Raw genomic sequence first — 72089 nt, 5'->3', positions numbered from 1 at the left:
CCAGTGCACATAAAACTTCTGTCTAGTCCTCCCTTCCCTTCTTCATATACTGGTGTGATGAGACAGAAGGACAGGCAGGAAGGAACCATGAGCTTACCCCATCATTGACTCACCTGTGTATTGTCATTTCCAAGGAAGATGAGGCTGGGAATTAGAGGAGGGTGCTTCGTGTAGAATTCAAGATAACTGAGGCAAAAAAAGAAATTAGCCCTTTTTGCTAATTGCTGTGGCATGCATTCATTTGTTTACTTAGCAACTATTTTTATTAAGCAGCTACTATGCTCCAGGAATAGCCTTAGGATTCATTGGCACAAAAGATAGGCACCATCCTTGTGCTGGTAGAGTTTAGAGTCTACCGAAATGGAAGAGACTCGCCCTGACTTAGCAGAAACACGTACAGGGAGGCCGGGCATGGTGGCTTACGCCCGTAATCCTAGCACTTTGGGAGGCTGAGGCGGGCAGATCACCTGACATCAGAAGTTTGAAACCAGCCTAGCCAACACGGTGAAACCCCATTTTTACTAAAAGTACAAATATTAGCCAGGTGTGGTGGTGTATGCCTATAATCCCATCTACTTGGGAGGTTGAGGCAGGAGAATTGCTTGAACCTGGGAGGCAGAGGTTGCAGTGAGTCAAGATTATGCCACTGTACTCCAGCCTGGGTGACAGAGAGAGACTCCATCTCAAAATAACAACAACAACAAAAAAACCACATACAATAAGCGTTCTGAAGAAAAGTGACAAACATAACAGGTGTCTATTACAGAAAGATTAAAGTCTCCAGAGTCAGAACATATTTTTAGGAGCAGGCAGTTTTTAATCCAATCCTTGTTGAATGAATTGAGCCAGCAAAGTCATAAGGTCTGGAAGAGGACAAGGCTATGTAATCAGAGCAATAACAGTAAGTCCAGCCTGTCTAGCAGCCTTCAAAGAGTGGCCAAATGTTCATTTTGCTAATTAAGTAATCCATTAAAGCAACTATTTAATATTATCATTTTATGAAACAAAAGACATTTTAATGCCAAGAAAATCAGGAGATACCATCAGATTAATGTCAGCCCTTTAAATTGAAAAATTTTATGTTATAAAGAATTCACTTCGTTTTGCTTCCTTTTACTTAAAAATATGTCTGTGACCACTGTAGGTTCCTGAGAGAGGTGTAGAGTGAGCAAAATCATTCTTATTAAGTAGGGCTTTTGGCCCCAAGTCAGTAAGTTATTTTCTACCAGGGCGGCAACCCTGCAGATGGAGGAACAGGAATGAGCTGCATGAATTCACCTATTCACTCATTGGGCAATATTCACTGAGCTACCACTATGTGCCAGGCATCCTGCAAGACAATGGTGAGCACAAAATAGCCACAGTGCCAGCTGTCATGGAACCCAACATGGAGAAAGGCAGACATGGAAGTCAAATGTTTATTAAATATAAACTTACAACATCGTAAGTGCCATGAATGGGAATTCAATGAGGCTATTTATTAGGGGATTTGATGGCATCTGAAAGATCAAAGAAAGGGTTCCAGTGGAAGAAACTGCTCTTGCCTAGACCAAAGAAAGCTTTGACCACCTGTTCCTGCTTTTTTCTGCTGGCCCCCTCCTGGTCCCACTTTATCTTCTAAGGAAGCTATTTTCAGAAGGGAAGGTAAGTTCTCTCCATGCGCCATAAGTGGTGATCATAAGTTAGGCGGGAAGATTTCCAGAAACTAAATCAGAAATGAATTCAAAACCCAAGAAGGACTATTTCATGTGAAAGTAAAAGTTTGTAATTTAACTATTTATCTCATCTCACTGGAAAATTCATTTTTCCAATATCATCAGATCTTCTTTTCCTAGTGGAATGGAGTAAGGTTTAAGTGTATTTATGGAGATGAAGATGGGTAAGAAGAGGGACCCTAAGACAAGTTGGGGTATGTCATGAACAAATCATATATTAACTAATCAATCCACTTATGTGTTAATTCACTTACTAATTATCTAACAAATTTGTCTTTTGTCACAAACTTCCCGCAATTTTGAAACTGGCATTTTAAAAATCATTGACTCACATAAAGCTGAGAGGTAGAGTAGGCCCAGAGTTGGAAAACATTCTTATTCTGAGTTGAGGAAGTGTACATTATTATTTAGGCAATGTGGAGTCCCCGAAGGACTTTAAGTTTATAAGTAACATGATTAATTGATTCAGTTAATCAACCATCAAGTATTTATTATCTGTTATACATGAGGTACTTTTAAATTTTCGTTTTCTAAACAAAATGGCAGCAAATATAATTTCATGAAGAATGTAAGCGTTTTTAGTAGTTTGCCCCAATATGGTTTTCTTTGCGTTTATTTTGCTTGTGGTTTGATGGTGTTTTTCTAACTATAGACTGTTGTTTTTGCACCAATTATTATTTTCTTTCTATTTTCTCTTCAAATATTTATTTTTTCTGCTCCATTCTCTTTCTCTTCTTCTTTCAGAACTACAAGTACATGTATGTTGAATGGTTCGATATTGTCTCACGTACAAATCCTAGATTCAATATTTCCTCCTCCTCCTCCTCCTCCTTTTTCTTCTTTTCATTCTTTATTTATCACTGTGCTTCAGTGTGGGCAATTTTTATTGACATGTTTTCAAATTCACAGATTTTTCTGCTGTGCTCAATCTTCGTATAAGCCCACGGAGTAATTTTGTCTGAGATTGCTTTTCAGATCTATTTGCTTTTTTAAAAAAAGCTTCTACTTCTCACTGAAATTTCCTAGCTGTTAATGTGCTTGCAACATTTTCTACCAGATGCTCTAATGTATTTATTGTAGTTATTTTACTTGTTTCTGCCAATTCTTACATCTGTGGTACCTGCAGATCTTCTTGTGTTGGCTATTTTTACTCTTGATAATGAATCATGTTATTTTCCAAATGTGCTGGAGATATATGTATACATGTGTTGTGTGTAAACCAACAGTAGAAACAAGAGGATAATATTTGCCCTTGGAAAATGCGTATCTCTTCCTTTGTCAGACTGATAGAATTGGGGCAGAGTCAATATAATCTAAGTTAAGCCTATCTAGGTTTTGTTACAGTTCTAGTTAGATTCAGTTCACAACTGGCCTATAGTATTTTGGGAGTAGGATCAAGACATCCCCTTCAACGGAGTTTGGGATCTGAGCACTGGCTACACTCTTAAGATCTCACTATACTTAACTGATCAGCCACGAGCCTTGGGGTCATTAAAAAGCTCTTTTTGTTGCTCAGCCCAACCCATCTTTCTCTGCCTCAAGTGACTTCTGTGCACCACACTGTCCTGCTACCAGCTTCATCAGGCTACTGTCTTGTACCTGGTGAAGACTCCATGTTTCTTAGGGGATGTGTCTCAGTTCTTCTGTCCTGCCCCAACCTTTATCCAACCATGGCCAAACAGTCTGTGCCTCAAAGTTTTCTCCCAGCCCATCTGACCATCAGCAGGCCATTGCCATGCACTCAGAGAAAAATCCTTACTCCTTGAGATTCCTTTAAGCCTTTCTTTGCTACTCGCAGCCTCAGCAGTCTCCCTCCGTGCACTGCATGAAGCCATCTCGCCCAAGGTGAAGAGTTGTCAGGTCAGTGCAGACTGCATCTTTGACTGGGGCTTCATAGATTGGAATCTACCGTGCCAGTCCACAAGGCCTATTAAAGGTTTGGCTGATTTCTCCTTTCAATCCGTGTTGAGTCTGTTCCCTCTTTACCTTTCCCAGAGATGAGAGAAGTCATGGGTTTCTGGGTTTCTTCTCTTTCGTAAATAGCTCAGCCCTTTGTGCAGTTTAGTTTATTTGGATTTTTTTTTTTTCTTTTCTTTGATATTTTCTCTCTCTCTCTTACTCTCTCCCTCTCTGTAAATAGAGCTAAATTTCACATCCTGCCCTCCTCAAAGACATTTTGTTACCTCTTCCCTGAGGAAATAATAGATTTTTTGTTCCTATGGCCCATCTTTTGTATACACCGACTAATCATAAAAATATACAGAGTATGTTAGTAATCTAGATAAATTATATCCTATTATGCATACCATGCTGAAATTGAATTTGTTCATTCAAGGATTCTGCTTTTTCAATATCCATGTAAATGCTAACAGATATAGTCCTTAGATTTCATCTTCTGTATAGGGTTCCACTGTATGAATAAGCTACTATATACTTAATTAATTTGTTATCTTCCTTATGGACATATAAATTGTTATTTATTAGGGGTCAAGAATATAAACATAGAAGAAAGAAAAAAGTAAAGGTAGATAATTTGAGCACCTATTTTACCTCAGATATTATTTTGGGACTATAGACACAGGGAAAGATATAATGCCTTTAGAGTCTAATGGGAGAGACAGGGAAGTAAACAATAATCACATTTGCATTTTGAGACGATTAATCTAGCAGTGTGTAGGACATATGGGAAGAAGGAGCAGTTGGAGACAAGGGAACCAAATAGGAGTGGTCGCTAATGATCTGAAGAATTCAAGTGAGACCATGCAAAATTAAAGCAGTGGTAGTGAATTAGTGAAGAAAATACGGATGTGGTACCAATATGAATGAGACTGAGATGGCAGAGTGGGAGATAAGTTCACTTCTGTCTTTCCCCAAAGCCTCTGCTTGCCCACCAACCAAACCACATGCTGTCAGGACAGACAAAGGGTCACTATGTGGGGACACCAGATGTTTGGTATAAAATAGTATGTAGTTCTCAGCATCTGCTCCTAAGAAGTCCTTAGTCTAGTGGGAGAGACAAGCAAACTGACTTTACAACATAAAGCAAAACCATATTCTCTGCTGATGTATCCAATTCCAGCATTAAGCAGGCACAAAGAATGAAGAACTGACCTGGACAATGAAAGTAAAAAAGCTGTTTTCAAGACATGCTGCCATTTCAGCTGAGACTGATGGAGAAGTAGCAGGTAGCCAGAAAAAGAAAAAAGAATCGATTTAGTCATATTTTAGGTAAAACAAACAATTTGCAGGACAATATGGCCAGGACACATTATGTGCTTGAATCCTGTGATGATTACCATGTGCTGGGCACAATTCTAAGTTTATCTCATTTTTACAACAGCCCCATAAGATGGGTAGTATTATTACTATTACCTCAGTTTTCTGGAGGATTGAAGTGAGGCAGAGAGAATTTAAAGTACCTGCCCAAGGTCACATAACTAGTCAGCAACACAGCCGGGAATTAAGCCCTAACAGTGAAGCTCAGGGACTCTTCTCTCAGTCACTGTGCTAAATCAACACTTGCTGTCATTACAGGCCGTTTAGCACAGATGCAGCCAGTGGCCCATATTCCTACTCAGGATTTAGTAGGATTTTCTGTGTAACAATGTCAGGCAGGAACAGCCAGAGTGAGAAAATGGGGCCTAGGGATAGGTGGTAAGAAATACCGAAGTGAGGAAGGATGTAGCGGGTGTACCATGGAATCCCCCAAAAGCCAAGGTTTGGTAGGAAGTAAGAAAGGCTGGAAGTAACTGGAAATGACATTCAACTGTACCCACAGGCTGATGCTCCTGGGTCGAGCTGTGTGTGGGGCTTCACAGGTCCCTTACACAGGTGACTTTCAGTTTTGATCATTTCTCCCACTTCCCGGTCCACATAGCCAACTGTTTTCTGAACTTTTTCCAACCAGAAAATGCCCAGGCAACCCTGTTTTAGAACAGGAATTGTATAAATGTCAAGTCCCTCTCTTCTTCCTTTCTATCCTCCCTTTTTTCTTCACAAGTTGGATGAGAATCTACTATTTACAAGACCACGTGTTTTGCGATGCTAGAGTAGGCATGAAGATGGTACGGATAGTTACAAATGTGAAATACCTGTGAATTCCTGACTCCAAGAGTTTGCAGTCCAGTGGAAAAAAACCATTTGCCCTAAACTAATTTTTTTTTCCATCTGAGAAGTCTTGAGAAGTAGGTTATGTGATGTCAGAAGTTTGAGGGCAGAAGAGTTTTTCTTTCTTTTATTTTCTCTTTTCATACAATGCTCAGATCGGAAGAAAGCTCAGAAATAATTTTATATTTCGTTTTCTATCTTTCTGCTTCAGAACTCTGTGGTCTTCCCAGAGTTTCTACACATACATCTAGTCTTTTCTGAAAAATTAGTACTTCCGTGATAATGTTTTTAAAAAGTCATTATGATTTGTGAAATATAAATTAATAAGAATAGCTGAGATTTACATAGCATTTACTATTCTTCAGTGCTCTTTCTAAGTGCATTCCAAATAGTAACTCACTTGATCTTTGCAATTACCCCATGAGGGAGGATGCTATCATTAGCCTACTGTTTAGAAGAGAGAGCTGAGACAGAGAAAGGTATACAATTTGTCTAAATTCACATAGCCAATAAGTGGCAGATGTGAAATTTGCACCCAAATGGTCTGAGTCTGGAGGCTGCCCTTTTAACCACTATTAAGTGTTTTCTCTTATTTATAAATATTAAATTATTGAATACACACAAATTGTATTTTCTTTATTTTCTCAATGACTGTTAAAAAAACAAACATATTTGGATGCTTGAAAAAATGTTTTGGCCTTTTTAAAAAAAGGCCCACCCACTTTAACAAACTGTGATTTCTACAAATTTAAATCAATCTCATTTTACAGATAAGCAAACTTAGAAAGGAAGTGACTTTCTCAAGATCACAAAGTAAGGTGGTAACTGAAGCTGGATTTGCATAGAGAAACGTTGGTGAGTCTAAGCTTTGAGATAGGGACAGCTAGATCTAAATCCCAGCTCAGTCCCTTGTTAGTTCTGCAGACTGGCACATGTTGCTCATTTGCCCTCTGCCTTCATTTCTCCATTTATAAAATGGGCATGACATTATATCAACCTTATTAGGGCTGTTACAAGAATCAATGGAGACAATGTATCTAGGATGCCTAACACAGGGCCTGCATACTGTACCATCTATGTTTTCCCTGTTATTGTTGTTGTTGTAATTATATTATTTTAATTCATTCACATCTCTTTGATTTAAGTTTGGGTCATGTCTACCCCCCTGGCCTCCTGGACCAATGACTGTGTCTGAAAGGACAGCATGCTCTCATGGCTTAACTGCAGTCACATGGCAACCTTATTGGTTAAGAAGACAGACAGAAAGGGCCGGGCACAGTGGCTTATGCCTGTAATCCCGGCACTTTGGGAGGCTGAGGTGGGCATATCACCTGAGGTCAGGAGTTCAAGATCAGCCTGGCCAACATGGCAAAACCCCATCTCCACTAAAAATACAAAAGATAGCTGGTCATGGTGGCGGGCACCTATAATCCCAGCCACTTGGGAAGTCAAGGCAGGAGAATCGCTTGAACCCGGGAGGCAGAAGTTGCAGTGAGCCAAGATCGCACTGCTGTACTCTATCCTGGGCAACAGAGCGAGACTCCATTTCACACACATACAAAAAAAAAAAAAGACAGAAAGGACAGGATGAGAAATTTTGAAAAGAGAGATTCCAGTACATCACATACTATTTCAGGCAAAACAATCTGCTTATGTGGACGCGTGCCCCACACTTCTAGATTTTATCAATAGAAGCACCCACTATAGCCAAATTAAGTTGGCTAAATGACTTCTTATCATCATTTTTGAAATGAACAGAGTTGGTGAACAAGCACATGGTTTCCTAGCTCTGTCAACAATCAAGGAATCATTTCTTCAATTGTGAAGCCGTTCAGAAGGTTCTGGATTTCCAGCCGATGTATCATGAATGAATTCATTACATTTCTGATAGTCTATAGAAGCGATCTAAAATAAAATGCCAATGTGCAGATTCTAGGATGAGAATTTAAATATCAGCTAAAGATCTTCATTGTCACATGTTCAGACGCAAAAATAAAAATAAAAAGTAAAAGGAGGGGCAAAGAAAGAAGAATACAAACAAAAGGATAATAGGAAATGCTGGTTCTTTTCACGTAGTGGCTGAGAAGGATTGATCACAGACTGTCGTATCGCAGCATGAAGAAAACTTAGTTTGGGATCCTAATGGCATCCTCCTTGTCCAAAGAGGCCCATTATTCTTCTAATAGTGGTGAAAGTAAATTCAAGCTCACATTCGAGCCTTCAGAACCTGCAGTGTGCAACTGCGCTCGTCTGTTCATCTGTGGGCAAAGGTTGTTCAGTATTCTCCATGGATCTCTGATTTTTTAAAGCAATTTCCTACCCACTTCAATATTTGTCACATTTTCTCCTCGGCTTCTTTCTGTCTTCGTTTTTGCTGCTTTCTTTCCTTCTTGGGCTTATGAAGACATCCATCCTGCTCAAGGAGACTGTCAATAAAAATTACCTTGTTTGATGCTGTGGTCAGCCAAGAACAATGCTCTGCCTTACATGAGGTTTTGCCAACTCAACGACACGTGTTTCTGCCTTTCTTTACCTCTAGGATTTCAGATGTTGGGAAGTATTATTTTTTAAATGATAAATGACTAAATCTTCCTATAATGAGAGGATTCCAGGAGAGACATCTGGCCGACAATGCAGACTTTGCTTCAGCAAACACCCCTGTCAACACTGAGTGGGTCAGGTTCATAGTTCTTGATAAGCCATTTGAGCAGAACTTGAGGATTTGAATGAACCTTTTATAGACATGGCATGGCTTGAATATAGGTCAGCAATGGACATCTAGTCTGGTACGTTGCCCAATATCTCTTCTCATCTTTCTAATTATAAAATCTCTCTCTCTCTTTTCAAAATCCCTCATTCTGTCCTTTCTGTCTTCTTAACCAGTAAGATGGCCATGTAACTGCAACTAACCAATGAGAGCAAGCTATCCTCCTAGACACAGTCATTGGTCCAGGAGGCCAGCGGGGTGGACATGACTCAAGAAGGGCTAATCAGGTATTGAATAAGGCTGCTAAGAAAGAGATCCCTCTTCCTCAAAAACTGTGAGGTCTATGTAAGTCTGGAACTTTACATTCACTTAAAGTGGGTCTGGTTGAGAAATACACCAACAAAGAAGTAAACAGATCTAAGAGTGGAAAGACAGAGATAAAAGAGATAGAACGAGAGAGAGAGAGGAGTAATAGAAAACTGGTGATATTATTTAAACCCCTGCAATAAGTGACACCTGAATCCAAAATCCAGTTTCATGCAAGGAATTTTTGGTTCTATGACCTAACAAAATAGCCTCATTCTCACACCATTCCTCTCTCTGTTGTTGCTTAATTTAGTCTTAGTTGGTCATCTTTCACCTGCAACTAAGAATCTGAACTGATTTAATATCATATTTTACAAAATTCTTCATCCCCAGTAGATTTTACAAAACATTTGTGCTAGTGTATGGTCAGAGGGCTCCCCAAAATTTTACGGCAAGGGCAGAGATAGGTTCAAGTCGCCTGTATTCTCAAGTATCAATGACTGCTAGTGAAGGTTTGGAATCGCGGAGGGAAGGTCACTAGTGTAGGGGCTGGGAAAGCTGAATTCTAACTCCTGCTCTGCACCTGACTTGCTATGTGTTACTGTGTACGTCACTGCACCTCTATGAGCCTCTGTTTTATTTCATTTCATCCTTTACTTGTAAATAGAGAAGTGGGTGCTAATAGTGGGGATTGTGGTCAGGCAGAACAATACCAAAACTTGGCTCTTCCATGTAGGATTTGAGTGACCTTGGATTGAAGGAAAAGAAAATTCCATCTTTCAGATTCTTCATCTATAAATTAGAGATGAAAATAGCAAGTAAAGTATTTGGCATAATGTCTAGTATATAGTGAATCTCAATACACATAGGCTAATTTTATTACCTTACTAGGTCTTTGGGAATCCATCCAACAGATGTGACATGCATAAGCCTGGCCATCAATGCAGTGTGTGTGTGTGTGTGTGTGTGTGTGTGTGTGACAGAGAGAGACAGAGAGCCATATTCAGTGGATTCTGAATGCACAGATTGAATCACATCTCATTGAGGGATCATTTGATTGATAAGATCTTTCTCACTTTTCGTCTTTTTTTTCTCCTTTGCTTCAATAATGTATTAACATATACAATGTGCCAAACCTTTTCTAAGAATGAAGTATAAAATAGCAACATCGTACACCTAAACCTTTCCCTCATGGACCTTAATATTTAACGTGGTCTTTATGATGATTTTCCCTGCAACCACCACATGTATCTCTCTACGGAGAATTCACACTGAGCTCTTGTCAAGTGCTTGTCTGTGTCATCAATGTTTTCCCCTCCTTTTCCCGCAATTTCTGGGGGAAAAAGGGAGGTAATAAACCTTGTGGGAGCCAGTGGAGTGCGGAGACTGATGCATGCATTTTTTTTCCCTAAGTTTCGGTCATTGGAATTGCAGAAGCGATTGGTAGCTACCTATGGGATTAGACCTGCATTTTCTTTATCTGGGAAAATTAAAATACATGTAATGAAAAAGGCGTCACTCCAATTGTCCCAGATTTCACACTACAAGCCAGATCGGTCGTGCCTGGATCTCTGTGACAAGGGTAAATTATAAACCAAGAGCTGCATTTGTTCCTCATTCCTCTCCCCTTTACGCCTTGCTGCGCTCCCAGGTGCCCATGATGGAGATGTGATTGCAGTTGCACAGAAGGAAATATTTTAAGACCTGCCAAAACCCTTGGCTCAGAACTCACTTTTCCAAGCAACCTGTCTGAGCATGGTGACTGCGGTGAATTATTGAGATTCTGGAGGGTTCGCTGAGAGGAATGTTCACTGGAAGGGTGGGGCTGGAGGCTGCAGCTGGAATCCTGTTACCTTCCCTGTTTCAGACACCAGCTGGGCTGTGGATTCAGTATCTCCTCTGCAAGCTGACTCCTGGGTCTAGACAGGAAGGGCAGAATGGCATCAGGCCAGGGGCAGCTGAAAATCCAGGGCATCACATTTATCCTCGATGGCGAGAAGCAAGACATTAATAGATTATTATCCACATACATCTGACTTCATGTCTCAGGAGCAGGATTGGGTAATTAAAACACATGAAATTCACCTTTGTATACATGACAAGTAGGTACACCTTCTTTCCCATATGGAAACAATCACAATGACTGTCCCTCGTTCCAGGCACTTTCCATGTATGTGTGCAGTTAATCTTCGCAACAATCCTATCAGGGAAGTGCTATTTTTATCCCTCAGTCATGGGGAAACTGAGGCAGGGAATATAAAGCCTTGCGTGAAGTCACATATCTAGAAAAATACAGACGGGATTCAACCCAAAATGAGCAGGTTCCCAAGCCCAGACTCTATACGCTATTCAATATTTCCTCACTTTGATGATGATGATGACAATGACAATGATGATGATGGGATCCAGCGCGTCACATGTATCCTGGATGATGAGAAGCAAGTACCTAACATAACTACCTATGCTAAGTACTTTGTCTGCCTGCTTGTATTTTTTTACTTCAAGAATTCTCTAAGTCCATGTTTTTCACAGTTGCACAAAATTAGGATAAGAGAAGTTAAATGATGTTCACAGGATCACACGGTTTAAAAGCAAAAAGAAAAACATTAGAACCAGGACTCTAACCTAAGTCTGTTCAACCCGAAGGTTCATGCTTCCTGAAATACAGCGTACTCTCTTCAGGGAAGCTGTCTCTATCTATGAGGGAGAAGACCCAAGACCTTCACTAATCCTTAAATTTCTAAATACCACCAGAGCAACATTCAATATTCCTCGTGAATGCATAAAGCATGACGGAAGAAGTGCAAATTACTCCTTCAGAAAAACAATGAGTCTGTAAGTATAAAACTAAATTCCCACATGAAATGTGTTTCTGTCTCAGAATTACCACTTCCGTAAATCCCTGCTACTTCTTATCATTTCCATTTCCAGGACAAGCAGTGGGGTTTCCTGTAGAGAACATTTATTTCACAAAGTAACAAGTTGTGGTCACTTTCTGATGGTTATCAGGATAGGATGACGGGCTGTGAACAACTGTGATACGCTATGTAGGGGAGGCTGAGCCTTCTTGCTAAGCCAGGCACTCATTCCTGCACCCTGCATTTCAGGAAAAGAGAGATGGCACAGCATGTTCCTGTGAGGTTGTCTATAAATAGAGAAATCACACATTTTGAATCTGTAAGGATAATAATAACATTCGCTCTAATTATTATTATTATTATTGTTTTGAGATGGAGTCTCACTTTGTCACCCAGGCTGGAGTGCAGTGGCGCAATCTCGGCTCACTGCAAACTCTGCCTCCTGGGTTCAAGAGATTCTCCTGCCTCAGCCTCCCAAGTAGCTGGCATTACAGGTGCTTACCACCACACCCAGCTAATTTTTTTTTTTCATTGTATTTGTAGTAGAGACGGGGTTTCACTTTGTTGGCCAGGCTGCTCTCAAACGCCTGACCTCAAGCGGTCCTCCCACCTTGGCCAAAGTGCTGGGATTACAGGTGTGAGCCACCATGCCCAGTCAGCTCTTGTGTTTTTGTTTTTTTTTATTTTCGAGAGAGAGTCTCACTCTGTTGCCCAGGCTGGAGTGCAATGGTGGCATACTCTCGTCTCACTGCAAACTCTGCCTCAAGGGCTCAAGAGATTCTCTTGCCTCAGCCTCCCCAGTAGTTGGGATTACAGGCACATACCACCACACCCATCTAATTTTTGTATTTTTAGTGGAGACCATGTTTCACCATGTTGCCCAGGCTGGTCTGGAACTCCTAATCTCAGGGGATCCATCCGCCTAGGCCTCATTTGTGAGCCTCTGCACCCAGCCACATTACCTCTTATTTAGGGGGAAAAAACTAAAGTCAGGTCCCTGCCTAGTATCTGCCTATCAGAGACTGGTTAAATAAAATGCCAACCATTCTTCTTCTTTAACATTGCCATCACTCTGGGCTTCTTGTTCTTCTTGATAGTCCCTACTCACTGTATGAATTTAATCAGGGAAGAAGGGAGGGGGAGAAGTGAAAATGAGCCAAGTTTGTGGCACATGTAGCATTCATCATGAGGCCATCTCGGTCTCTGACCTGTTTCCACATAGTCATTTGGTGCCTATTGTCCTAGAATCATGTAGACACTAGATCACAGTGCCCCTTCACTCCTCTACAGCTAACAACTTGAACATTATGAAATGTTATGTTTCCCATCTGAAATATTCTTTCAGTTCCTGCATACCAGTGAAATTATTCATGTCAGCTGGTCTGAAGGACCCCATGAGAAGCTAACTCATCAAGGAATGGAGTCTCCACATTCTGATGATTTCAAACTCCTTACCTTACCAATCAATGACCTCAGTTTTCCAACCCTTCATCCTCCATGATTCTGTTAAAAACCCCAGCCCGGGCCAGGCACAGTAGCTCACGCCTGTAATCCCAGCACTCTGGGAGGCCGAGGTGGGCAGATCATGAGGTCAGGAGATTGAGACCATCCTGGCTAACACGGTGAAACCGTGCCTCTACTAAAAATACAAATAATTAGCCAGCCGTGGCGGCAGGCGCCTGTAGTCCCAGCTACTCAGGAGGCTGAGGCAGGAGAAACACTTGAATCTGGGAGGCAGAGGTTGCAGTAAGTCAAGATCGTGCCACTGCACTCCAGCCTGGGAGACAGAGTGAGACTCCGTCTCAAAAAAAAAAAAAAAAAAAAAAAAAAAATTCCCAGCCCAGAACTCCTCAGGGTGATAGACTGAAGGTGCCCTCCCATCTCCTCCCTTGGTGCCCCACCATCATTAAACTCTTTCTCTGCTGCAAAGCCTGCTGTATCAGTGTATTGGTCTGTTACTGTGCAGTGGCATACACACCTGGTAGTCCTACAATATTCTGATATCCCAGCCCCTCCTCTGGCCCTTTGTACTTGCTGGTCCCTTTGGCAGAAGCACGTTATCTTCAAATATTCATGTAGGTGACTCCTGTTAGCTTCTCATGGTGTCCTTCAGACCAGCTGACATCAATAGTTTTACTGGTATGCAGGACCTGAAAAAATATTTCAGATGGGAAACATAACATTTCATAATGTTCAACCTCCACTCCCTTTCCACCTCCTCAGATCAGTCCAGATCAAGGCCTCTCTGGTCAACCCAGGCACCATGTATTATTTTACTTTGGTTTTGCCTTTCATAGCATTTAGTACTAACTGGATTTGTATTATTTGTATATATGTTTGCTTGCTAATTATCTGCATTTCCTTCTAAACATCTCTTTGCCTATTTTGTTCACTGCTAGAAAAAGATGCCTAGAACAGAGATGGCAGAAAGAAGACACTCAATACATATTTATTTAATAAATAAAGATAAGAATATAAAACATATTTTCTTTCCTATTATTGCCAAAGGGTGGATCATTATTTGCCCCACCTTTGACAGAGGACTCTGGGAGTATTCTACCAAAAAATTAAGTAATTGGTAAGATTTTTTTTTTTTTACATTAACACCCAAATTACTTCTTCTCATCACCTGAGACAGCAACAGTGGCTGTTTACTGACCACAGATACCTTTCCCCTACTTTTCTCCTGATCGTACTGAAATTTTCTGTTCATCAGGAAATATACGCTTTCCCCTCTGCTGATATTGTCTTGAGTTCATTGGCCACAAAACTGTCATAGGAGTTCTGTTGTTTGGATAATTTAAACTCTGTGAATGTCTTTGAAATTTTGCTTAAGTGAATTATCTAACATGTACTCCTCAGAATAACTTCTACTTGGTTCCTAGAATATCCAGCTTCATCTCATTCTCTTTTGAACGGCAGCCTGCCAGCGCTTGCTAATTGCCCCTGGCCAAGTCTCTATGGAGGAAAGTAGACAGAAATATTTCATGCCTAAATATTATTGTTTGAATGGTGAAGCACACTTCTAGGATTGAAAACTTAACATTTCAAGGAGATATTTAATAGCTTCTGTTTTCAGTTCCATTGCTTAATTAGATGGCAGCAGAGTATTTCCATTTGGGTGATTTGACCCTCTGGGAATGGATGGGGCTATTCATTTCAGGATATCAGTGGCACAGATGAAAATATGCAAGGTAGTGAACTAGTCCATCAGGCATCTGTTCTCCAGTGAGGTTTTTGCAATATTCAACGGAACCTTTGCATGTTTCTTCTCTTTCCTTGGAGAAGTTAAACAGTGAGTCTCAACTGAGACACTCTATCCTACAAAGGCTACAATTTCAGTATGCAGAAGATATTCCATTCTGTGAATAAAGTGCAGAGGAGAGAATGGCTTACATTTGCCCTAATACTACAAATTTGCAGTGCGCTCTCTTCTTTTGATTTGCAGTAATGCATGCGTATACATGCCTATTGGAAAAATGTGTGAAGGGTATATTTGAAGGGTTCCATCACTTCCCGTAAACAATCCTATTCTCTTCTCAGAGGTAAATTCTACAGTTAATATAGTGTGTGTATGTGTGTGCGTGTGTGTGTGCATGTGAGGGTGTGTGATATGTAAAATAAGACTAAATGACAGAGTAAATTTTATTGAAATATGGTCATGTTCTGTCACTCAGGCTAGAGTGCAGTGACACCAACATGGCTTACAGCAGCCTCAACCTGCTAGGCTCAAGAGATCCCTCCCACATCAGCCTCCCAGAGTAATTTCTGAAGTAAACAAAATATAAGAATAATAGTAATAGGCAGTGTTTATCAGTGTTTATGAAAATTTTTCTCAATGCCAGGCACTGTGCAAAGTGCTTTATCTACAGTATATTTTATCACTTAATTCTCACAATTACACTATGCAGAAAGTATCATTTTTTTAATTTTTAATTTTCAAAAATTTTTTGTGGGTACATAGTAGATGTATATGTTTGTGGGTTACATGAGATGTTTTGATACAAGCATGCAATGTGAAATAAGTACATTATGGGGAATGGAGTATTTATTCTTTGAGTTACAAACAATCCAATTACATTCTTTATTTTAACATATACAATGAAGTTATTATTGACTATGGTCACCCTATTGTGCTACCAAAGTGTAGGTCTTATTTGCTCTATTTTTTTTTTTTTTTGATACCCATTAACCATCCCCACCTTCCTCCCAACCATCCATTACCTTTCCCAGCCTTTGGTAACCATACTTCTACAATGTCCATGAGTTCAATTGATTTGATTTTTAGATCCCACAAATAAGCGAGAACATGTGATGTTTGTCTTTCTGTGTCTGGTTTATTTCACTTAACGTAATGATCTCCAGTTGCAGCCATGTTGTTGCAAATGACAGGATCACATTCTTTTTTAGGGCTGAATAATATTCCATTATGTACATGTACCACATTCTCTTTATCCATTCATCTGTTGATGGACACTTAGGTCACTTTCAAATCTTGGCTATTGTAAACAGTGCTGCAACAAGCATAGGAGTGCAGATAGCTCTTCAATATACCGATTTTCTTTCTTTTGAGTACATACCCAGCAGTGGGAATGTTGGATCATATGGCAGCTCAATTTTTAGTTTTTTTTTTTTTCTTAAAGACCCTCCAAACTGTTCTTCATAGCAGTGGTACTAATTTATATTCCCACCAATAGTGCAAAAGGGTTCCCTTTTTAAAGTACCATTTTTAGATATAAAGATACTGAGGGAGCAAGGGATCAAGTAGCTTACCCAAGGCCACACTGTTGACAAGTAGAAAATCTAGGAATGGACCCAGGTAGTCTTGCTATAGCCAAAACTCTTAATCAAAATTTTATAGTTAGTAGAGACCATAAGACATGTAAACACTTTGCATCATGGTTTCATGTCCTTTAACTTTATAACCAAGTAGTTCTCTTCGACATTATCATAAACATTATTTTTAAAAGCTATTTCCTCAAACTCCTGACCTCAAATGATCCACCCACCTTGACCTCCCAAAGTGTTGGGATCGCAGGCATGAGCCACCACACTCGGCCAACATGGTGAAACCCCACCTCTACTAAAAATACAAAAATTAACTGGGCATGGTGGCAGGCGCCTGTGGTCCCAGCTACTCAGGAGGCTAAGGCAGAAGAATCACTTGAACCTGGGAGGTTGAGGTTGCAGTGAGCTGAGATCGTGTCACTGCACTTCAGCCTGAGCTCAGAGCGAGACTGTCTCAAAACAAACAAATAAACAGTGTCCTTTGAATTGAACAAATGTGTCACAGTTTCCTGAATCAGCCTCTTATGTTGCATGTTATAATAACAGAAGATTTTCTATGGAGACCTGGACCATCAAAAATTGTATGTGCATCTTTTCCCATTGTTCTTATAAATTTCTGAAAGGAGTTCATGACACCCCTCATCTAAAATATATAGAAGATGACCAGGCGTGGTGGTTCATCCCTGTTATCCCAGCACTCTGGGAGGCTGAGGCTGGCGGATCACCTGAGGTCAGGAGTTTGAGACCAGCTGGGCCAACGTGTAGAAACCCCATCTCTACTAAAAACAGAAAAAATTAGCTAGGCGTGGTGGCATGCCTGTATTTCCACCTACTTGGGAGGCTAAGACACAGGAATCACTTGAGCCTGGGAGGTGGAGGTTGCAGTAAGCCGAGATCGTGCCACTGCACTGCAGCCTGAGCAACAGAGCAAGACTCTGTCTCAAAAAATAAAAATAAATAAATAAAATAAAATGAGAAAGTATAACAAAATAAAAATTATATATAGAGAAGATGATGTCTGAGTTTCTTTATACATTAAGGTTAATTTTTATTTACATCTTCAACAATTATTTCCTGACAGTGATCAAAACTTTGGGCAGACCAATGAATTAGACATGGTCTTCACCCTGAAGGGTTCCCAAGAGTGTATTTGCACATAGTTATCATGGCCCTTTGCAATTCTGAGATGTTAAGAGCTAGCAACTACTCTAGCTAAACCAAACTGTGATAATCTGTTCCTTTGTAACCTACCCAGAGTCATAGCAACACAGTTCAACATATCACTGTTTTAAAATTAGTCCCGATGTATTAATTCTTCTCTTCCTATTTGTATCACGAATCTCTTCAAAGTAAGGATGATGCCGTCCACATTTCTGGCATTTCTACCCAGCATTTCTTCCAGAAGTGGGCATGGAACAATTGTTCAGTGGATGCTCATTGAACATTCTTCAACAAGCCCAGAACAGAGAAGAGAATCTGGAAGACATGGATTCAAATCCCCACAACTCTACTTACTGGCTGTATGACCTTAAGTCAGTCATTTTACCTGTTGTGTCTTCATTTTTCTCATCTGGAAAGTAGGAAAGTCAATCTCTAGCCTGATGATTGTTTGATAGAGATTGCATGTGTTAAATTTCGAACACATAGGAAGCTCATTGTAAATGTTTGTGCTTTTGTTTTTCTGAGTTCTCACCCATTGGCTGGACTAAGTCAGAGGCAGAAGGAGGTGTTTCTCTGCCTGCAACTGTCAAATGACCCTTTTCCTGCACTGAGCTCCAGTCAGCGAGTGGATTTCCCTTCAAATCGTCCTATCTCTGCCATCTGCACAGCCAACTGTTCTCTGACTGTGAGTTTCCTGCTAGCAACCCTGCTAAGCAGGTGTGGCTGATGCCTGCCTCCTCTCCACTTTGCTTGCGGAAACTGATTGTGTTTGACAGGCTGCTCATAATGGAGGAAAAAACGATGAATTGGATTAAATGTTCTTTGTTTAGGCTTTATTAGCCAAAGATGCTGCTGCATAATTAATTAGAGAATAAACTGTAATCTCACATTGAGGCAGGGACTCAGACCCCTAAAACTCAGTCTTGCTTACGTGCAGAATGATTGGGACTGGGAATAAGGGTGAGTTCGTAATTTACTAGTGGTCTTTGAAGAAGAAATTGGCATAGATGAGAAGAGAAGAGGACAATTATCCTAGTCAGCTTGGGCTGCTATAACAAAATAAATATTGTAGGCTGAATGACTTAAGCAGCAGACATTTATTATTCACTGTTCTGGAGGCTGGGAAATCCAAGATAAAAGTGCCAGCTGATTTGGTTCCTGGTGAGGGCTCTCTTCCTGACTTGCCAAAGGCTGCCTTCTTGCTGTGTCCTTGCATGGCGGAAAGAGAGAGACAGAGAGAGAGAGAGAGAAAGAAAAGGAGAGAGGGAGAGAGAGAAAGAGAGAGAGAGAGAACCATAGTGTCTCTCCCTCTTCTTATGACACTAATCTCATTATAGGGGCTACACCTGCATAACCTCTCCTAAATCTAATTGCTTTCCCAAGGCCTCACATCTAAATACCACTGTATCGGGGGTGTATTAGTCCATTCTCAGGCTGCTATAAGGATATACCTGAGATTGGGTTATTTATAAAGGAAAAAGGTTTAATTGACTCAGTTCCACAGGGCTTGGGAAGACTCAGGAAACTTACACTCACGGTGGAAGGGGAAGCAAACACTTCCTTCTTTACATGGTGGCAACAAGGAGAAATGCAGAGCAAAGGTGAGGAAAACCTATTATAAAACTATCAGATCTTGTGAGAACTCACTCACTATCACAAGAACAGCATGGAGGTAACTGCCCCCATGATTCAATTACCTCCTACTAGGTCCCTCCCATGACACGTGACGATAATGGGAACTACAGTTCAAGATGAGATTTGGGTGGGGACACAGCCAAACCATATCAGGGAGTTAAAGCTTCAACATATGAATTTTGATGGGACGTAAACATTCAGTCCATAACAACCATAAAGATGTGTCTTCCACACAGACCTTCAACATTTACAAGCTAGGTCACCTGGCGAGTTCCTTCTTCAGTTATAAAATGGGGTAAGTATAAAGTTCTGATGAGGATGCCTGGTGGTAAGCCCTTGACAAGTGTTAGAGGATATAAAATAATATAACAATAATAAATTATGTATTCATTATAAGAATTATTATTTTTAAAGTGTACAACTTACAGAGAAGAACTCAACCATTCTCGAGTGGTTCATGTTGGATGTCTGAAGTAGCCCTCTAATATCTTAAAATAATAGAATCCCAGAAACTTCTGGGAACTTACAGTCTGATGTCACCTCAATTAGCCCAGAAAGAAGAAATGTCTTGTTCAGAGAGAAATAGCAATTCAGTGGCAGCAGAGAAAGGTTTCAGTGCACTGGTCTATGCTTTATTCATGACAATGTAGATAAGTGTCTTGATAGAACACAAATACACCTTCCCCCTTTTAATATCATCCTATTAAAAATACAAGTGCAAGCAAAGACATTTAAGAGGTTTTAAATTCACCCCGTTCCCATATCATTAATCTGAATTAGCAATAAAAAGCTTAAAAGAACTTTTCTCAAAAAGTTAAAAAGAAAAAAAGTCATAACTCCCACCCTATTTCAACATATGTTTCCCAACTCGTTTTCCTATTGACTGAAATTCCTGTCTCTGACAGCTTTCCTTCTTTGTTGGCAAATAGTAGACATGCAGCAACCATGTGTTGAATAAGCAAGTAAATCCCAGATTCTCCTTGGGCTGATGCTATCCATTGTGTCCAGCTACAGTCCCACTTGGGTCCACAATTCTATTAACATAGCTATATCTGCTTTCTTTTGGATACTGTTTGCATGGCATATCTTTTCCATGCCTTTATTTTCAAAATCAGTTTATCGTCACGTCTAAAGAACGTTTTTATAAGCAGGAAACATCTCCCCATCTCTATCTTTCTATCTATTCAATTCTGACAATCTTTGTCTTTAAATTACATTATTTCATCGATTTACATTTAACATAATTTGTGATATATTTAGGTTTAACATCCCCTTACTAATTTTCCTATTTGTCCCATTTCTTCTATGTCCCTTTTTCTCATTTCTCTTGACTTCTGTTGGAGTATTTTTGTTACTCTATCTCAGCTTCTGTTGACATAATAATTATGCATACTTTTACTACTTTTTTTTTTTTTAGACAGAGCCTTACCTTTTTTTTTTTTTTTAAGATGGAGTCTTGCTCTGAAGTGCAGTAGCACGATCTTGGCTCACTGCAACCTCCACCTCCCAGGTTCAAGTGATTCTCCTGCCTCAACCTCCTGAGTAGCTGGGATTACAGATGTCTGCCACCACGCCTGGCTAATTTTTGTATTTTTAGTAGAGACTGGGTTTTGCCATGTTGCCCAGGGTGGTCTTGAACTCCTGACCTCAGGTGATCCACCTGCCTCAGCCTCCCAAAGTGCTGGGATTATAGGCATAAGACACCACACCTCGCCATTTACTGCTCTTTTAATAGTTGCCCTAGAGATTATAGGATGCATCCTTGACTATAGTCAAATATAAGTTACTGCTTTAATTGCTTTCCTGATGTTAGAACCTTAGTATACTTTATCTCCATTTACTGTCTCTCCTGCCTTTTGTCATATTGTCATATATTTTCAGTCTATATATATTTTAAATCACATAATATTATTTTTCCATATAGCAAATAGATACATATTTTATATACATACATATTCAAATATATTCAGATTTTTAAAATCCTTCTTTATTTCTTTATGTATATATACATGTATATATATAGTAACATATAGTATATATAGAATTCAACGTTGAAATTTGCTTTTTCCCTGTGTTTCATTCAGATTTGCATTTTTTCCCTAAGAATCGGCTATCATATTTATTACTATTTCTCTGAATATGATGTGGATTTTTTTCTCTGTTTTTATAATTTTCTGTCTTTATTTTTCAACAATATGACTATAATATAATATAGAGTGGTTGTATTTGTATTTATCTTACTTTAGTTTGTAGTGCTTCCTGAATCTGTGGGTTTATGCCTTTCAACAATTTGGGGAACATCTCAGTAATTGTTTCTTCAAATATTTCTTGTTTCATCCAATTCTGATACCTCAGATACATACATGTTGTTAGAGCAAACACTGTGCCCCATTTACCACTTTTCTGGGCTTTTTTATTTTTTATTTTTTTGTAATAAATACCTTTTTCCTAGAACTTTTGTCTGAATGCCTTCTACTAACACCCTCTATTTCATTAATACTCTCTTCATATATGCTCAATTTGTGATTTAATTATTATAATGATTTTTACAATTCTAGAGTTTGACTGCAGTTAACTTTTCCATATTCCCATTAATTTTCTAAATTCTCTATCTCATATCATTTTCTGAATATCTTAATCAGAGTTGTTTTTCAGTCCATATTTGACATACTATCCAATATCTGAATCACTCTGGTTTTGTTTCTGTTGTCCATTTTTTTCTATCAGCTTCATCTCTTGGTATGCCTGATCATTTCTGGATGAATACCATACAACATAAATTTTTGAAAAGTATAAAGGATTTCCATTATCTTTCTCTTGGAGGTATTTATTTGCTTCTAGCAGAAAGTTTAATTAAGAATGGATCACCTTCATGCAATTAAGAATCAAGATTATCCAAAGTATGTTGTAATGTTTTAAGAACATTTCTATTTTTACTTCAGCTCTCCCCCTAGGATGTGGTCTTTCCGTTGTCCTAACTAAATGCCTGCCATGCATATAGAGCTCTGCACTCTAACGAATCCTAAACTTAATCCTCACCTCCTCTTTACCCTTGGCTAGATACATAGCCTCCCAGCAGCAAGTTTCTGCACAGTGATTCTGCCACTTATCCTGTTCTCCTCTCATAAATTAGCCAATAATTAAAGAGAAAAATTAACATAGATTATCAGGCTCTGTTCTTGAACTTCCTCTCTTCCTGAAATCTTGACCACATGGGTCTCAGAATGTCTGGATAATTCCGAACTCCATATTTGCTTTTCTCTTTGGCCTCCACAATGCTTTAAGACTGAAAAACATTCAAGTCTATTTCTCTGGCTCTTAGAAGATGCGTTCCACTCAGATTCTCCAGTTTGCTGGGCTAACTCAGCAGGTTTTCCTTCTCTCCAGAACCTCCCCCAACTTCAATGTATAGCTGATTTGATAACTATCAAATGCCTTTTATTATATTAAGTGTTTTTTTTTTTATGTTCCTGGTGAAAGTGTTGATCTAATACAAATGTGTTTTTCAGAATTGGATATTTGGTTCCATACTTCAAGCTGTGGAATTTGTTAGAATCTAATTTCTAGAGAAGCCACAATTATCTGTGTCTTCAAACTGAGCCCCAGAAACCTGAAGGCAATTTTCTTCTAGGTCTTGTGGTTTCACTTGGGTACCCCTCACATGAACCCCCATTTTGCTACAGGGATGGAAACCCAGAGGAAGCCTGTGATTTTCAAGAATGCCGTCTGGTCCCTTGGCAGCTTCACACCTACATTCCCTCTTCAGAAAGAACGCCTAGTTCCATATGTTCCCCCAGACGGGAAGCTCTGTCCAGGGCCTCTTTCCAAAAGCAAGTATAATTTCCCACACTGAGAGTTTGGGATTTTTTTTTTATTGTTGTTTCTTTAGGCTTTCATATAAGTCATTTAAGGTAAGCTCTCCGAGCAGTTTTGAAGTCTGTCATTTGAATGCAAAGCTTGAAACAACACTGGATGCTGGGAGTCAAGAGTAGATTCCTCTCTCAAGGCCTTGGTTTCCCCATCTTTCCAATGTGGGCCCTTGTCTAAACCCTTTCACCCCTAAGATGACATTTGAAAATTCCATTCCCTCCTTTCAGCAGTCAACCTGTCTGAGTTCTCATGCCTAGATTCTGCACTCCCTACACCCTCTGCTTCTGCCACATCTCTCACTCTAGGTAACTGCAAACTGGTTTCTCCTTCATTCCGTCTTTCTGCATGCTATGGTTTGAATGTATCCCCTCCAAAATTCAGGTGTTGAACCTTAATGGCCAGTGTAATAGGATTAAGAGATGAGACCTTGAAGAGGTGATCAGGCTATGAGGGCTCCTCCTTTATAAAGAGATTGGAGCCATTGTAAAAAAAATCTTTATGCAGGGTTCAATTTTCTTGCCCTTCTGCCACCGGCCATGTGAGGATCTAGCATTTCTTCTCTCAAGAGGATGCAGCAACAACACGCCATCTTGGAAGCAGAGGACAGCCCTCTGCAGACACCAAACCTGCCAGCTCCTTGCTCTTGGACTTCCCAGCCTCCAGAATTGTGAGTAAATGGATTTCTGTTCTTTATAAATTACCAAGTTTATAGTGTTTTGTTATAGCAACACACATGGATTTAGATACCACCTCAAACCCATTCCTTAAAATTGAAGCAACTTCTATGTAATATTCCTAAAATACACACTTAAGTCATGTTCATCTCTCTATCTAAAATGTTTCAGTATTATATGCAGTGTTCTTTTACTTTATTGGTGTGAGTGTAAGCTCACTGCAGTTTCCCTAAAACAAAATTTGGCAATGTAAACTATTAAAAATGCACATATTCTTTATCCTGAGATTCCAATTTTCCTGACTTACCTTCAGAGGTAGTAGTCAAGTATATTTGTTACAACATTGCTCACCACAAACCCTGGTTAAAAAAAAAACTAAATGATTGTTACTTAATGCTGTTTAAATAAATTATGCTTACTCTAGCAGGAATGCCATGTGGCTTAGCAAAAACAGAAACAACAACAAAAAAACAAGAGATGGATGCTTAAATGCTTTTATGGTTTAATTGCCAAGATATTCTTCAAGCAAAAAAAAAAAATCAAATTAAAAAACAAGTTCTAGGCTGGACACAATGGCTCATGCCTGTAATTCCAATAACTGGGGAGGCCAAGACAGGCAGATCACTTGATGTCAGGAATTCGAGACTAACCTGGTCAACGTGGTGAAACCCCATCTCCACTAAAACTACAAAAATTAGCCAGGTGTGGTGGTACATGGCTGTAATCCCAGCTACTCAGGAGACTGAGGCAAGAGAATCACTTGAATCCGGGAGGCAGAGGTTTCAGTGAGCCAAGATCACATTGCTGCACTCCTTCCTGGGTGACAGAGCAAGACTCTATCTAAACAACAACAACAAAAAAAGTGTACATAGGATAATCTAATCGTTTATATGTTGAAAAAATGTGACAGGAAAGTATGTTATATACTTTTTCATGCATGTTTTATCTGTTTTTTTTTTTCACACTGAAATGTGACCTCCATGAGTGCAAGGACATTGTCTTCATCCTCTTACTCCCTGCTCTATCTTCAGTATGTAGGCATAATAAGTGTCAATAAATAGTTGCTTAATGTATCAAAGAATAGAACCTGGATGATAAAGGCTCTCGAGTGGGTGAGAAACTTGCTTTGTATTGTTTTCCCCACAAATTCTAGAGTAGGGAAGCTCCAGTCAGGCTGAATCCCCTTCCCACCATGCTACCTGACCTCTGGCCACCCCGACCTACTTGCTCTGTGCTAAAAACACAGGGGTTGACCACAGCAGGAAACATGTACTCACTCTGTCTCCTCTACCTCTGATCACCTTCCCAGCCCTCCCACTAAACTCCCACTCACCTAGCTTTAATATCTGACTCCATTATAGTTGCAAACATACTTGCTCCTTTCTCTAGATTTCTTCAACCTCCCAAAGTATCTACTTCTTAACCATGACTGAAGATTGCCATTTTTTTACCTGGACAGAGACCAACTCTTACTCATCTTCACATAAGGAGACCAGAAGAGTACCCAGAAAACAGTGGATGCCAATCAACGTTTAAGAATTTAAAAGTTTCATTATACTAAATAAGTGGAGACAGCCCAAATGTTCATTAACTGCTGATTGTATAAATAAAATGCAGGATATATACATTCAAAGAAGTGTTATCCAGCGCTAAAAAGAAATTAAGTGCTGGCCAAGCACGATGGTTCATGCCTGTTATCCCAGCACTTTGAGAGGCCAAGTCTGGTGGATCACTTGAGGTCAGGAGTTAGAGGCCAGCCTGGCCATATGGCAAAACCTTGTCTCTAGTGAAAATACAAAAACTAGCCTGGTGGGGTGGCACCAACTGTAATCCCAACTACTGAGGGGACTGAGGCATGAGAATTGCTTGAACCCAGGAGGCAGAGGTTGCAGAGAGTCGAGATCCTGCCACCGAATTCCAGACTCCATCCCCCCCAAAAAAAGAAATTAAGTACTGATACGTTCTGCAATGCTGATGAATCTTGAAAACATAACATTAAATTTAAAAAGCCAATCAAGAAGGACCACATATTATATAATTGTATTTATATGAAGTGTCCAGAATAGGGAAATTAATAAAGACAGAAAATAGATCATTGAGTTCCTAGGGCTGAAAGGATTAGGGGAGTAGAGGCTAAGGAGTGCCTACTTTCTTTTCAGGAAATGGAAACATTCAAATCAATGTGGTGATGAATGCACAACTCTGTAAATATACTAAATGCCATTGAATTGTACATTTTAGATAAGTGAATTTGTCTGGCATGTAAATTATATCTTAATGAAATTTTTTAAGTTTTGAAAATAGTGTGAATAAATGAGTGAAGGAGTGAAGCATGAATAATACAGGCTAATGGGACATTCGTTAAGGTAGAAGTATAGTATCATTTGAATTTGTGTCCCCACCCAAATCTCATGTCAAATGGTAATCCCCAATGTTGGAGGAGGGGCATGGTGAGAGGTGATTCAATCATGGGGGGTAGACTTTCCCTTTGCTGATCTTGTGATAGCGCGTGACTTCTCACTATATCTCATTGTTTAAAAGTGTATAGCATCTCCGTCTTCTCTCTTCCTCCTGCTCCAGCCAAGTAAGACATGCCTGCTTTCCTTTTGCCTTCTGCCATGATTGTAAGTTTCCTGAGGCCTCCCTAGTCACGCTTCCTGTACAGCCAACAGAACCATGAGCCAATTAAACTTTTTTTTTTTTAATAAATTACCCATTCTTGGGTAGTTCTTACAGCAATGTAAGAATGGACTAATACGAGGTAAAAATTCTCCCTCACTTAACTCCCTATACCTCCCAAAACAATGCCTCCAAAATTATTGACTTATTTATAAAACAGATATCAACAAGTCTGTTGTGTGTCTTCACAATGCTAGGCACTGGGGATAGAAAAGTGAATAAAACAGGAATATTCTTCTTTATCATATAGCTAATTGCTCAAGGTGATAGTCTAATATTTAACAAAGCGTTTCACAAAAAGGTTTATTATTATTATTTCAATTGTATTAAACGTTACAATATCGGAAGCACCAAGAGAGTATAAGGATATTGCTTGTCTCATCCAGACAAGGCCCCCAAGGTCTGGTAATTTTCATGCCTAATACCACCCATGTGTCTGGGCATTTTCTAGGAACGTTGCCTGGCTTCACCTTCTCACAAACCAACTGAACTTTTAGTAAAAGAATGACGAGATGGGCAGTGTATGCTTGGAGTCTCCTGTCCTGTTGCTGCAGGTATGAATAGCTCTACATGGGGTTCTGGGGAACACCTGCGGATTTAGTCTGGATACTGCTCTTGGATCCAAATCGCCAAACCCGCCTTCCCATGCTCAGCGACATGATAGATAGCTTTAATTACACCAGCTTTAGAACTCTTCCAGGCCTTCGCTGATGCATTTCATTTCCTTCTGCTATGGGCCCCTGATGCCTGGTGATATAACTCAGCGGAAGACATTCCTAGGAGGGATTTTGAAACCTAAACCTCCAACTCTGCTGATGTTGCAGGTATTGACTGAACTGGGCTCCCTGGACCTCCTTTCTTAGAGTTGTGATTCAGTTTCAGGAGCTCATGAAAATCTGGGCAAGCCAGGCTTGGACCGAAACTCCTGTATCCCCATCATCTGCGGGACAGAGTCCAAATTCCTGCTGTGGTGTAAAGGGTCCTCTAAATCAGGCATTTGCACATTGACCCCTTGCACAGCCTTCGCTATTCCGCTCACTGTCCTCATCTTTACCAGCACTTTACCAGCAGCATTTATTAAGCCCTCACTGTGTACTACACATTACACTGAACCCTGTGCTTGGATCGTGTCATCTCAACCCCCCAGTAACCCTTTGAGGCCAAAAGTGTTCTTATCTTTATTCTACAGAAAAAAAAATACGCATACATATTTATATACACGGAAGGGGAATAACTTTCCCAAGTCTTACAGCTAATACGTGGTAATACCCAGATTTCAACTCAGGCCTTCCAACTGTGATTTTAATCACCTCCCTATTTCACGTGAGCAATACCAAATTACTTGCAATTCCCCCAGTGTGCAGTTTTCTCTTGACTCTGGGCAGGAATGGATCTGGTTTTTGTAGGGCTGAAAGCGTATACAGTTTTGGAGTCCCTCTACGAGAAAAAAGAAGGCAAAAGTAAAGCACTAAGGAAAATTTATATATTAAAGTGACACTTATTTCAAATACTAAAAAGATGGCATATTGCAAGTCTTAAAAAGCTAGTAAAATTCACAAAAATCTGCAAAAAGGAAATATTTCTGCAATTTTCTGTTTGGCATAGATAATATGATTTTCCTACATATTTTTGTGTTTCTATTTATCGATTGCTTCTTCTTATGCCAAAAATTGTGTAATATCATCTTCTACAAGGAGAATAGAAGGATCGTTTAGAATTTCCTCAAGGGCAGAGGTTGGTAAACTGCAGGGTGAGGCCAAGTGCCGTTTTTGTGAATAAAGTTTTATTAGAACAAAGTCATGCCTATTGATTTACCTATTGTCTGTGGCTGCTTTTTTGCTACAATGAGACAGAATTGAGTTCTTGCAGTAGGGAATGTATGCCCATAAAGCCTAAAATATTTACTATCTGGTCTTTTGCATAAAAAGTTTGCCAACTCTAGTGTGATGGCCTCTGAAGGAAAGTCTTTAAAAGTAAGGTGCTCCAAAACTTAGCTCCGTTCACTTCCCATTATACACTTTGCAGTGTCTAGGAATGTCCTCCCAGTCCAGATTTCTCCTTTGAGATTTAACACAGGTGTGTCCTCCCCCAGAAAGCACTCCCTGGGCCCTCCTCATCATTTTATAACTAGGGCCACCCCTCTGTCCTCCCACACTCCCATGCGAACCCCCCTTCTTTTATTATGGAAAAATAAAAAAAAAATTTCTCGAAACTTCCCTCCAATTGGGCCACATAGATCATATTAATTTACCCTCCTTTGAGGAGGATGCAAGGATGTTGGTGTGATTTGACCAGGGATAAACACTCGAAAGCTAAAACGATCCACACTGATTTGGAAAGGTTGACAGATATGGCTAGCTGACTGCCTCATCTCTGGTCCATCTTTTTTATTTAGCAAAGGAATGTGATTTTGTAGAGAACAACACTGCATAAGTTCAAAGACTCCATTTTTTAACCTCATGGACAATTCTGGTCAATAAGATCTAAGTGGAAGTGTTGTGTAGGATTTTTTTAAAAGCTGTCCAGGCACGTTGGCTTGTATCTGTAATCCCAGCAATTTGGAAGGCCGAGGCGGGTAGGTCACTTGAGGCCAGAAGTTTGAGACCAGGCTGGCCAACATGGTGAAACCCCATCTCTACTAAAAATACAAAAATTAGCTGGGCGTGGTGGTGGGCTCCTATAATCCAACCTACTAGGGAGGCTGAGGCAAGGGAATCACTTAAGCCCGGGAGGCGGAGGTTGCAGTGAGCCGAGATCGCACCAGTGCATTTCAGCCTGGGTGACAGAGAGAGACTCTGTCTCAAAAAACAAAACAAAACCAAAAGGTTAACTATTGAAAGCTGTCTCAGCTTAGCAATCACTCCTTCTCTCATAACCACTCTTCCTTCCTTTTGCTTCTAATAATATAGATGTGATGGCTGGAACATCAGCAGTCATTCTGGACTGTGAGGAGAATTTGTGTATGGAAATCAGTGTTAGGATTAACAAAGTAAAAATATGAAAGCTACCCTGGATCTAAGCTGACCCTGTGAAGCCACTGTAAGTGTTCTAATTACCTATCCTCAGACTACTCTTATGTTAATGAATAAATTCTTGTGTGATCAAACCACTATAGATGAATCTCTATTCCTAGCAATGAAATGCATCTCCTAAATAGGTGAAAAGACACAATTCTGCTGGGCGCAGTGGCTCACACCTGTAATCCCAGCACTTAGGGAGTATGACGTGAATGGATCACCTGAGATCGGGAGCTCAAGACCAGCCTGACCGACATGGAGAAACCCTGTCTCTACTAAAAATACAAAATTAGCCATGCATGGTGGTGCACGTCTGTAATCACAGCTACTCGGGAGGCTGAGGCATGAGAATCACTTGAACCCCGGGAGGCGGAGGTTGTGGTGAGCCAAGATTGCACCCATGCACTCCAGCCTGGGCAAAAAGAGTGAAACTCCAAAAAAGAAAAGAGAAAGAAAGAGGGAAGGAAGGAAGGAAGGAAGGAAGGAAGGAAGGAAGGAAGGAAGGAAGGAAGGAAGGAAAGAAAGAAAAGAAAAGAAGGGCACAAGTCTTAGATTATTTAATCAAATAGAGTGAGAAGTGAGAAACACTTTGGGACTATTAAATAAAATAAACATTAGATTTTTGTCATATGATTTTGCAAATTAATGATAATTGACCTTAAATGAGGCACTAAACAGATTGTGTTATGAGAGAAGTTATCTTAGAATATGTCTTAATCAAGACAATGTTGGTTGGTGCCAAATAAGAATTCTAACATTTATGTATTTAAGCCAAGAAAAAAAAAAAAAAAGAGCATGTATTTGTACTTGTAACTGGGAAGAATGGTATTGGATCCAAGGAATCAAATAGTCATTACCTTTGGTCTTTCTCGCTTCCTATGCAAATGCCTTTTCCACGTTACTGGAAAATAGGAAGCTGTAGCTAAAACAGCTAAGGCCTAGAATATTTTCATTTGGAACCCAGAGGAAATATATTATTTTTCTCTGCCAGTGTCCATGCAGAAAAATCCCAGAGAAGAGCTCTGATTGGTCAGTAAGGATCACAAGCCCACCAATTGGTAGGGGTGAGTATGGTAACTGTGCAGTCTTGGTCACATGCTAGCCCATGTGGTCAGGAGACAGAATATCATGTTTAGCAGCCCCTCTGGAATCACATCAAACATAAAGTTAAATGGATAACGGTAGATGAAGTATGCCCCAAAGGGATGCCTTACTCAAAGACGTGGGTTTATTCAAAAACCACAGTGTTCACTCTTTAGAACCTGTCTGTCATCCACAGTAGACAGGAACATAGATTTGAAATTCCCTGGTGTAGATGATCTTTGAGGTGGTGGCTGTTGAGAACAAGAGTCAGACCTGGTTTTTGTCTTTGGCACATGGAAGACACCCTATAAATGAATGCTGGATGAATAGGTGTTTAAATCTTCACCAATAGAAGCTTAGTTTTGTAATTTTGTAATAAGAGAATTAGTAACCATTTGCAGACTGCCTTGTAAGCCAGGATTTGTTCTCATTTAGTCCTTCAAACAATTCCACATTGTGATGACTTAAGTGAGGCTTAGAGTCATCCAGTCACTTGTCTGGAGCCATACTGAACTGGAGTAAGATTCAAACTCCATTCTTATCTGGATCCAAAATCCATGTTTTTCCTTGGCAACGCACTGCCTCTAAAAGTAATCGAGGTGGTATATCTTACTATAGAACTATGCATGTTTTTCTTCTCAAATCATCTTGGAGATCATCAGCACCACAGATCTGGTTGCCCATAAAAATCAACTTGGGTGCTCACACTGACTCCTGGGCCTTGTTCCTGGTTACTTTCATTTAATATGTGTTGAGAAAGATCTGCATGCAAATCTGTATTCTAGCTACTACTATAAACTGTTACAAGCAAGCAATATTCATAGAAAATGAAACAAATGCTTATGTATTTACCACCAAGTTTAAAAATAAAATGTATCCTGGATGATGGAAGTCTCCATTCTACCCCTCTCTGATTTCATTACACCTTTCCCTCCCCGGCGATGGTGACTTTTATTCTGAATTTTATGTTTGCTATTTCCGTCTATGCTTGAATATGATTACTACAAAGATGTATGTCCACATGTAACATACAGCAATGTTCTGAGTATTTTAATGTTGTATACATGATATAACTTTACATAGTTTTCCACATTTTCTACTCTTACAACTGTATCTTTTGAGATATAATCATATTGATGAAGATAGTACCAGATCCTTTGTTTGCACAGATATATAATATTCTCTTGTTTGAATTTATCAGTTTATTTATCCACATTTTTATTGATGGGCATCTAAGATATTCCCAAGTTTTGATTTTTGCAATGTTGCAGTGGACATTTTTGAACATATCTCCTTGTGCACAGGCATAATAGTATTTAAAAAAAAAAAAAATCGTACTCCAAGGGGTGGAAATACTGGGTCGTATGGAATGGTGAATCTGTATGTTTTTCAAAATGGCTCAGATTATTGTAATGGGTAGCCAAATTAAAGACATTTAACCAAAGTTCACTAGAAACTACGCCGACTCCAATACGTCATATTTCATTGTTTGTCAAGCTTCAACTTTCAAATGACATTCCTTGGGATCTTGTTAAAATGCGGGTTCTGATTCAATACCTCTGGAGTGGGGTGTGAGGTTCTGTATTTCTAACAAGCTCCCAGATAATGTCAATGCCGGTGTTCCACAGGCCATATAATGACTATCAAGTTCTACCCGAACAAAAATTAAAACTTATTCTCAACAAAGTGTACTAAGCACTTATTATGGGTTAAGGGCAAAATATATGGGGAAGAATAAGAAGGGTGAACATGCATCCAGTTTTGTCTGGGATAGTCCCAGTTTATGCCTGGACTCTTCATGGCCCTGTTTGAGTGACCAACTTCATAGTCATCCTAAATGAGGCAGTTTATGTGTCTTATGCTCTAACTAGGAAACCTTAAGCAATCAGTAGCTCGGTCAAAGGTAAACTCTCTACTGCATGCAAGAAATTCTAATATCTGAACTGGATTCAGGTTCAGCCTCTTGTGCCCCTGCACAAGAAATTGGGAGCTCCAGCTGTTCTTCTCGGGAAGGTACTCCTATCAACTCCAAATAATGAAAGAGCAAGAAGAAAATCTGGAATACTTTGGTATTTCATAAACTTTTCTCCTTCCTAAAATGCTATGGAATTACTTGATTTATACCAAAAAACACTACCACATGGGGATGCAAACGCTAAGCCCAAACAGATGCAATGGTTACAGGGCCATGAAATGTCACTGAAGGCATCGTCATTTGGATTTTGATTATAACAGGATTAGATTAAACAGTTTTGAAGAGACTGCAGACACATCTCTAATATCCTCCACCCTGCTATGGCTGCTTTCTTTGCATACCCCAGGAAAATGAGTGATTTTTTTCACTCCCAGCTAACCCTTCTTTAACTTTGAGATGTGCTTCTCCAAGCTAAAGGAGAAAGCAATTCGAGAAAAAAATAAATGTGGGCATCTTGTAGCCTTCACTTCAAGTCCTCATCTGCAGGAAAGCGGGGATACGTGCCCTCGCTCTGGCAAAATCCTGCTCCTTGCCTTGCAAGGAGGCGGGATGAACACTTGGCTTGGAGTCCAATATCTGAACTCAAGCTTCCAGACTACCTCACATGAGCAATGTGATCTTGGGAAAGCCACTTGCCTTGCTGAGCTCCCAATTCAGTGGCATCTAGATGTTATGGTTTGGATATTTGTCCCCTCCAAATCTCATGTTGATAGGAGATCCCTAATGTCGGAGGTGCTTGGGTCATGGGAGTGGATCCCTCATGAAAGGCTTGGTGCCCTCCCCATGGTAATAGGTGAGTTCTCTGTTAGCTCATGCAAGAGCTGGTTGTTTAGAGGAGTCTGATACCTCCTCCTGTCTTGCTCCCTCTCGGCATATGACACGCCTGCTCACACTTCAGCTTCTACCATGAGTAAAAGCTTCCTGAGGCCTCATCAGAATCTGAGCAGATTGGAGCCATGCTTGTACAGCCTACAGAACTGTGAGCCAAATAAATCTCTTTTCTTTTTCAATTACCCAGTCTCAGGTACTCCTTGATAGCAATGCAAAATGGACTAATAGACTATAATAGAACTAATGGAACAGAAAATCATTCCTTATGGGAAGAACCTCAGACAAAATCATGTTTCAGATAAAGATATGTACAACGAGAAACACACATGAATTTCTCACTGACACAGAGCCAGTGTGGGTTTATAGAGTTTTGCCACAAAAAAAAGGTATGTGCACAAGCTGTCAAATGTAACTAGTTATAAAAATTGAACTTGCTATAAGTGCATCTTAGCTTTTACAGTTCCAGTTGACCTTTATTAACTTTGAAAGATGTACAACATTATAATAGATAATGTGATTATCCATATGCCCTAAATATTTGATAGGAATAATAATTTTATTTTTTTCAAGTGGGCTGGATGCAAATGCAAAATTTCTAGAAGGGTAATAGCTCCTCAGTCCCTTTATGCAATAATTATTGACTTCTTGTGTATAAGCAGGCCTGAAAGTAATGTTTCTTTTTAATTAGTTTCCTGATGACTTTCTTTTTCTTTTTAGATTAAACAATGCCACAGATAAACTTTTGAAGCTAAAGACTCTTTAATGGATATGATCTGTCTGCCTTTCTTTTTCTGACTGTATTCATTATAGGCAAATCAATGAAAATTGATAAACTCGTGATGGAAAAAAGGATGTATTTGTATTCATTACAGAAGATTGAAGAAAATAATAAAATGAAATGTTGTTATAGTGAGATATAAACCCAACCTACGGAATTGTTCAATATGAGAATAGCTAGATACATTTCATTACCATGATAGGAGCAGCTCGGAAGCGGAAGCCAATAATTTTAAAAGTCTTGAACACAGGGTTATGCTGACTATACAGTTCAATACGTTAATTGACAATAAATCCTGCTTGCCTCTAAAAGGCGCTTGACTAGTCATTTTCAAGATGGTCATGATTTTTTATGATGCGGAACTTTTAATTTACAGGGATGATAAAAATAGATTTACTTTCAGCCACTTGTATTTGATTTAATTACCTAATCAACGATAAATCATCTACTATTGAAAAAGTAATTTAACATAGATGATATTTGGCTGTCATATTTTTGGGTTACTGCTAGGGAGAGTTTGGTGAGTGGAGAGGAAAGAACCTGTGGCAGTGTGAATTTTCTACACTTTTCTTGAAAATCTGCAAAAAGTCTGCAGAGTTGAAATCAGGTGACTTGGCTCCACCTTGGAAAGCAGTCCGTTGTCATTTGTCCTACTTATTTCTTAAACAGATACACCATGGAAGGGTGTGATAGTGTCATCATTGTGGGAAAAATAGGGATTTGATTGTTCTTTAGCATTTTTCTAGCTCTTCTATGCTGTTGTGTCAACCCTAGTGACACGTTTGATGTGAATCTAAAATAGTAGTTAAAATTGACTATGGAAAATAGTGGCTCAGCTCAACTGAACCTTTTAGATTAAATGCCTGATTGATAGATGATGGTTATTTATTATTAAAAAAGAAAGGCGTGGTTTCCTGGAATAATTGGAGGCCCTGAAGCCCCACTGACAGAAAATCTGCTAGAATGTTTCTTTCCAGGCTTGGTCAGACAGCTCAGACACTCCCCTTTTCTATTTGCCTCTCTGGGAAATTAAAGTCTGCAGCCCTTTGATGACCATATGCTAATTACTAGCCACTTGCTTCTAAAAGGCAGATCTTATCTTGTCACTTGGCTGCTCAAAACTTTTTAATTTGTTTTCCATCAGGCTCAGGGTAAAGTCTAAACTTTTAGACAAAGCCTCTTCTTAACACTTAAGACTCTTTCTACACTAACACTGTACTACATGTTCCAAACATTCTGAAGGTCTTTCGTTTTCTGCAAAATTATGATTTATTGACTGACTGGCCAGACGGAGGGATGGATGGGTAGATGGATGGATGGGTGGGTGGATGGATGAATAGCTGGAGAGATGGATAAACAGATCAGTTAATGAATGAACTCCCAATTTATTTCATAGGGGTATTTAGTTATAGTCCTTAAAATACTTTCCTTTAGTCTAAATCATTCTCTACTTGCATCTCAGACACGTGCATGTGTCTGAATCATATTTACTCACCAGGTGCTGAGGTAGTTATGCCCTTTGGTGATGTTTAACTTCACTCATGGTTTTAACCTGTCATCTTGGTTCAGCCTCTGGGAGGCCTCGAGGGCCTGGTGGTGGACATCATTTTCCCTGATTCATGTTACACTTAATTATCTCCCTCTGACAACCAGGCACAGATTTCTAGTGTTTTTCTCTTCTCGTTCTTCTATTTTTTTTTTTTTGAACTCAACCCTTAACACCTACCTATTTTGGCTCAAATGGAGGGCCAAGATGAGTGACAACTTCCAAGTGGAATCAGTCAATAGATTTTCAATTTCTAACACAACACTCTTCCCCAGGTTTAGTGATGATCTCCAGGATTATTTTTTTTCCCAAACTTCATATTAGTTTTGCAATAATAAAAATGCCTTATGCAAAAAAAAGTTAATAATTTTTGAAACTGTATAATGAATACAATGGGTTCATTATTCTATTCCATTTGCATGGATGCATAGAATTTATTCTTTTATTCTGTTGAGCTCTACATATTAAAATGAGCAAAGATATGAAACTCATGATACCTAAAAGATGTGTGTGTTTATGTCTATTATTGAAAGAAAGATATAATAGCCCAATTATATTGTAATACAGAAATATTATCCAAAACATAATTATTTTCACTTCTAAATGCCTTACCCCAGTCCCTGAGCATAGGCCCACATTTTTAGAAGATGGCATTAATATTGCCCATGTCATTTTATGTTCTGCTTTATTCATTTCATAGTTGATCAAAAACATTTTTCGTATTTCCACACAGTTATATGATAATTTTTAATATCTGCATAATTTCCTATCACGTTGATAAAACAACACTGAGTCCATCCATCCCCTATGGAGGGACATTTTTATTATTTCTATGTTTTTGTTGCCATTGCTGTCATTGGAGATAATGTTACAAACCCTAATAAAAGATGCTGAATATAGAAGGTCTTATTGAAAATTTTCATCAATTTTTCCCTTTTCCAAAGAGTATTTGATTATCTCAGAACTCATAGTGTCCTTAGTTTCTGTTTTCATTTTTTTTCATGGTTTTCACACTTACGGATCATCTTTCTTAATATTTTGTAATCGTCTCCTCTCTAACTTTAACCTTAAGGAGCATATTAAATACTGCTGGCACAAGCACGCAGGTCTGGGGTCAAACCAACCTGAACTCCAATGCTTTATCCAACCAGTTAATAACTGTGAGAACTCAGAAGTGTGATTGACTATTTCTAGGTTTCAGTGTTCTCACCTGCAAAATGAGAATCGTACAGACGTCATAGGTTTATTATAGAGTACTTGAAGAAAACTTTTGTTGCTACTCTTAATATTTTTGTAATTACTGTATTTTGTTTGAATAGCCTGCAAAAGTTGAACTCAGAAAAAACAGGACCAGGTCTGAAAACTGTAACAGAATTTTTTTGTTTGCTTTTTTGGTTTGGTTTATTTGTTTGCTTGTTTTCTTTCCAATTTCCATTTTCATAACCAGAGAGCACTCTGCTGGCAAAAGATCAATTTTAGGGTATCCTCATCTAACTGGCCATACTAATCTTCCTCTGAGAAGTCTTCCCCTAATACCACACAATATTCATAAAAATAAATTTTAAGGCCAGGCGTGGTGCCTCACGCCTGTAATCCCAGCACTTTGGGAGGCCAAGGCCTCATGGGCGGATCATGAGGTCAGGAGATCGAGACCATCCTGGCTAACATGGTGAAACCCCGTCTCTACTAAAAATACAAAAAATTAGCTGGGTGTGATGGCACGTGCCTGTAGTCCCAGCTACTCGGGAGGCTGAGGCAGGAGAATCACTTGAACCCGGGAAGCAGAGATTGCAGTGAGCCAAGATTGCACCACTGCACTCCAGCCTGGGTGACAGAGCAAGACTCCATCTCAAAAAATAAATAAATAAATAATTTAAAAATAAATGGCGACTGGCCTAATGAATGAGCTTCCCTCATTTTTCATAATCATGGTGATTCACTGAGGTGGTTTTGAAGTTTTCACCATTGTTAACAATTTTGCGGTCAATAATTTTGAGTAAAAAATATTTCCTTCAAAGGAGGATTATTTCCTCAGGACGAGTTTTTACATTTGGAATAACTGTGTCAGACAATTTAAATTTGACTCATTTTGAAATTATGCTTTTCTAAAGTTTCTGCATTGGGAATAACTGTGCTTTTCTAAAGTGCTGTACCAATTTTCTTACACCAGCTAAACCTTTTTTGGTTCAGTAATAACTAGAGGAAAGAGGATAGAGCATCCAAAAATAATGAATTCAGTTCATTTCAATAAGACAAGATTCATGTTCTGGGAAATGTCATAGGTGCATATGTCTTCTTTTATATTTGTTGTTTCAGACTATGTTTGTATATCAAATAACCAAACAAATGTTTCCATGGTAAAAGTATTGTAGCTTCTACTTAGCAACATATAAGCAAAGATTCAGAAATTAATCTGGAAAATGAAATTATGATGGGGAAAAAACAAAAAGAACATTTGCTGTGCTAAAAACTCAACGGACTGAGCAAAAATACAATAAATCTTGATTAGGTTCAGTCTAATTTTGTCTTCCTTTATGTATCTCACAAATGTTAGCCGAACAGCAGATTGCTTAAAATAACATTCTGCTTTTAAACTTTTGGGCTTACAGAAATCTTTGCTTGTGGTTGTTATTATTAAGAAATAGTGATTTCCCTTTAGTCTTAGTTATGAAGTTGTTCTAGATTAGAATGCCAAAGTGTGGGACTGTCTAAGCTTGGAATTCCCTCCACCATCCTTTCAGTCTCTCTCTCCCTCTCTCTCTTCCCCCCAACCTTCTCCCTTTCTCTCTCCTCTCTCTCTCTCTCTTTCTCTCCTTTCCTGTCTCCCCACTTCCCAGGCAGATTGCTTCTATTCTGTCAAACGTTCATTCACCTTTGCTAATGAGTAGCTAATGGGTTTTGGCATCGTGTGACCCACAGGGATTGACAGGGCTGTTGGATCACGGGATGGCCTGGTGTGCTGTGATTGTGCCTATGGGATCCTTAAATCCAGCCCCAGAGCCATTTCCTAGTTTCCCCAATAGTTTCCTGGAACATAGGGTGTTTAGAAATAAAGCTCTATTTTAAAACCTCTGATTCACCACTTTATCTGGCTAACATCCTTCCCTCTTGGAATTGATAACATGTTGACTGTGAGTCATAATGGTAACTTCCTCATGAACATCTGATGTTGTGAAATTAACAAAGTCGAGAACTCCCCAACAGTTGAAGCCAAGAAATGAATTATAAAAATGTACTTCAGTCACAATACCAGAGAGAATCCGGTTATGAATTAGTAACAGATGGGAAAATACTATTCACTTCCAGTTTTACATAAATGTCTATAATGCTTGTTCTGATCATAAGTTTTTATTTCTTCCAGAGCTTCATTATGGTTCTAGCAAGATTCACCATTAAAAAATATAATAAAAAGCATGGGTTGGGTAGATGCTATTTTTCTTTCTTCCCTCTCTGCTAGTTAAGCAAAAAATATTTAAAAAAATAAAAGTAAATAATTCAGGTGAACAATATACATATCATTTCATTGCTTACTTTTTGCTTTACAAAACAAATTATTATGCATTTCCTCAAACCAATTAGTCAAGGGTATTTATTTTTCTTTTTTTAGATTTGCATCTATGCTATGAAAGGAAACTGTTAGCTAATGAAATCTCTTAACTCCCTTTTTTCTCCATATTACTACAGCTCTCACACCACCTTTAAAAGTAAAACATACTGAGTATTTACAGCAAATTCCTGACATAAAAAGTGTCCATGTGAACTCACCAACAGTTGAAGCCAAGTGGTTAGATCATAGACAAAGAAAGAAGATTAATGCTCTTTGGTGTTCAGTTTGGTAGAGCCCTGATATTTTTCCCGGTCTTAATACTAATATCAGGCACAAAACATTAGCCTTCTTGGATTTCTCTCTACAGCCTCCTTCCCTGGAAAATTACCACCCACATTCTGGACCTCTTGACTGTCATCTTTGCTGGTGCCCTAGCTAGTTTCCCTGAGTTGTCTGGGGTCAAGGTTGAAGCCCTGGACCTGGATGATCCTCACTTCCAGTAGGCTGAACCACCTTGAGTCAGCTGTCTACTTCTGATCTTGAATGGACTGCAATATTGTGAGGTATGGGATCCGGCTACCTGAGGGAAGTTCAAGGGCAGATGATATAACCTTGAAGTGTGGAAGATCGGTCCTCCATGGAGTGAAACTTGACCAAAGGGAAACGGGATAGAAGAAGCTAGAGTAATAAATTCCTCCTCGTTTCTCTTTTATAGACCCTTCTCCTAATTGTAGATCTTTCTTGCAACACTCTTCTGTGAACATCCCTTCTGCTGGGCCACCAGGCTTGCTCAGCATACCTGATTTGCCTCTGTGCAGCACTTACAAAGTAGTGCTCAGCAGTGAAATGCAATGCACAGCATTACCTCATATCTTTCCCTGCCTTCCCTTCGTTTCCCCCAACAACCGTCGTTGTCCTAGGCTTTCAACTCTCAGAGTATCATTACTGTAATCCTTGCCTCAATCTCTGCTTTCTAGAAATGCCCTCTTCTACTTTGGGCATCGTAATTATTGGTACTGTCCCTTTTCACTCTTTTAAGTGGTAGGGACAACTTCTTTCCAGAAGAGAGAACTTTGGGAAAAAATAAAATAGAGTGTAGTAAGTTGAATGGTGGCTGTAAAGAAAGATAGGTGCTGATCCTCAGTACCTGTGAATATGGCCATATCTGAAATAGAGACTCTGCAGGTGGAATTAAGGATCTCAAGACCTGATAATGCTGGGTTTAGGGTGAGCCCTAAATCCAATGATGGGTGTCTTTATGAAACAGAAAAGGAGAAAATACAGAGAGAGACACAGAGAGCAAGGGGCCTGTGCAGCCACAGGTGGAGAAACTCTAAGAACTGCAGCAGGCACCACGAAGTAGGAGAGAGGCAGGAGATAGATTCTCCCACAGAGTCTTCAGAAGGAACCAACCTGGTGACACTGTGGTTTCAGACTCCTAGATTCTAGAACTGTGAGAGAATAGGTTTCTGTTGCCTTAAGCTGCCTGGTGTATGGTAATCTGTTATGGCAACCCTGGAAACAAATACAGAGAGGATGAACATTTACAGGTTTTCTCTTTCTTTCTTTCTTTTTCTTTCTTTCTTTCTTTCTTTCTTTCTTTCTTTCTTTCTTTCTTTCTTTCTTTCTTTCTTTCTTTCTATCTTTCTTTCTTTCTTTTTTCTAATGAGAGAGGAACTGGGCTTGGTTTGATTCATGCTTGTGTTTATGATTTGGAAATTATCCACATTCCTCGAATCCCCTTTCAGATATGTACTTCTTGCAAGCAACAGTGGTTGGATCATAGACAAAGAAAGAAGATAAATGCTCGTTGGTGTTCAGTTTGGTAGACCCCTGGTATTTTTCCCAGCCTATAAACTCTCGTTTACTCTAAGACCTACTTCATGGATGCTTTCTCGTCACCTGCCCTCTGCAGTGGACTGAGCCATACGTCCCAAGCAGAAAGTCTTTCTCCAACCTGGTGAACTCCGATTGACCCTTCAAGAACTAGCCCAAATGTCATCTCTCCTAAGACGCCTTCCTGATTTTTCCCAGGCATTGAGCACTCACTCCCTCTTCTGTGCTCTTGAAGTGCCTGTTCTTTTAGAGCACTATTCACCCTTTACTGCAAATGTAAATATGATTTTTCATCTCTTCCACTAAACCAGTGTGCATTTATTTGTGCTCAGGGTGGCCCATGAATTCCTACAGAAAATAAACAGCGGGTCTTGTTTGCAAGGCAGGATGCTTAGTGCAGTGTCTAAGAACAATTCCAAATTCAGAAATTATGTTCCTCTCATATCTTTTTCATTCTAGCTAAGCGGCTTACTCCCCATAGCCAATCTTCCTTCCTAAAGGCAACACTTTATTTGTGAAAGTGCTTTAAAAAAAAAAAAAAAAAAAGTGTGGGCGATATAGGCATTATTTTAGAGAGACTTTCTAAAGAACCATAACAAGTCTATTTGAATCTTTTATTTGGTATTAACTAGATATTTTATCATAAGTGAGCAGGGAGTTTCTGGTTCACTAGTCTTTATTGCTTTCTTGAATGCATTTCAACCTTTTCCATAGTTCAAGACCATATAATCCCCAGTCCTTTTTTCCTTCAAATTTTAACTCCTTCGCTATGTTCCTCATAACTCCTCCTGTTAACGTCTCTCAGAATTCATCGCTGAGCTGTCACCTTGAATGAAGATATGCTTTGAACTCATGGTGAATTGTGCCTTTTAAATAGGACCGTAACAATGGGAGTAGTTCAGCTTGGTTCACCCTTAGTCAAAAATACTTGTTCCAAGAATTTTTTTCTCCCCTCGATTCAGAGTAACCTGAGGGAGCCCTGCTCTGTAGCAATGGGGTCTATAATAGGTTTATCTTAGGAGGAGTTCTAGTCCCTGATCCTGGAATAATTAAGGAATGTTCTTGATGTCCCTTTTGAATTCCTGCAAAAGGGCACAGTGAATATTCACTGCAGTTTCCTACTGGGTATATGTATATATTATAGATACTTTTTTTTTTTTTTTTTTTGCCTCTGTTCTTCCAACCTATTCTGTTCAACATCTGGCACCACTGTCTTCCCCAGGCTCATCTCCTTCAACATATTTTGTGCTTTAACCGCAGAAAACTGTTTGGAACCTGTCTCTTTGTGTCTGCACATCCCATCCTTTCCAAATGGGATGACCTTTCTCTCTTTTTGCACCAGGAAAACTCGTCCTCAGCAATCAGAAAGAAACTTCCCTTCACCATAATGCCTGATGACTCAGAGGACATTTTTCTCGCCCTGAAATAATCTATTGAGATGTGAGTCTGTTCTTTGTTTCTTGTGCTCTAGGAAGCTCTAATAAATGAGGTACACTTTTTTCTCCTCCATCAAAAGACAGTGGCTGAAACTTTCTTTCCTGAATTTAGGTGTCTAGCCTGCATGGAGCTGGGGTTAAGGTAGTACAGGCATTCTTGACATCCCACCAAACACACGTTAATGAGCACTGTCTTAAGTGATTCTGAGCAGAGCAACTGCTTATTGTTGTCTACAGAGACGTATGCTAAGGAGTACGAAAAAGGAAAGGATCGATTCTATCACAGGAATAGCAGGGTGAGGGTTTATGATAAAGCAAAGCCTGGTTTGGGAATGTCAGAGTGTAGAGAAAGCAGTATCAGGAGATGGGCACACTTTAAGTGGAAATAAAGGAGGCAGGAAGGAAGCTGGAAAGCCAGGAAATTAAATTGAAGGTGAGAGAGGTGAACAAGCCTAGATCCATCTGTAGAGTTCCTAAGGTTTGAGTCAAGATCCAAGTCTGTTCAGCGATATACGGTCTCCAGTTCTATAAAGGGATGGGTCAGAAAATTACCATTGTGTGAATGTTTAATCTATGCCCAGCACAGTGTTAGGTAATTTGATGACAGCAGTTCATTTATTCACCAAGTGACCCTGTGAAGGATGTATTATTAAGCACGCTGCTCAGAAAAGGACACCGAAGCTCAGAGAAGGCCTTTGAGAATCAAAATGTGAGTTCAATTTCAGTATGTCTGAGCGTAAAGATGCTCTTTTTAGTCTACTAGGTCATCTCGCCTTTTGAAGCCAGGGATCTAGGCCATACCTGGTCTCATATAGGTATTGTCCCAGTGGTATCAGCCTCTACCTCACAGGAGAAGGAACCCAGGACAAATAAAGCCCATATCACCATTTGGAGGCACCAAATCAAGTTCTATAATGCCTAGTCCGGTCCTGACCCCTAACAAGATTCCCTCGCTACCCAAGAAGGCAGCGGAGCAGTTAGAAACTTAACTGTCAACCTGGAAATTCTCTAAGCCCTTCTACCTCTCTCAGCCAATTGCTTTTCCCCAGTGTGAGCAGTAAAGGCCTGTTGACACTCATAGGTGGAAGGCTTCCACCTCTCTTGTGGGGATGAATCTTTGGCTAACTGTGTTGAGCCTCTTCTGTCATTATTATTGGTTTCTTTTATGGCCTCCCCTGGAGCTTAAGACTTATTGTAAGTATCAGCCCTGTTAGAAGGTTCCAGAGGGGATCATTGGAGCTTTATGGAAAATTTTCCATCTGCTAAATAACCTTGAGAAAAGAGTTTAGTTACTGACTCCCTGACTCATCTCTCCACCTTCCCAGCCAGTCTCTGGGGGGAGTTTATGTTTCTGACATCAACTAGAACTTGAGAGTTTCGCTCCATGGTTGACATAAAGCATTCATTTAATGACAGAATAAATTGGAGTTTCTGATTGACCTTGTTATGTCCTTGTCATTTAAACCTGTTCAAGTCTGGAGTGCATGCTCCCAATCCACCTAGTATGTGCCTGCCCCCTCCACCCTTACATGCATATAGATGACATTTTGTTTGCCCTCTTTCAGAGTCTGGAAAATAGATACATGGTTCCAGGCTCTAGTTCTTAAATCCCTCATCCTCCATTAAGCTCCTTGAGATTACTCTGTGAATCACTATGGTTTAAGAACACCATGCCTTGAAAAAAATAGATTGATATAAGTATGGATTTAAAGACTTTCTCAGGCTTTATGCTACCCTACAGGTGAGACAGGAGGGGAACTATGTCTTCATTCATCTAGGGATCACATGGGAGCCTGTGAACCACAGCACATTCGACCATCAACCCACCATTTCCCCCCAGAAGTGTCAGAGTTGAGAGTGAGCTGGGTGTACAAGAAGAAGGTGCAAGGCATCAGGGAAGTCACTGAAGCAGGACAAAGGTATGTTGCATTCGGCAAGATTATGCTGGCATGGAACAGCAATGTGACCATAAGTAAATATCCAAAGTGTGGATATTTACTGTAATATTTACTGTAATAATCATTTTTGTACTTGTAAAAATCATGCTACAATTATTTCTTGCAATTTCTCCATGAATAAATATCTTCCACCCATTCTACAGATGCCAAAACTGAATCTCATACAGTTGTATATGTCTTTGTTTTTTTAGATCCTGAGTGTGAGGCTTGACTTTTTACTTTTTGTGTGCCAGGAGATGAACTTGAGGTTAGGGTTCAAGTTAGGCTGGGTGTGGTGATTCATGCCTGTAATCCCAGCACTTTGGGAGGCCAAGGCAGGCCGATCACTTGAGGTCAGGAGTTTGAGACCAGCCTGGCCAACATGGTGAAACCCCGTCTCTACTAAAAATACAAAAATTATCTGAGCATGGTGACATGTGCCTGTCATCCCAGCTACTTGGGAGGCTGAGACAGGAGAATTGCTTAAATCTGGGAGGCAGAGGTTGCAGTGAGGTGAGACTGGCAACTGCACTCCAGCCTGGGCAACACAGCAAAAGTTTGTCTCAAAAAGAAAAAAGAAGAAGAAAGAAAGAAAAAAAAAGAGATTAGGGTTCAAGTTTGTTGAGATTAATTTGAATGATGATTCTGCTAGTGAGTCTGCTAATGATCTTGAGCCCAGGAAGCATTAGGAGCCTAAAGTAAATAGACCCTGGAGCCAATGAGTCTGGATTTGTAGCTTGTCTTCTCTAGTCTGGAAAATGAGAACTATAGTGTTTAGTTTCTGGAGATTTGTTGGGAAGTAAGTGAACTACTATTTTTAAATAGATGCTCAATAATTGTTGGGTCTCTGCTTCTCACAGAATAGTGTCAAATGTTCATTGTTTCTAGTATAGCAAACTGTCTCACCCGTCACCTCTGAACTTCCACAGATGTTTATCCATCCCTATCTTAGAGAACCTGGCAACTTCTACTTGCATTATGCACAAAATTAAGCCTAGTGTTACAAATAGTGGGAACAGGAACTTATCACTGAATGTATTACTCAGGTTTCTCCAGAGAAACAAAACCAATAGGGTATATGTATAGATGATGATAGATAGATAGATAGATAGATAGATAGATAGATAGACAGATATAGATAGATAGATAGATATGTTGATAGATAAACAGATAGAGACAGATATATAGGTAGATAGATAGTTAGATAGAGATATATAAACAGATTTATTATAAGGTATTGAGTTGATGCAATTTTGGAGGCTGACAAGTGCCAATATCTGCAGAGTGAGTCAGCAAGCTGGAGACCCAGGAGAGACAAGAGTGTCATTTCAGTCCAAAGGCCAGCAGGCCTGAAACCCCAAAAAAGCAGCCGATGTCTAAGTTTCAGTTTGGAGGCAGGAAAAAGTCAATTTCCCAGTTCAAAGGCAGTCAGGCAGGAGAAATCTGGGGGAGGGTCAGCCTTTTTGTGCTATTCAAGCCTTCAACAGATTGGATGAAGTCCCCTCACATTAAGGAGTGCCATCTTCTTGACTCAGTCTAATGACTTACATATTAACCTCACCCAAAAGCACCCTCACAAGAATGCTCAGAATAATGTTTCACCAAACATCTGGGCACTCTATGGCCCAATCAAGTGGACACATAAAATCAACCATCACACTGAATAAGTGAACTTCTACAAACTGGGCCCCACTAACTCCTCCTCTACAAACAGACACATCTTTCCCCCATCTTTGTGTTTCTCAGGCCATATTGGTTGCTCCTGCCTGCCTCCAGAGAGTTTCCTCTGGTAATTAGAGCACAGGAGTTAAAAATGTTATCGGCACTTCGTAGTCACTCACAGAGAGCATTAGGACCCAGTGTTCCTTGGGTTCTCCAACCAGCCTCTCTGCACCTGCTCCAGAATCCTCCTGTCATCTGGCTCTTTTCTTTCTGCCTTTTCTATGGAACCTCTGAATCCTACACATTTGATGCTGAAGGTCTTCCTCAAAGCTAATCAGGGTTTTAAAAATGCAGCTCAGCCCGAGTATGGGAGAAAGGAAATTGAGGCTTAGGCATAGCCAGCAACTTCCCCCAGGCTACCCCACTAAGAAACCGTGAATAGGAGATTTGAATACTCTGCATTGCTCTTTGCTCTGCTGGCACTTCTCTTTTAGACACTAGAGAAGCCAGTATTAGAAGATGAAGTGGCACCCCAAAGAAAGAAAAAGATAAACCGTCAGAGGAGATAGGGATTGGAACAGAATAAAAGATAAAGAACTTCCTTCTCCAAGAGCTCTGTTGGGTAAGTCATCAAAAAAAAAAAAAAAAAGGTATACTATTATTTTGTGTGTCTAGCAGTCATAGTAGCATATTTTTTACAACAATCATTGGGTGTGGTAACCTTAAGAAAGGCACTTCCTTGAGGATTTTTAACCTCTAAGAGATCGACGGTCTTGACTCTGGTGAAGTCAGGTGTGTGCTGGGTCTTTCCAGCATTGCCAAGCTACAGAGAGCAGAGGCTGCATCCTCCCCCCTCATCTATCCCCTCATTGCTGATTTTATGGAATCAACCACAGTGACGAATGGCTCTGCATTTGGATGGCTGTCCCAGCTCTGGTCACAGCTGAAGCTCTCTATCACTGTTGACGTATGTGCACTCTGAGAGTTCAAGTGCAATTGGCCATCTGTCCAGGAGGCTGGAGCCATCCTCAGCATTGAAATAGCAATGGAAAGAGCCAGCTCTCCTCCAGCAGGCACCTGGAGCCCAAAGCTTGCAGGCACAGCCTCACCAGCAACTGAACAGGACTGGGAAGGTCCCCAGTTCAGCAGCAGGTAGAAGAAGGGGGTTGTGCAAAATAAATGGGAGTGCACAGCCATTACCTCTGAAAGTGCCCAAGAGAAATGATTCCCAGAGTGAGTGGGGCAAAAGGCAGAGGGCGTGGTTCGTGGCTTCAGTCAAATTTGAATGTATTTGCTCTATTCCCTGCAGGATGTGCGACCTTGAACATGTCACACTATTTTCCAGTTGAACAATTTCTTCAACTGGAAAATAGCAGTAGACTCCTTTTTTTTCCTGCTACTCGGACCATTGTGGGAATTACTGACATGAAAATTGGCTTTGTCCATTAGAGAACAATGTACTGTGGTTAGCACTGTTTCCTCGGTTTGGTCAGCTATGGCCCACCTGCACAACATAGATTTTATTATTTATGGAGGGAAATGAGGGGGGGAAGAACCAGATGGTGTGGCTCAAGCTCATTTTAGGAAAAAAGCAATATAAATATATATATATATATGCCTCAGAAATGTTGATGGAAAAAAGAGCCAAATGAAGATCCTTTACTTTTATTTATTTTTGTTTTCATTTATTTATTTTTTTAAGATAGAGTATCTTTCTGTCACCCAGGCTGGAGTGCAGTGGTGTAATTTTGACTCACTGCAATGTCCACCTCCCGGATTCAAGCAGTTCTCATGCCTCAGCCTCCTGAGTAGCTGTGATTACAGGCACCCGCCACCACACCCGGCTAATTTTTGTATTTTTAGCAGAGACAAAATTTCACCATGTTGGCCAGGCTGGTCTCAAACTCCTGACCTCAGGTGATCCACCTTCCTCAGCCTCCCAATGGTCCTTTACTTTTAATTGAAAGCGTGACACATAATCAGGGAAAATTTAAGTAGCACCTATAATCCCAGCACTTTGGGAGGCTGAGGCAGGCGGATTGCCTGAGCTCAGGAGTTCGTGACCAGCCTGGGCAACATGGTAAAATCCCATCTCTACTAAAATACAAAAAATTAGCCGAGCATGGCAGCGTGCACCTGTAGTCCCAGCTACTCAGGAGGCTGAGGCAGGAAAATTGCTTGAACTCAGGAGGCGGAGGTTGCAGTGAGCTGAGATCGCGCCACTACACTCCAGCCTGGGCGACAGAGCGAGGCTTCATCTCAAAAAATAAACAAATAAATAAATATAAAGCCATAATAAATAAATAAATCTTCTCTCTCCCTTCCTCAGACTACCAGGTCTCCCTCTCCCATGAAACCACTGTTGCTAGTTTCCTGTATATCCTTCAAGTAACAATCAATGTGTGGACAAGAGGAGCATTCTATAAAAGGTACTTTTTACTTCGCTTTTTATCACTAAGTATCTCTTGTTCCTTATCCTAACGTTTATATCTGTCTCCACCTTTGCCTGACTGTGCAGTATTCCATCTTATGAATGTACCATTATTTATTGTATCAGTTTCTTCTTCCGTAACAAGTCTTTTGTTATTATAAACAATGCAGCAAAAACAAACATATTACAAAAATCATTCTTTGTGCACATATAGCAAATGGTGGGATAAAAGCCTGGCTGAGTATGATACAGACACATTTATTCCCAGTTTGACAAACCGATCGGCCCTTCCAGCAACAATGTATCCAGGTATCTGTTTACACATAGCAGCACCAAGAGATTTTACTTTTCCCTTCCGGAGCATTTGCCCATAGTATCTATGTATATTTTTATTTATGTTTTGTCTTTTGGTTTTGTTGAGGGGTTGGGGGCGGAAATGCTGTCAAGATAAATGAACCATGAAACCCAATTTATAAAAGAGCTACGCTCAATTGCGGCAAATGCAGGGATACTTGCATCTCAAATGCACCCCTTCAATGACGTCTGTGGGGAGCCTATGGAGGCAGCTGCCTCACCAAGAAGGCCTCTTGCCTTTTTATTTTTGCAAATATTCAGCAGGGATGGAGGGAACTGCGTCTGGTCTCTCCACTTTCGTCCTGGAGAGAAGAGGACATGAAGGAGAACAGAAGGCAAGGACAATACATTCCACTCACATTTCTAAGAAGTCCATGACCGGAAGCTGCCACAAAAATAATGCAAAGGTCTGTCACCACTCACAGACGCGAGGCCTCACAGGAAGCCCACTTGAGCTGAGAGGTGAAGTTGTTCCCTGTAGATGCGCACATGAAAATGAGATAAATAGTGAACTCTTTGAAGGTAATTTATCCACCCCTCACTACCTGCCTTCCCAGATACACAGACAAGCCTGTGTTTGCCACAAGCAGAAAAGAAAGGAGAGATAGGCTGCAATCCCTTCGAGGCTACCCCGGGTCAACTTTATCAAAATGATAAAATGTTTTGGGTCTTGGCAGCCCCCCTGGGCTGACTCTGGGTTGGGCTTCCTGAGGTATTAAGGGGTGAAAGAGGTGAGTGCACGGCTCTTCCTGGTGCATCCCAGGGGCATCTCTTATGTCGCCGCTGATAGCAGTTTTATCAAGATAAATCTAGTGCTGCTCTGGAAGGATATTAATAAATTATCTAGTAATGAAAAATGTGAGAGGAACCATACTCTTACATCAGGCCTGTGATGATTACTTTGATAGATGCACTGGCAAGATTTCCTTGACAAGGCAGAAATGAGAAACACGACACATAAACCTTTAAGGGTGACCTCAGAGGAAAACAGAAGTTGCTGGATGATACAGAAGCAGAAACGGGAAAACCAGAGCTCCGAGGCACCGTGTGTCAACCACCAGATGGATTAGCTCTGCTGATCAACCAATCATGGAGTGTGGAGCCAGAGGCAGAAAGGGAGAAGAATAGAGAAATAAAAGGGAGGGAAGAAGACACAAAAGGCTTAGCTGTAGTCACAGCAGTGTGGGCTCTCGATTGACACGGACCTCGGTTGGAATCCCAGGTCTTTCTGGAACATTGCTGGAATACTCTAAGCCTCAGTTTCATCATCTGTCAATGAAAAGTATGGTAATAGCACTATAATATGGTTTGGCTCTGTGTCCCCACCCAAATCTCATCTCAAACTGTAATCCCCACATGCTGGGGGAGAGGCCTGGTGGGAGGTGATTGGATCACGGGGGTGGTTTCCCTGTGCTGTTCTCATGATAGCGTTCTCACGAGATGTGGTTGTTTGACAAGTGTGTGGCTCTTCCCCCTTCTCTCTCTCTCTCCAGTAAGACGTGCCTTGCTGCCCCTTTGCCTTCAGCCATGATTGTAAGTTCCTTGGGGCCTCCCCAGCCATGTAGAACTGTGAATCCATTAAACTTTTTTTTTTTTTTTTTTTTTTAAATAAACTGCCCAGTCTCAAGTAGTTCTTTATGGCAGTGTGAGAATAGGCTAATGCACACCAAAATTGCAGAGTTGTGGGGGACTGCATACAATAATAATTGGAAAGCTTTGGGAAGCAGTAAGTACTCATAAACAATAGCATAATCACTTAAAGTAGTGGGGTCTATGTGAAGAGCTGAGAACTGTGGTTATGTTTACTATGAAAGAAGCAGAAACTAAGATGAAGCTGTTGAAAAGGGGGACCTGGGTGCTCAATGTTCCTTAACACAAATCATTGAGTTCCTGTTGCTCTGTTAGATTCTGGGGATGCTAACTGAAATTGGGCATTGCTTCACTCCATAAGGAACACAAATTCTAGTGTGGGAGACAAATGTATTAGTAGACAAGTAATCAAAATAAAGTAGAATAAGGGCTAGAAGAAAGAAGAGCACAAACTTACGGGGTGGTTTTTGAATCAGACTGAGGGAAGGCTTGCTTGGAGAAGGAAACTTGAAATGGAATTTTGCTGATAAATAGGACTCATCGATGGAGTGAAGAATGGGAAATGTTAAAGATGTTTCTGGTAGAGCAAATTTACAAGAAAAAAATCTGGGAATGGCATGGGATTTGGTGCAATTGTGGTACAGGATGGAAACCAGGGAGTATCCACCAAAAAGAAGAAGTTAGAGAAGTAAACCTGGCCAGATTAATTGAAGTCACGTTGCGAGCATGTGTGCAATAATGTAGTGAAAAATCACTGACTTTTTAGCATCTGTTTCTCCCCTATGTTAGCAACTGCTCCTTCATTCACTTTCAGACACTTTCCTTTCCAGCACTCCCATTGATTTTTGAGCTGCAGAACTGCACACAGAAGGCTGGGGGCAGGGCAGAAGAGCAGGCGGAGTCCTCAGAGGCACACTCACCTCCTAATTATTTGTATCTGAACCTCCATGAGTACATGGTGCAGCTCACTGAAGGCTAGGGGGGCATAAGGACTAAGAGACAGCTTCAAAAAATCTGAAAATAACTGGGCACGGTGGCTCACACCTGTAATCCCAGCACTTTGGGAGGATGAGACAGGTGGATCACCTGAAGTCAGGAGTTCAAGACCAGCCTGACCAACATGGTAAAACCCCATGTCTACCAAAAATACAAAAACTAGACAGGCATGCTGGCCTGTGTATGTAATCCCAGCTACTCGGGAGGCTGAGGCACAAGAATCACTTGAACTTGGGAGGTTGAGGTTGTAGTGAGCTGAGAATGAGCTATTGCATTCCAGCCTGGGCAACAGTGTGAGACTCTGACTCAAAAAAAAAAAAAAAAAAAAAAAAAGAAGAAGAAGTGAAAATATGCAGGTGGGCTGTAGAGCAGAAAGAGTTCTCCAAGGTCCAAAGAGCTGGAGCCTTGGTAGTGAAGGAGAGACACAGATCGAAGAAGTCATGCGAGGACTCAGATCCCAAGCCCTGCTGAAGGAAGAATCTTGATCTTACGTTCAAATCATTTAAAACCAATGGTGAACTGAAGGACACTGAAGCTGCAACCCAACCCAAACCCAGTAAAATTAGGATGAGATTAAAGGGAATGAACCCTTCCACTCTAAAGTGGATGTCTGAGAAGGGACAGAATAAACCATTTTCTGGGGTAGTATTTCTTGACTCAGGCTCTAGTCATCTTGTATATACAATGTCTTTCTTTTTTCTTTTTTTTCTTTTTTGAGATGGAGTCTCACTCTGTCCCCCAGGCTGGAGTACAGTGGCACAATCTCAGCTCCCTGCAATTTCCACTTCCCAGGTTCAAGTAATTCTCCCATCTCAGCCTCTCAAGTAGCTGGGATGGGATTGCAGGTGTTCACCACTACCTCTGGCTAATTTTTGTATTTTAGGTACAGACAGCATTTCACCACGTTGGCCAGGCTGGTCTCGAACTCCTGATCTCAAGTGATCTGCCTGCTTGGCCTTCCAAAATGCTGGAATTACAGGTGAGAGCCACCACATCCAGCCCACAATGCTTTTCAAATACAATTCTAAGATATTTAAAAAGTAGGCAAATGTGCTCAAATTAGCTAGAGAAAAAAAAAACTGATTGATAAACACACAAATGACCTAAATGTTAGAATTAGCAAAAAACACTTTAAGATAACTACTATCAATATGTTAAAGAATCTAGTGGGAAAATTGAACAATATGCATAAATAGAAGGGGAATTAAAACAGAAACGTTAAAATACTACAAAAGAAACAACTGGAAATGTTAGAACTGAAAAATATAATAGCTCTAAGAAAGAATCCAAACCCAAATGCCCATCAATGATGGACTCGATAAATAAAATGTGGCAAATATACACCATGGAATACTATGCAGCCATAAAAAAGAATGAGTTCACGTCCTTTGCCAGGGACATGGATGGAGGTGGAAACCATCATCCTCAGCAAACTAACACAGGAATGGAGAACCAGACACCACATGTTCTCACTCATAAGTGGGAGTTGAACAATGAGAACACATAGTCACAGGGAGGGGACCATCACACACCGGGGTCTGTCAGGGGGTGGGGGGCAAAGGGAGGGAGAGCATTAGGACAAATACCTAATGCATGCGGGACTTAAAACCTAGATGACGGGTTGACAGGTGCAGCAAACCACCATGGCACATGTACACCTATGTAACAAACCTGCACGTTCTGCACATGTATCCCAGAACTTAAAGTAAAATTAAAAAAAAAAAAATCCATCAAATGAGCTTCACTGTAGCCTGAAATAGAATAAAAATATAATAAAAAGTAAAAGTCAATAAAATTATCTATACTGATTCATCAAGAAAAAGAAAAGGAGCATCAGAGACCTGCAGGACAAAATCAAACAGTATAATTTATGTATAACTGGGGCAGGTGTGGTGGCTCACACCTGTAATTCCAGCACTTTGGGAGGCCTAGGTAGGCAGATCGTTTGAGGTCACGAGTTCGAGACCAGCTGGAAGTGGTGGTGTGTGCCTGTAGTCTCAGCTACTTGAGAGACTGAGGCAAGAGAATCGCTTGAACCCAGGAGGGGGAGGTTGCAGTGAGCCAAGATTGCGCCACTCCACTCCAGCCTGGGACACACAGTGTGACTTTATCTCAAAAAACAAAATTTTATATGTATATACAGAGAGAGAGAGAGCACGAGAGCGAGAGAGAGAGTCCCCATAGAAAAATGAAAGAAAAATAGTACAGAAGAAATATTGGAAGATAAAAGAGGAGAATTATCCAATTCAAAATACAGTGTCAATCCACAAAACCCAGAAGCTTAACAAACATTTAGCAAGATAAATAAAAAGCAAATTACACGTAGACACATTGCCCTCCAATTCCAGAACACAAAAGACGTAGTGAAAAACCTTAAAAGTATCCCAGAAAAAAAATACGTCTTACAGCAAGAGAACGACGAGAGTTGGCTGATAGATACTTAATCAGAGAGAAGGCAAGTCAAAAGACATTTGAATAACATCTTTGAAGTTGTAGAATTTAATTAATTAACACATCTATCAACCTCAAATTTTCTACACTGCAAAAATGTCTTTAAAAATGAAAGAAAATTGAGAATATTTTCCATTAACAAGAGGTAAGAAATTTTGGCTTCAGCAGATGCACAGCAGAAGAAACGGGGAAGGTTGAATGGTGGAGGCTCATATATTATCTACAGATAGAAGTGCAAAAAAGTAAACATGTTGGTAAATACAAACAACGATTTATTTTTTTTCTTATATTTTTATTTTTTAAAGCTCAAGTGAATTTTTATTTTAAAATATTGAATTAACAACCTAAAGGAAGCATGATTCTAAGGTCTTGTGGGTTGACAACCCATTTAGAAATAGCGGGTATGAACACAATCGTGCAAGAGCAAGGTACAGATGGAGTAGTATTGCTACAGTAGGTAGCTGGTCAGGTAGCAGCACGGCAGGAGAGGGCTCCCTCCTATACATACCAGGACTGTCGGGCAGCGATCAGGTGATGGTCGGATGGCTGTTACACTGTCTCGCTAAAGTAATCATTGGTCACAGCTGGCGTCAGGAGAAGGCGGTCTCCTAGTTGATAGAAAACATCTGAAACCGGTGACCAGCAGCTTCCTGATAAGATCTCAGGAGTGGGAAGAAGTAACGCAAGTAAGGCGGATTTCCAGGCAACGTCCTGTAAGTATGCCAGTGTAGAAAACCCCCAAGCAAGAGGTCGAGCCGTGCACTTGGTCGCTCCAGTGGCCTGCTTGGCCCTCTTTCAAGTGGACTTTCCTTCCTTTCATTCCTGCTCTCAAGCCTTTTAATACACTTTCCCTCCTGCTCTAAAACTTGCTTGGTCTCTCCTTCTGCCTTTTGACCCTCAGGAGAATTATTTCTTCTGAGGAGACAACAATTGAATTGAGGTTGCTGCAGACCCTTATGGGTAACTACTACCACCGCTAACAGCATGATTGGAAAGTCCTTTTAGTGTTTGTGTAGGGGCATTATAGCATTTAAAGGTAGATGGTATTTTTACTAGAGACAAAGTTGCACTATTAGCTGGGTGTGGTGGCGGGGTCTGCAGTCCCAGCTACTCAGGAGGCTGAGGCAGGAGAATTTGTTGAACCTGTGAAGTGGAGGCTGCAGTGAGCCAAGATTGTGCCACTGTACTCCAGCCTGGGCAACAAAGCAAGACTCCAACTCAATAAAAATAAAAATAAAAAACAAAATAAATAAAGGTAGACAGTAATGTTAAAGATGCACATTATAAACCTGACGACATCACTAAACTGAACAGAGCATTACTGCCTTTAAGGCCTTGGACGGATTTGATGAGTTCCACCCGAGTTACGAAGGGTACTCTGCTTTAGTTAAAATTAACTGATTGTAAATGTTAATTGCATCTAAAAAAAATTTGGTTTTTTTGAGACAAAGTCACACTCTGTCACCTAGGGTTACCTGTGAAAACGCACGGTCTCTGAGACATGCTCCAAATCTTCTGAATTACATTCTCTGGATGGGACGCTAGAATCTGCATGCACCATCAGGCTAGTTGATTCTGAGACACTGAGAAAACTAAAATCAGAGCTGTACCTATAGTAACAATAGGAGGAGACCAGCAGCAGGAGGAAGCCACAGAATGATTTGACAGAGGAAGAACTCACAGAACTTGGCAAAGACCTGCTTGTAGGAGTGAGAAAGAGGAAGGTCAGCTCTGCAGTCCCTGCTATGGGGGCATTTAAGGCTCCTGCTGCTCAAGTGATAATAATGGCTCGCACGTATTCATTCCTTACTATGTGCAAAATACCTGCTGGTTATTACCTCACTGAATCCTCATGATACCTTCCTGAGGTTTCAATGTTTTAATAGAAATGATGAGTTGGAGCCAGTGTGCATCAGCTCATTGGAGCTGACGTTGCACATTGCCTCCTATCTTTGCATTCACCAATATTACACTGGTAACTTAAATCATAGTGTTTGGGCATGGTGACTCATGCCTGTAATCCCAGCTCTTTGGGAGGCCGAAGGTGGACCACCTGAGGTCACAAGTTCAAGACCAGCCTGGCCAACATGGTGAAATCCCATCTCTACTAAAAATATAAAAATTAGCGGGGCGTGGTGGCAGGTGCCTGTAATCCGAACCCCTCGGGAGGCTGAGGCCGGAGAATCACTTGAATCCAGGAGGTGGAGGTTGCAGTGAGCTGAGATCACGCCACTGCAGTCAAGCCTGAGCAACAGAGTGAGATTCCATCTCAAAAAAAGGAAAGTCAGCCATGGTGGAAATATTTACACCACAGAAATTGGCAAATATTACAAACTAGGTCCTTCTTTTTTTTTTTTTTTTTTTTTTTGAAATCCACGTATTAAACCTTAACAGCACACCACTAAATGTAAGTTCCATGAAGACAGTGACACTATTTGCAGGTTTTTTGTTTTTTTTTTTTTTTTTTTTTTTTTTTTTTGAGATGGAGTCTCGCTGTGTCTCCCAGGCTGGAGTGCAGTGGCGTGATCTCGGCTCACTGCAAGCTCCGCCTCCCGGGTTCACGCCATTCTCCCGCCTCAGCCTCCCAAGTAGCTGAGACTACAGGCGCCCGCCACCACGCCCGGCTAGTTTTTTGTATTTTTAGTAGAGACGGGGTTTCACCATGTTAGCCAGGATAATTGCAGGTTTTTTTAACTCTCGCAACTAGGGGTAAAAAAACTCCTGTGCTCAAGCAATTCTCCACAGTGCCTTGCACAAAACAGATGTTTCATAAATGTTAAATTCATTAATCAGGTTTGCTTAATATCCTCATTTTTAACTCAGAAAACGGAGGCTCAGAGATGTTGTCACTTGCCGAAGTGTTACCACTGGAGGATGTCTAGGTTCTTGGCATTTTGAACAAAGAATTGGGCAAAAACACACAAAGCAAGGAAAGAATGAAGCAATAAAAGCAGAGATGTACTGAAAACGAAAGTACACTCCACAGGGTGGGAGCAGGTCCAAGCGTAGGGGCTCAAGAGCCCGCACACAGAACCTTCTCTGGTCCAAATACCCGCTAGAGGTTTCCCACTGGCCACTTGGAGCTCACCTCAGGTAAATGAAGCCGTGGCTCGCCATCAGTCTGATTGGTTGTGAAAAGCAAGCAACCAGAGACTGAAGCGAAAGTACCTCTTTGTTGGCACCAAGAAATAATTCAGGACATGGACCCATGTGGGTGGGTTAAGGAGTGGAAAGTGTAATAGAAGTAAGAAGAGAGGTGAGCAGAGAAGTCTGAAAAAGGAGGGAGGCTTCAGACCACAGCAGATTTTATTTATTTATTTATTTATTTATTTATTTTTGAGATGGAGTCTCCCTGTGTCGCCCAGGCTGGAGTGCAGTGGCGCGATCTCGGCTCACTGCAAGCTCTGCCTCCTGGGTTCACGCCCTTATCCTGCCTCAGTCTCCCAAGTAGCTGGGACTATAGGCGCCCGCCGCCACGCCCGGCTAATTTTTTGCATTTTTAGTAGAGATGGGGTGTCACTGAGTTAGCCAGGATGGTCTCCATCTCCTGACCTTGTGATCCGCCCACCTCGGCCTCCCAAAGTGCTGGGATTACAGGCGTGAGCCACCGCGCCCGGCCCCCAGCGGATTTTATAGGCAGGCTGGAGAAGGTGGTGTCTGATTTGCATAGGGCTCACAGATTGGTTCGATCAAGTATGACTTTGACACAGCGTGTGCGGAAGGCTGTTCGCCTCACCCTGATCTTCTTATGCAAATGGTCTTTCCAGTTGATTGGTGCCGTCTTGTCTGCTCTTTACTGTACACGTGGCTGACAAAGAGAAGGGAAGATGGTGCAACCATGTTGAACGTGTCTAGTTCCTAGTAACTGCCCGCATTCACCCGGGCGAACTCCCCCAGTGTTTGTGTATGTCTCCAGCTCAACTTTACAGGCTGCTCTTTGTGAGAAAATGATTTGAGGCTGCTTTTCATTAAAGAGAAAAGCCTTACAGAGGACTCCCATACCCTTACTATCCGTTTAAGTGATTTCCTCATAACTCATAAATCACCTCCGAAAGGATTCTAAGGGAGAATCACCACGATCAAGACCCAGGGCAGCTTGGGGAACTACAGGTCTCAAGAGAGCCGGCTTGTTTTACAAGCATCCTTGACACATTCCCCTCCGTATGACATGGGTCTGACAAAAATAAATTCTCTCTGGGCCCACAACTACTTAATTAGGCTATACTCAAATATCTCCAGACTTCAGAACCACAATGGAAGCAGATTAAAGCCAATCCCAGCCAACAGGAAGGGGTAGGGTTGCCGCTAGCAGTATTTCCTCTTTGCTCAGTAACCCACTTCTGGCCCTAAATCTGTATTATTCTTCCAGGAGGATGGTCACGATTAAAGGATTCCTTCTGCAGCTGAGGCTCAGTGATAAGGGCTTTCTGTTCAGACCCTCCTAAACTACAAAAAGAAAAAAAAAATCATAATTTTGTATCAAGTTGGGTTCTGTATTTTTACTGAGGTTTTGGGGTGGAGACAAAGCAGGCTTGGAAAATTGGGTTTGATAAAAGAAGCAGGTACCTAATTTGTTTGATGGCTTTTTGATGGGGGGAGTCAATTATACAGTATTGTTAGTTAATCGCTCTTAATTTTGAGACACACCAACCAACTTGCAGGGAAGGGACCAGGTATTTATTAAGTCGTACTGTGTGCCAGGCACAGTGCACTGTGGCCTATATGTTACCTCTTATTCACATGAAAATGACGTAAAGTTTGATGTTATTAACCCCTATTTTATGGTGAGGAAACTGCACACTGCAGGAGTTTAATGCCTTGCCCAAGGTCATATGGCTAGTGAGTGACAGAACTGATAAAGCAGCCAGGCGCAGTGGCTCAGGCCTGTAATCCCAGCACTTTAGGAGCCTGAGGCAGAGGATTGCTTGAGCACAGGAATTTAAGACCAGCCTGGGGAACAGAGTGAGATTCCATCTCTACAGAAAATAAAAACTTAGCTGGGTATGGTGGTGCACACCTGTGGCCCAGGCTACTCAGGAGGCTGAGGTGGGATGGTCTCTTGAGCCCAGAAGATTGAGGCTGCAGGGAGCTATGATTGCACCACTGCACTGCAGCCTGGGTGACAAAGCAAGAAGCCTGTCTCAAAATCCAACAAACAAACAAAACCCCTAAAGCAATCCAAGCATTCTGAATCCACAGTTCAAAGGATTTCATCCACTTGCTGCCTCCATGATCTGGAACATCAGTGGTCAATCTTTTGACTTCCCTGGGCCACATTGGAAGAAGAAGAATGGGCCACACAGAAAATACACTAACACTAATGACAGCTGATGATCTAAAAAAACAATCACAAAAAAAGTTTCCTAATGAAACTGCCTTTGCAAAAATCATACCTGAACACATTATGACAGTGAAAGAGATCAGACCTAAGTGACTTCATCTTGCTTCTAACCTCTAAACTGTCCTGGTTCATTCCTGGGCATCAACCAAACTAGCTTTGGGAAGGAATTTAGTATATAGTTTATATAATAGCCCTTCCCAAAAGGCTAAACTGTTCTTGTAAAACAAATGAAAGGCCACCACCCACCAAGTCAAGATGAGAGGGACAGGAATTCTAAGTATTACCAACCATTATTGCAGAGGCCATAAGATGTGCAACTTCCCCAATTATTCTTGAAGGTACATCGCTCTTGTGAACCTAAGATTGACTTTTTGAGATGTCTTTTCAGACTTTTGCATTTCTGATGACCAGATGGCCCCACCTGAACCTGCCAACCAGTTCTGTGGCCCTTACCCAGGAATGGGCTCAGCAGCCCAGACGAGAACAGTTTCGACTCCCTGTGAGTTCATCCCCAAGCCAACCAATCGGTATACTCCTGATTCGCTGGTCCGCCTACCCACCAAATTATCCTTAAAAACTCTGATTCTCAAGTTTTCATAAAGACTGATTTGGGTAATAAAAAAAACTCTGGTCTCCTGCACAGCTGACTCTGCGTGGATTACTCTTTCTCTATTGCAATTGCCCCGTTTAATCAATGGGCTCTGTCTAGGCAGCCGGCACGGTGAACCCTTGGGCAGTTACAGTCATGTTTTAAGAAAGTTTGCAAATTTGTGGCCAGGCGCAGTGGCTCACACCTGTAATCACAGCAGTTTGGGAGGCAGAGGCGGGCAGCTCACCTGAGGTCGGGAGTTCGAGACCAGCCTGGCCAATGTGGTGAAACCCCGTCTCTACTAAAAATGCAAAAATTAGCTAGGCGTGGTGGCGGGAACCTGTAATCCCAGCTACTTGGGAGGCTGAGGTAAGAGAATTGCTCGAACTCGGGAGACAGAGGTTGCAGTGAGCTGAGATTGCGCCATTGCACTCCAGCCTGGGCGACAGAGAAAGACTCCATCTCGGAAAAAAAAAAAAAAAAAAAGACAGTTTGGGAATTTGTGTTGGGCCACATTCAAAGCCATCCCGGACTACATGCGGCCCACAGGCTGCAGGTTGAACAAGCTTGGCCTAGAATCTGAGCCAGGACTTCCCATCAACAGAATTTCCCTGAACAGAATCTGAAGGAAGCAATGCTGGACCTTGGTCTATGCGGTGACTTTCAACTAAAAGGAGAGGCGGCGGTGGTGTGATTGTTGTATCTACTCAACTCCCAGGAGATACTTGACAATGTCTGGAAATGCTTTCTGTTATTGTCCGAGGCCTTTGAACCAGAGGGACTCCATTTTGCGTGAGGGCTGGAAAATGAGGCGGGGACTTGCTGGGCAGCTTTCCCAGAAAGTTAGACATTCCGAGCCTCTAGATGTGTAAGGTTAAGGGAACCAATTAATCAGGTTTACTAAACAGACCCAGACTTGGGAGTGTCCAGATATCCCAGTATCTGGAGAACAGAGACATTCCTCATTTTGCTTTAAAAATAATATCGATTCTTGCAAAATATAGTAATTAAGAAAATTAATCCTTTATCACAAACCCTTGTAGGAGAGCACATCTCCCCATATATTCAAGCGTTGTACCTAAGGCGGACAGGTTCTCCTGTTACTTTCAGAAACGCCCTACTCTGTCTATAGAGTAGCTGTTCTTTCACCACTTGACTTTCTTGATAAACTTGCTTTTACTTTGCACTGTGGACTCGCCCTGAATTCTTTCTCGTGCGAGATCCAAGAACACTCTCTTGGCGTCTGGATCGGGACCCCCTTTCCTGTAACATTATCACAACAGAGGGGTCGGGAGTGCTAGTGGTATCCAGTGGGAAGAAGTCAGGGATGATGCTGAACATTTTACAGTGATCAGGATATCCGTCAACAAAAAAGAATGATGCAGCCCACAGTGTCGATGGTGTCCAGGCTGATAAATCCTGGTCTTTAGTGACCAGATGTTTTTCTCTTCCCAGAAATAATCCCCCTGGAGAGGAGAGGACTCAATCCACAATGGTGGCATTTCAGGCAAATATTTAGGGTGATATTTGGGGATATAAAAATCTTACTCTGAATCGCTTGCAACATTTTTTTTTTTTTTTTTTTTTTGAGACGATGTCTCGCTCTGTCGCCCAAGCTGGAGTGCAGTGGTGCGATCTCGGCTCACTGCAAACTCTGCCTCCAGGGTTCATGCCATTCTCCTGCCTCAGCCTCCCAAGCTGGGACTACAGGTGCCAGCCACCACGCCCAGCTAATTTTTTTGTATTTTTAGTAGAGACAGGGTTTCACCGTGTTAGCCAGGATGGTCTCGATCTCCTGACCTTGTGATCCGCCTGCCTCAGCCTCCCAAAGTTCCGGGATTATAGGCGTGAGCCATCGTGCCCGGCCACTTGCAACCTTTTGAAACTGGCTTCCCAATCTGTTTCCTGTACCCACCCACCCAATCCCATCTCTTTCCCCAGTTACTAGTTGAAAATTCTTACAAATCTTAAGGTTTCATCAAAAATATTATATAGTGTTCTCTGGCTGGGCGTGGTGGCTCATGCCTGTAATCCCAGGACTTTGGGAAGCCGAGGTGGGCAGATCACCTAAGATGAGGAGTACGAGACCATCCTGGTCAACATATAGTGAAACCCTGTCTCTACTAGAAAAATACAAAAATTAGTTGAACGTGCTGGTGCATGCCTGTAGTCCCAGCTACTTGGGAAGCTGAGGCAGGAGAATCGCTTGAACCCAGGAGGCAGAGGTTGCAGTGAGCCAAGATTGTGCCTCTGCACTCCAGCCTGGCAACAAAGCAAGACTCTATCTCTAAAACATGTGTGTGTGTGTATATATGTATGTGTATAGATAGTGTTCTCTATCAACTCATTGCCTGGCTTTGAGCTTCTTCACTTTTGTTAAGAATTAAAACAAAACAGTCTTTAAAAATGAAAATAAAAACAAAACTTTAATGTTTTTATTACCAAAGTAATATGTGTTCACTGCTAAAAATTTAGGAAATAGAAGCAAAGACAGGCAAATAAAATTCTATGGCCAACCCATCACTCAGAAATAACTTTATAATATTTTGGAAAACAAACTTCAAGTGTTTTTTTTTTATATAAATACTTAGGTAAATGAAATTATTCAAAGAGGCCCTGCAATAATCAGGAAGGCATGCAAATTGCCGCAAATATAATAAACATAATAAATAACAGTAGCAACAGTAGCAGAACTACAAGCTAACACTTCTGTAGTACAGCTTCTATGCCAGATGCTCTTCGAAGCCATTTACATTTAGGAGTTTACTTAATCCTCTCGACAATGCTACAAGGTGGGTGTTATTATAGTTCCCATTTTCAAGATGAGAACACTGCTACAACACAGACCATATTGGAAAGGACCAAGCTTACCTGTAGCTTCTCAGGAATGCACCTGATGTCTGCAAGATGAGGCAGGCATTCCTTCTGCTTTCTTCCAGTCACCTTTTGAAACCACCATTGCAAGATTACAACTGAGAAAATTATAATAGTTAAAGAGATCTGCCCTAACCAACTCCATCTTGCTTCTAGGTTAGAGTCTAACCTGTCCTTGTTCGTTCCTGGGTGTAGGCTGAACTAACTTTGGGAGGCACTTAGTTCATAGTTTAACTTTGAAACAAAGAAGACAATAGCCCTTTTCCAAAACAAAGCCCCCTTCCTGCCTGGGGACTAGACTTCCTTTGTAGGACTAACAAATTAGCCACAAGATTAGAAATTCTGGTTTAGGAGTCATGTAGCTGGAGGCTACAAAATTCTGACCCTCCCCAGATTGCTCCTGGGGAGAGCAACACTGTTGCAAAACCTAAGATCAGTGCTTGAGATATTTTGTAGACCCTGCACTTGATGGATCAGCTGGTAGCACCTAGATGGATAAACTGGCTTATCTGGTCTTAGGGCCTTCAACCCAGGAACTGACTCAGCAGAAGACAGCTTCCACTCCCTAGGATTTCATCTCCTACCCAACCAATCAGTACTCCCAACTCACTCCCTGTCCCTCATCCACAAAATTGTCCTTCAAGACTCCTATCCTGGAATGGTCAGGGAGACTGATTTGAGTCACAGTAAAACCCAAATCTACCAAACAGCCAGCTCTGCATGAATTAAACTCTTTCCCTATGGCAATTCCCCTGTTTTGATAAATTAGCTGTGTCTAGGCAGCAGGCAAGGTGAACCCCTTGGGTGGTTACACTTTTCATATAACTTCCCACTTCCCGATACTAAAAGCTGTGTTAGTTTCCCCTGGCTGCTGTAATAAATTGACCACACACCCCATAGCTTAAAACAACAGAAATTTATTCTCTCAAGTGTTGGAGGTCAGAAGTCAATATTGCTGTGCCAGCAGGGCTACCAAAAAGTTCTAAGGGAGAATGTATCTTTCGTCTGTTCCAGTTTCTGGGAGCTGTCAACATTCCATGGCTTATGGCCCCATCTCTCTCTACTACATCCTCAGATTGCATTCTCCTCTGTGGGTTCTTCCAAAACTTCTTTCCCTCCACCTTTATTCCTTCTTGCATTTCTAGTCTCCCCCCAGCTTCTCAGCTTCGTCATGTCCCAAGTCCTCTAGGCTGTAAATCTCATTTCATGTGTCCACCCCTGCAATCCACATCATCTGTCTGGTTGACTCTGAATCTTAACAATCTTCAAAGCGTGGTTCTTGGAAGGAAATTCAGATTTCTCTTGCTAACACTGGCTGTTTCTCACGGCATAACTCAAGGCTCATTCCCTGTGAAGAGAGAGGATGGAGAGCAATGGCTGAAGAGTGCAAAGAGAGGCAGAGGAATTTGATTTCCTTCTTTCACAGTGACTTTTGTTATTTTCCTGCCAATTAACTCACTTGACCAAGGGAAAATCTATTAAATCAGCTCAGCACCACTTTCAGCCATCCTGGACTTCTCTTTGGCACAACTGAAGAAGAAATATTTTTCAGGGAGAAGAGAAATTACTTATTGAGAGAGTCAATCCTTTAAAACAACAACAACAACAAAAAAAAACTCATCCCTCTGATTTTCGAATCCCTCTCTTCGAAACCACCATTACAAAATTATGACTGAGACAGTGACAGAGACCTGACCTAACCAACTTCATCTTGTTTCTAACCTCCAAGCTGTCCTTGTTCATTCCTGGGCGAAGGCTGAACTAGCTTTGGGAGGAACTTAGTCTATAGTTGAAAACAAAGATGATAACAGCCCTTTCTCAAAACAAATTATTTTTGTTTTGTTTTCTCAAAACAAAAATCACTACTGTATAGCCTAAGACTGGTGCTTGAGATATATTGCAGACCCTGCACTTGATGGATCCGCTGGCACCAATCATAAACTGGTTCATCAGATCTTGTGGCCCCCACCAAGGAACTGACTCATGCAAGAAGATAGCTTTGACTTCCTATGATTTCCTCTCTGACGTGATCAATCGGCACTCCCAACTCACTGGCTGCCCCCCACTCATCAAATTATCCTTAAAAACTCTGATTCCCAAATGCTTGGGGAAACTGATCTGAGTGAAAATAAAACCCTGGTCTCCCACACAGCCAGCTCTGTATGAATTACTCTTTCTCCATGGCAATTCCCCTATCTTGATAAATGGGCTGTGTCTACGCAGCAGACAAGGTGAACCCACTGGGTGGTTACATCTTTTCAAACCCCAGAGATGGGCAGACAAGGGACTTTCTGCTTTTTAAAGTTACTGTGATGTACTCTTTAACTCAAGAAAGCAAAGTCAGGACTGCGAGTGAGCCCTTCATCAGATGACACAGACATTCTTGTGTTTGCGTTCTGGGCACTCAGTGCCATCACGTGTCAGGGCAGGTAATTAAATAACAAAGCAGAAACTAATGGGGAACAGCATGGATGGCATAGTGGACAAGAACTCAAGCCTGCAGCAAAGAGAGACATAATTTTGTTCCATGAGCTGCACACTCCTGAGTTCCACTTTATTGCAAAACAGACCCCATTTCAATCAAATATTTTATATGTATGCATATATCTTTGTACTTTGGAAATGAGAACATCTTCATATTCTTAACTGGTATTAAGTTTACAGTGTTGGAGGTTTCATTTGCATAATAAAATGCTATGCAAGAGGAGATGAGGGTTAATCAAAGGGTTTTATCACTCTTTTTAATTATCTTCATTATGCCAGAACAAGATGTAAATTTTAATTCTACCTTGTTAGCTAGCAGATTCTACCAAACTTTGGATATCCTAATCATCTGTCATTTTTAATAGGCACAGATGCCAGTGATTTTAGCAAACTAAATGCCCTAAATATTGTAAGCTTTATTAATTTGATTGATAGATCACTTCATATCATTTAGCAATTATTAATGTTAAACATACGGTGTGTGTGCGCACCTGAGACGGAGGCCCCTGTGAACCCCAAATGTGCCCCCTCAGTTTTCCTTCCTCATCCCGTTCTTTTATCAGTCTACATTTGAAGTTCCTCTCTGTTCACACAGCCCCTCTTTTTTCTCCTTCTCCTCCATCAAATCTGTAGCCACAGCTTGGAATTTGTGAGTCGTTGTTTTGCATTGACCTACACTCTCTCTAAGTGCCTGAAAGGATAAGGCAACGTGTTCTTAGCTCACAGAGAGGACAGATTTTCAAGGGGTGGACACAGTGGGGGTGCCTCTGCAGGTGTTGGGTTTATCTGCTAAGCTAATCATAGAGGAGTCAGATGAGGTCTTCGTCCCAAGGTTGGGGTACCAAAGGCATGGCCTGCAGATCACATTTAAGCGAGTACATTGCTGGGGTGTAAACACCGATGGTAACTCCCTTTGGGCTCCAGGAGGTAAGCACTAATGCAATAAGAGGTGGCTGCTGGTCGCAGTGGCTCACTCTAGTAATCTCAGCATTTTGGGGGCCGAGGCGGGTGGATCACCTGAGGTCAGGAGTTTGAGACCAGCCTGGACACATAGTGAAACCCCATCTCTACTAAAATTACAAAAATTAGCCAGGCGTGGTGGCGCGTGCCTGTAATCCCAGCTACTCAGGAGGCTGAGGCAGGAGAATTGCTTGAACCCTGGAGGCAGAGGTTGCAGTGAGCCGAGATTGTACCATTGCACTCCAGCCTGGGTGACAAGAGTGAAACTTTCTGTCTCAAAAGAAAAAAAAAAAAGAAATTGCAGGTGCCTTTGCATGCAGTCTGTCTCTTTCTCTCTCTCGTGTGCACGTACACACACACACACACACACACACACACACACTCACATGTTATTATAATACCAGCCGATGGCAAAAACCTCAGGCCTCCCTTTCTGTGCAAAGCCTGATTAGTCGTTAACTTCAGCATCTACTCTTGGTTTGAAAACAATTGGAGAAGCTGTCACATCACATGCTTCGCCCAACCAATGAATACCATGTCAAGAGGTCATGTTGAGTGTCAGTCTTCCAGTTCTGCAGAAACTATAAAGCTGATCCACTCTAAAAAAAAATTGCCATAGTTGCTGGAGCCAAGAGACTCAAGCTACCTGTCACCTCATGGCCAGAGAATCCAACCAGCTCCCTTTTAAAGTTATGCACCAGGGAACAGATGCTAAACGTGTGGCATCCTTGTGGCAATGGCACAAAATAAATGGCCCAGTTAAAATCCAATTGTCTTAAAGTTTCCCTCAAACAGGACATTTTTACTATGACATATAAAATTCCTCTTGCAACAAGTGTCTTTTTAGTTAAAATCAATAAATGTTCTTTTTATAAAATCAAAGTGATTAGTGGTTTGGGTAGTTGTGTGTGTGAGTGTGTGCACGATTTTATATGAGTTAAAAATAAATGCGGAGTGGAGGGAATGGACCAGTTACTAAGATTATAATATAGTCCCTTTACAGAGATGCAGGAACCCTATAACAGCACTGTGCAATAGAACTTTCTGTGACAATACAAATATTTTATACCTGTGCCATCCAACATGGTAGCTACTCACGCATGGAGTAATTGGCATCTGGCTAGTGCAACAGAGAAACTGAATTTTTAATTTTATTTAATATTAAGTAATATAAATTTAACTTTAAATAGCTGTATGTGGGCCAGGGGCAGTGGCTCATGCCTATAATCCCAGCAATTTGGGAGGCCAAGGCAGGAGGATAACTGAAGGCCGGGAATTCAAGAATAGCCTAGGCAACATAGCAAGTCCCCATTTCTACAAAACAAAAAGCTTTAGCTGGGCATGGTGGCATGTACATGTAATCCCAGCTACTCAGAAGACTGAGGTAAGAAGGTATCACTTGAGCCCAGGAGTTCAAGGCTGCAGTGAGCTGTGATCATGCCACTGCACTCCAACCTGGACAACAGAACAAGACCTTCTCTTTAAATAAGTAAATAGCCATACGTGGCTGGTCTCTGGCATATTGGACAATACCACCCTATTTTAATCCCAGCCTGGAACTGAGACCCTCAGGGAGTTCTTATGCTACAGATGGGCCTTGTCTCCTCCTTGGACAAGTTATTGTCAACCTATTCCCAAGGTCCAGGAGGTTGGGGCAACCATCTCATTGTTTTTTATCATTTCCTTCATTTTTCAGTGAGTGAGCATCAGTTATGCACCTAGCCTTGTGCTAGACATTGAGAAATCAAATACAGTGATGATGGCCCCAGAAGATCGCAGTGGGGAAGACAGACTAGAAAAGAGGTAAGTGCAACCCTGGCGTTCCATGATATATACAGAGCACCAGGTTCTGGGAAAGAAGTCATTCATCCCAGGAAGGGGAAGTGAGCATAGACTACTGGGACCAGGAGGATGGGAATAATTAGCCAAGATAAGGGGAAGTGATTCTAGGAAAAAGGCAGGGCCTAGCTGAGTACAGTGGCTCACACTTGTAATCTCAGCACTTTGGGAAGGGAGACGGACAGATCACTTGAGGTCAAGATTTGAGACCAGCCTGGGCAACAGGGCAAAACCCTGTATCTACAAAAAATACAAAAATTAGCTAGGCGTGGTAGTGCATGCCTGTAGTTCCAGCTACTCAGGTGGCTGAGTATGAGATTCACTTGAACCTGGGAAGCAGAGGTTGCAGTGAGCCGAGATTGCACCATTGCACTCCAACCTGACAGAGTGAGACTCTGTCTCAGGAAAAAAAAAAAAAGGCTGGGCCCCTGCAAATAATGGTGACCTAAGAAGACATGGCCTTGTACCCAGTTTCCACTTTCAACCACCACATATATTCTGCAAAGAAGTATGACTGTAAGGGAAGTTAGACCCTGGTTCTAACTGCCTTCGCCTCCCAAAGTGCTGAGATTACGGCATGAGCCACCATGCCCAGCTGGTAAAGTTTTTTTCTTAGCAATTCATCTGCTACAAAATATTCAGGAAATGGTATGTGGATCATTATAACACACCAGAGAATATCTAATCCTAGAGTACTGAATTATTAGGGTGAGGGTATAATGGATATTTTTCAGATGTTCTGTCAGCAGGGTTTGGCTTCTGCATCTGAACCTCTTTGTATGTGTAAAAGAAATTAACTACCATGCATAAGTCTTGGTAGCCACTATAGCCTGCCTCGTATCAAATAAACTGAAAGGCCAATGGCATGGGTTGAATTATGTCCCCCAAGAAAGATACATTGAAATCCTAGCACCAATAACCTCAAAATCTGACTTTATTTGGAAGTAGGGTCTTGTCAGATATAGTCGAGATGAGGTCACTAGGGTGGTCCCTAATCCAGAATGATGGTGTCTTTATCAAAAGGGGAAATTTAGACAAAGCCAGACAGACATAGAGGAAAGATTTATGTGAACAGACATGGGGAGAATACAGTCATTTACTAGCCAAAGAATGTCCAAGGCTACCAGAAACTAGGAGAAAGGTGTGGAGCCAACCCTTCCCTAATGCCTTCAGAGGGAGTATAGCCAAAACTGTGAGACAATGCATTTCTATTGTTCTAAACAACCCAGTTGGTGGTACTTTGTTATAACTATGGTAGGAAACCAATATGGCCATTCCTCACTTCCTCAGCCTCCCTTGCAGCTATACTAGTGCCATGTGACTGAGGTTAACCAATCAGATGCATGCAACAGGACTTGAACCAGAAAAGGGGCACAGCACCAGCATCCTTTCTAACGGGAGAGTCATGCCAATCAATGGGGCAGCAAGTGCTCAGTGGTGCTCTCACTGGACTGGTGCTATGGCATGAATTTGCCCAGGGTTCTGGCTGTCTTAACTTCCTTTGTTCCTGCCTGTTTCCTGAGGTTGGTAATTCTATGGGCCAACTGAAAGCCTTCTGGTAAATTCCATTACTGCTTAAATCAGCAAATGATAGTTTATTTTGCTTGGAATGAATAACCCTGGCTGATACAGATGGAGAACCGTGAAGGAGTGTAATGCTTTCTCATGGTGGTGGACAGGGGTAGAGGAGTCTGTAAGTGGAGTATCAAGTGGCTCCAGGCTGGAGGAGGGGATTAGGATCCAGGAGGGAATCTGGAATTCGGGAGAACCTGACATAGACTGAGTGTGTGTAGTGTAAGGCAGGGGTGGATGTGTGAGGGTGGGTGTGGGTGGATGTGCACACATGTTTGCACATTCTCAGCAAGCCTCCCCAAAAGAACGCAGCTGAATATGCCCACGGGGTGAACCCTGGTCGCCTGACGGAGCTCACTAAACAGTGTGTTCAGGCTTCACCAGCGCTGAGCGGGGCCAACGACAGTTTCCAAGTTTGAAAAATGAGCCGCTTCACTCGCCTGGTGCTAATGCCTTTTTCAAAGAAACTTACATCTTGGAAATGTCATGACACATTGCAATCACGGAGAACACAGCCACAGTAATTGGGAGTGTTTCTTCAAGAGCAGAGCGTGTCAAAGAAGATACATGGCTCGAAGCATAATTTCCTGCAACAGTGGTGGGGAGTTGCGGGGGAAGGGAGGGTGTGCAGGAAAGCTGCCTTTGAAATAAATCCTGCCTGGAGCTCCAGCACCTGGGCCTTGTTCTGGGTGATGGGACTGCTGGCTGCAAATGCACTGTGTGACTGTGGCCATTCCTATAAACTCCGTGATTCAGTCTCTCTGCGTTTCAGATGAGAGTGTCATTTGCATGAGGCAACCACATTTCAATGAACTAATAATAATCATTAACGTTTATTAAGTACCTACTACTTGCCAGGCATCAAGAACTATTCAAGTATAACTGACTTTAGTCAAGTAAGAACCCCATAAAGTGGACACCCCAATTATCGCTACTTAGAGGATGAGGCTATTGAGTCACAGAGAGGCTAAATATCTTTTCAAGGTCATTAGAATGTGGTGACACCAGGATTTGAGTACAGATAGTCTGGCCTGGCATCTGAACTCATGACCATCACATGATTTACCTGTCACAATGGGTACCATGTCATTGTGAAAAGTACAAGCTGCTAGTAAAATGTATCATCATGTGTTCATATTATCAATGTTGGGGCATCTTTAAAAGACAGCGTGAAGAAAATCAGAGCAGATCTGCTTCTAACTGCAACAGTTTTGAATAAGCCATGAAAACAACAGCAAAAATAACTATAATAGCTTGCACTATGTGCCACGCAGTAGGTACTTTCAATAAAAGATCCCAGTTTGTCACTCGGGAACTGAGCAAGTAAGGCTACGGTTTTCCCATTTTACAGATGAAAGACTTCAAGCCCAGAGTATCTTATATTCCCAAGATTATCCAGCAAAAACGACCATGGATAGGTGCAGTGGCTCATGCCTGTAATCCCAGCACTTTGGGAGGCAAAGGTGGGTGGATCACTTGAGGTCAGGAGTTTGAGACAAGCCTGACTGACATGGTGAAACCCTGTCTTTACTAAAAATACAAAAATTAGCTGAGCCTGCTGGCACACGCCTGTAATCCCAGCTACTCGAGAGGTTGAGGCATGAGAATCGCTTGAACCCAGGAGGCGGAGGTTGCAGTGAGCCAAGATCATACTACTGCACTCCAGCCTGCATGACAGAGTGAGACCTTGTCTCTAAATAAATAGATAAATGACCATGATGGGATTCAAACTGAGATGGGTGGATAACAGAGGCTATACTCTTTCCTCCATAAAATGCTGTGATAGACCAGATTCCCTCCAAGGAACACACATTTAAAATATCTGAACCTTTGGGCTCATATCTCAGAGAAAGAGAAAGCATAAAGATGTTAACAAGATAATGTAAATATTAACATTCACTTCAAGAGGTTAGATTACCTGGAAGCCCTCATTTCTAAAGGCCAAACTTCTCTGGTCTCCATTCTCAAAAAGTGCTATAATCTTTTCCATGAGGAAATTATGCAACCGATACTTGCTTCCTGGGACCTTAGGATTTCTGGGCTGTGTTCTGGGAAACAAAGACAAAGGAGAAAATGGCCTTCCTCCTGTTCATCGCTTGCCATGGGACACTGGGTTCCTTCGGTCGGTTCCTGGGATGTGTGTGTGGCTCTAGCCTTTCTGCTCTTGTTAGCCCGCCACTCAAAAGCAACAAAGGGTGTTGTAAAACCAAAAGCATCTGAAACAGAGCTCAATCCACGTAGACAGTTCACTTAGCCAAAGTTAAGGATATGCCCAAGACACAGGCTCAGGAGATCCTGACGACATGTGCTCAAGGTGGTTGGTGCACAGCTTGGATATATACATTTTAGGGAGACATGAGACAATCTGTGAATGATATACATTGGTTTGGTCCAGAAAGGCAGAACAACTCGAAGTAGAGGAGGGAGCTTCCGGGTCATAGGTATGTTAGGAGTAACGCT

The 72089-nt window shown here is 41.2% G+C and overlaps 1 long non-coding RNA gene across 1 annotated transcript; it reads left to right on the top strand.

The window, feature by feature from the left end:
- Window positions 1-42378: 42378 nt before the first annotated feature.
- On the top strand, window positions 42379-68017 carry LOC126944806 (uncharacterized). The gene is made up of 6 exons (XR_007722190.1): window positions 42379-42553; window positions 43177-43258; window positions 44328-44468; window positions 46643-46770; window positions 48478-48577; window positions 67915-68017. It is a non-coding gene; the product is annotated as an uncharacterized LOC126944806 (long non-coding RNA).
- Window positions 68018-72089: the final 4072 nt, after the last annotated feature.

This window comes from Macaca thibetana, chromosome 20, assembly GCF_024542745.1.
Source record: "Macaca thibetana thibetana isolate TM-01 chromosome 20, ASM2454274v1, whole genome shotgun sequence".
NCBI lineage: Eukaryota > Metazoa > Chordata > Mammalia > Primates > Cercopithecidae > Macaca > Macaca thibetana.
The sequence above is the reverse complement of the archived record's forward strand: the minus strand, read 5'-3'. Positions and strand labels throughout refer to the sequence as shown.